The sequence below is a fragment of the Saimiri boliviensis genome, chromosome 19 (genome assembly GCF_048565385.1).
Source record: "Saimiri boliviensis isolate mSaiBol1 chromosome 19, mSaiBol1.pri, whole genome shotgun sequence".
NCBI lineage: Eukaryota > Metazoa > Chordata > Mammalia > Primates > Cebidae > Saimiri > Saimiri boliviensis.
In genome coordinates this window covers 6,436,946-6,509,034 of record NC_133467.1, presented here as the reverse complement: position 1 = coordinate 6,509,034, position 72,089 = coordinate 6,436,946, and positions in this window count along the sequence as shown.

Genomic DNA, 72,089 nt, shown 5'->3' with positions numbered 1-72,089 from the left:
GCAAAGGCAGCATGTTCTGAGGTTTTTTTGTCATTCTTATTATTTGTTTCACTTAGAAATTGTTGTAAATTCAGTGTCCAAAGAATTGTAGCCATTCTCATCCATTATAGGATATTTTCACATTATCTGTGATTAAATGACAACAAATATTTTGCCTCACAGAGGTTTGAGCCTTTGCTGGGATTTCTATTAACTTTAAAACAGAACACATTCCATATTTGTGGAAACTATGGTGAAGCAGTTAAATAACAAACAGAATCCAGATAATACATTTATACTGTCTCACCAGGGACTAAAAGAGATAAAGCAGCAGAAATGGTGTTTTCTTCATTTCTACTACAGGAAAAAAAAAACAAAACTGGATACATGCACAGAACACGCAGGTTTGTTACATAGGTATACCTGTGCCAATGTGGTTTGCTGCACCTATTGACCCATGCTCTAAGTTCCCTCCCCTCACTCCCCACCTCCCAACAGGCCCTGGTGTGAGTTGTTCCCCTCTTGGTGTCCATGTGTTCTCAATGTTCAATTCCCACTTATGAGTGAGAACATGCAGTGTTTGGTTTTATGTTCCTGTGTTAGTTTGCAGAGGATGATGGCTTCCAGCTTCATCCATGTCCCTGCAAAGGACATGATCTCATTCCTTTTTATGCCTGCATAGTATTCCATGGTTTATATGTACCACATTTTCTTTATCCAGACTATCATTGTTGGGCATTTTAGTTGGTTCCATGTCTTTGGTATTGTAAATAGTGCTGCAATAAATAGACATATGCATGTGTCTTTATAGTAGAATAATTTATATTCCTATGGGTATATACCCAGTAATAGGATTACTGGATCAAATGGTATTTCTGATTCAGATCCTTGAGGACTCACCATACTGTCTTCTACAATGGTTGAACTACTTTACGTTCCTGCCAACAGCGTAAAACCATTCCTATTTCTCCACAGCCTTGTCAACATATATTGTTTTCTGATTTTTTAATAATTGCCATTCTGACTGACATGAGATGGTATTTCATTATGGTTTTGATTTGCATTTCTCTGATGATTGGTTATGTAGAGCTTTTTTTTCATGTTTGTGGGCTGTGTAAATGTTTTCTTTTGAGAAGTGTCTGTGCATAGCCTTTGTTCACTTTATGATGGGGTTGTTTTTTCCTTGTAAATATGTTTAAGTTTCTTGTAAATTCTGGATATTAGATCTTTGTCAGATGGGTGGACTGCAAAAATTTTCTTCTGTTCTGTAGGTTTCCTGTTCACTCTGATGATTGTTTCTTTTGCTGTGCAGAAGCTCTTAAGTACCATTAGATCCCATTTGCCAATTTTGACTTTTGTTGGGATTGCTTTTGGAATTTTTGTCATGAAGTCTTTGCCTGTGTCTATGACTTGAATGGTATTGCCTTGGTTTTCTTCTAGACTTTTAATGATTTGGGGTTTTACATTTAACTCTTTAATTCATCTTGAGTTAATTTTTATGTAAGGTGAAGGAAGGGGTCCAGTTTTAGTTTGCTGCATATGGCTAGCCACTTCTCCCCACACCATTTACTGAATAGAAGATCCTTTCCCCATTGCTTGTTTTTGTCAGGTTTGTCAAAGATCAGATAGTTGTTGATTTGTGGTGTTACTTCTGAGGCCTCTGTTCTGCTTCATTGGTCTATATATCTGTTTGGGTACCAGTACTAATGCTATTTTGGTTACTGTAGCTTTGTAGAATAGTTTGAAGTCAGGTAGCATAATCCCTCCAGCTTTGTTCTTTTTACTTAGGTTTATCTTGCCTATATGGGCTCTTCTTTGATTCCGTATAAAATTTAAAATAGTTTTTTTCTAATTCTTTGAAGAATGTCAATGGTAGTTTCATGTGGATAGTATTGAATCTATAAATTACTTTCATGATGTCGATTCTTCCTATCCACAAGGATGAAATGTTTTTTCATTTGTTTGTGTCCTCTCTTATTTCCTTGAGCAGTGGTTTGTAGTTCTCTTGAAGAGGTCCTTCATATTCCTGGTTAGCTGTACTCCTAGCTATTTTACTCTCTTTGTCCCAATTGTGAATGGGAGTTCATTCATGATTTGGCTCTCTGCTTGCCTGTTGTTGGTGTAAAAGAATGCTTGTGATTTTTGCACATTCATTTTTTTTCCTGAGACTTTGCTGAAGTTGCTTATCAGTTCAAGTTTTGGGGATGAGATGATTGGGTTTTCTAAATATGAAATCATGTCATATGCAAACAGAGATAACTTGAATATCTTTCTGTTTGAATATCCTTTATTTCTATCTTCCTATTTGAATATCCTTTATTTCTTTCTCTTGCCTGATTGTCCTGGCCAGAACTTCCAATACTCTGTTGAATAGGAGTGGTGAAAGAGGGTATCCTTTTCTTGTGCCAGTTTTCAAAGGGTATGCTTCCTACTTTTGCCCATTCAATATGATATTGGGTGTATGGAAGTTTGCCATAAATAGCTCTTATTATTTTAAGACATGTTCTATCAATACTTAGTTTGTTGAGAGGTTTTTAGCATGAAGGGATGTTGAATTTTTTTGAAGGCTTTGTCTGCATTTATTGAGGTAATCGTGGTTTTTTTTTTTTTTTTTTTGGTTCTGTTTATGTGTTGGATTACATTTATTGATTTGCATATATTGAACAAGTCTTGCATCCCAGGGATGAAGCCAACTTGATCATGGTGCATAAGCTTTTTGATGTGCTACTATATTCTGTTTTCTAGTATTTTGTTAAGGATTTTCACATTGATGTTCATCAGGAATATTGGCTGACATTTTCTTTTTCTGTGGTGTCTCTTCCTGGTTTTGGTGTTAGGATAATGCTGGCTTCATAAAATGAGGTAGGGAGGAGTCCCTCCTTTTCAATTCTTTGGAATTGTTTCAGAAGGAATGTTACCAGCTTTTCTTTGTATTTCTGGTAGAATTCATGTATGAATCCATCTGGTCCTGGGATTTTTTACGATTGTTAGGCTATGAATTATTGCCTCCATTTCTGAGCTGCTTGTTGTTCTATTCAGGGATGCAAATTCTTCTTGGATTGGTTTTGGGAGGGTGTATGTATCCAGTAATGTATCAATTTCATCTAAATTTTCTAGTTTATTTATGTAGAGGTGTTTATAGTATTTTCTAATGGTAGTTTGTATTTCTGTGGGATCAGTGGTGATATTCCCTTTATCATTTGTCATTGTATCTATTTGATTCTTCTGTCACTTCTTCTTTAGCAGTCCGTTTTGTTATTTATTTACTTATTTCAGAAAAATAGCTCCTGGATTCGTTGATTTTTTTTTTTTGGAGGGTTTTTTTGTGTGTGTCTCTATTGCCTTCAGTTCCTCTCTGATTTTATGGTAATTTATTGTTCTTGTGCTAGCTTTTGGATTAATTTGCACTTGTGTCTCTAGCTCTTTTAATTGTGATGTTAGAGTGTCAATTGAGATCTTTCTACCTTTGTGATGTATTTAGTGCTATAAATTTCCCTCTTAACACTGCTTTAGCTGTGTCCCAGGGATTCTGATATGTTGCCTCCTTGTTCTCATTGGTTTCAAAGAACTTTTTATGTCTGCCTTAATTTTATTATTTACTCGGGGTCATTCAGGAGCAGGTTTTTCAATTTTCATAAAATTGTGTGGTTTTGAATGAGTTTCTTAATCCTGAATTCTAATTTGATTGCACTGTGGTCTGAGAGACTCTTTATTATGATTTCAGTTCTTTTGCATTTGCTGAGGAGTGTTTTACTTCCAATTTTGTGGTCAATTTTAGAGTAATTGCCATGTGGCACTCAGAATAATGTGTATTCTGTTGATTTAGGGGAGAGAGTTGTGTTGACATCTAATAGGTCCACTTGATCTAGCCCTGAGTTCAAATCCTGAATATCCTTGTTACTTTTCTGTCTCATCGATCTGTCTTAATACTGGCAGCAGAGTGTTAAACTTTCCCACTATTGTTGTATAGAAGTCTAAGTCTATTTGTAGGTTTCTAAGAACTTGTTTTATGAATCTGGGTGCTCCTATATTGGGCATATATATATTTAGAATAGTTAGCTCTTCTTGTTGAATTGTTCCCTTTACCGTTATGTAATTAATGCCTTTCTTTGTCTTTTTTGATCTTTGTTGGTTCAAAGTCTATTTTGTCAGGGATTAGCATTGAAACCTCTGCTTTTTTTTTTTTTTTTTTTCCTTTTCTTTTCCTTTGCTTGGTAAATTTTCTTCTATTTCTTTATTTTGATCTTGTGTGTGTCTTTGCATGTAAGATGGGTCTCCTGAATATAGCACACTAATGCTTCTTGACTCCTTATCCAATATGCCAGGCTGTGTTTTTAAATTAGGGCTTTTAGCCCATTAACATTTAAGGTTAGTACTGTTATGTGTTAATTTGATCCTGTCATCATGATGCTATTTGGTTATTTTGCACACCAGTTGATGCAGTTTCTTTGTAGTGTCAGTCGTCTTTATATCATGTGCGTTTTCACAGTGGCTGGTACTGGTTTTTCCTTTCCATATTTAATGCTTCTTTCAGGAGCTCTTGCAGGGCAGGCATGGTGGTAGCAAAATTCCTCAGCCTTATCTTGTCTGGAAAGGTTTTTATTTCTCCTTTGCCTATGAAACTTAGTTTGGATAGGAAAGGGTTGAAAAAATCTTTTCTTTAAGAATGTTGAACATTAGCCCCAAATCTCTTCTGACTTTTAGCATTTCTGCTGAGAGGTCCAATGTTAATCTGATGGGCTTCCCTTTCTAGGTGTCTTGGACTTTCTCTCTGGCTGCCCTTAACAGTTTTTCCCTCATTTCGACCTTGGAGGATCTGATGATTATGTGTCTTGGGATTGATATTCTTAAGGAGTATCTTAATCATGTTCTCTGTATTTCCTAAACTTGCATGTTGACCTGTCTTGCTAGGCTGGGGAAATTCTCCTAGATAATATCCTGAAATGTGTTTTCCAGTTGTCTCCATTCTCCCCATCTCTTTCTGGTATTCCAGTCAAATGTAGGTTTGGTCTTTTTATGAAGTTTGGTATTTCTTGAAGGCTTTGTTCACTCTTTTTCATTCTCTTTTCTCAATTTTTTTTCTGCATGTCTTATTTCTATAATGTGGTCTTCAGACACTAATATCCTTTCTTCCACTTGGTCAGCTGCTGACACTTGTGTATGTTTCATGAAGTTCTCCTGCTATGTTTTTTTTAGCTCCATCAGGTCGTTTATATTCCTACCTAACAGGATTATTCTAGTTAGCAGTTCCTCTAACTTTTTATCAAGGTTCTTAGCTTCTTTTCTTTGGGTTGGAAAGTGCTCCTTTGGCCCATTGTAGTTTTTTATTACCCATCTTCTGAAGCCTACTTCTGTCAATTCACCCATTTAATCCTCTATCCAGTTCTATGCCCTTGATGCAGAGACGTTGCGATCATTTGGGGAGCAAGAGGCACTCACTTTTGGGGTTTTCAGCATTTTTTCATGGATTCTTTCTCATCTTCCTGAGTTGGTCTAGTTTTGGTCTTGAGGCTGCTGACCCATGGATGGGGTTTTTGTGGGGGTTCTTTTGTTGTTGTTGTTGCTTATGCTGTTTTTGTTGCTTTCTGCTTGTTTGGTTTTCTTTTGAATAATCTGGTCCCCCTTCCCTATGGCTGCTGCAGTTTTCTGGAGGTTCACTTCAGCCCTATTCATGTGATTCACATCTGTGCCTGGAGATGTCATTCAAAGAGGCTGGAGAGGTCATTCAAAGAGGCTGGAGAGCAGCAAGATGAGTGTTTGCTCCTACTTCTGGGATCTATGACCTTGAGGGACACGAACCTGATGCCAGTATAGGGTATCTGACATCCCCTGTTGGAGGGTCTTACCCAGTTGGTTGACCCAGGGAGCAGGACCTGTTTAACGAAGCACCTTTTCCCTGGGTGGAGAGGAGGGTGTGTTTTGCTGGGGAGAAATCCACTTGTCTGGGCCGCCAGGATTTCTCAGAGCTACCAGGAAGGAGGATTAAGTCTGTTGGTCCACAGAGACTATGGCCATCCTTCCCCCTAGGGGCTCAGGCATCGGGAGATGCTGATTTTGTCCCTGAGCCCCTGGCTGGAGTTGCTGGAGATCTTGCAGGGAGGCCCTGCCCACTGAGGAAGGATGGGTCAGGGTTAGGCCTGAAGAGGCACTCTGGCTGCAGACTGCCATAGCTGGTGTGTGGGACTGTGGGGACAAGTCTTGGAATGAAGCCGTCCAACCTCCCTGGCTTCAGCAGGGGAACGCACAGCCTGGAGCTATAGAAATGGGTGCTGCTCTTCCCCAACTCAAGGAGCTTACTGTGTTAGGTAGTTGCAGGTCCCAGTGCTGGCTGCTGCCCGCCCCCCAAGGAGCTCAAAGGGCTTAAACAGCAGGCAGCTGCAGCGGATGCTGGTCACCCCTCCCCCAGGGAGTTCAGTAGGCTTAAGCAGAGTCCAACTGAGCAGTTGTACAAATCGGCACATTCCAGGATTGTGATCCTAGGCCCGGTCCTATGGGTTCACAAGTGGGATTTTCCAATCCGTGAGTTGCACACGAAAATGCAATCCATGAAAAAAGCAGTTTCCCCTGCTGGGTAGCATGCTCACTCACTGGCTCCCTTGGTTTGGGAGGAGGGTGTCCCCTTCCCCATGTGGCTCTCAGGTAATCCCCACACCACAATGCTCGTCCTTCTCTGTATGGGTCACACCAGCCTTCTAGTCAATTTTGATGAGAGAACCTGGATACCTTGATTGACAGCGGAGGAGTCACATGCTTATTATGCTTATTTTCAATAGGAGTCTCGTAACACCAGTACTTCTAGTGGGACATCCTGGCCTCGCCCCCAGCAGCAGAAATTAACACTCACCTATGTATGTAACCAAATGCAGATCCAGATGCTCACCAGTTGCTGGGTCTAATTAACAACAGTAAGGCATGGTATAAAGAAAGTGATTTTATTAACCAAAACTCGTAAAGAAGAAGTGGCCAGATTCCCATCCAAAGCAACCACTTTGATTTTGGGGAAGAGGACAGGAGGTGACAAGGTGAAAACTTGATAAGACAACATGCAAAGATTGTGCTGAGTTGTCTGTGTGTTTTGTTCTGGTGACGATCTTGAGTCCCAATCCACCTTGATCATGGGCCAGTATCATCTCACCAATGGACAGGTTGTTAACCACCTTGAAATGATCTCTGGGACTTTGTAGCTGGGTCTCCAGGCTTGGTTTGTCTCAAGACTAATCCTAGAACTTTTACAAAGGCAAATAAGTATATTCTAGTGTATGGTTAGATACATGTGAAAGGAGTATATATGGTGAGAAATGATGGGGCATGGAGTCTATTGTAAGGCTAAGAAAAAGGCTTTTGATGTTTACTTCAAGGTTATATCTTGAAACCTAGTAGAAAGAAAAAAAAAAGTTTTAAAATGCATTTTGAAGTTAAGCTGCCCAGTTACGTGCATACAATTAAAAATTATGACAATTTTTTAACACAAAACAAATTTCGGTATAAAATAAAATTTAGAATAATGAATATTTAAAGTCTTTTTATGGTGTAATTTGTTTTTATACACAGCATGTGTGTACATATATAACAGTATATGATAAATATGCTGTATATTTCTGCACTAAATAATAAAGAAAATTCATGAAATGTATTATTAGTAAGGTCTCACATTCTGATGTCATTTCAGACTGAATGACTTTGTTATTTCTTTTAAGGGAGATCAGATACCACCAATTTTCCTCTCTCTTTCTCTCCATCTCTCTCTCTCTCCCTTTCTCCCATATAGGAAAATCTTCATTCTTCTTGTCTTTTTGAAGGATACTATTGGTAGTTGTCGAATGTATGTCTTCAGTGTTTAGCTAATGTCTAAAGTGAATTCTTTCATGAATGTCTTTAAAAATGTGTGAATGTTTCTATTTTCTGAATATTCAGTTATTCCTTCCTCAGAGCCTTAGGATTGCAATATATACTTCTTTTTTACTCTGACCATGTTTCCACTGCCTGTTCAATCAATGTCTTGGATCTCACTGGCTCCATCTTAAGTGTTGCCTTTTTCTACTTCATGGAAAATTCCCAGGCATTTTTTATCCGCAATTGTTTTTTTAGAAACAGTCTTGGGTGCATGGTGCGTTACTGCCACTGGTTGATTCAAACAGATGCCCTTTCTTTTGATCACTCAGACATCAATTCACTGGATCCCTCAAACTGCAGAATCATTTTTTACTCTTGAGATAGTTTCACTGAAGTCCCATCTGTTTTGACTGAAAATTGCATCAGAAAATATGAATTTGACTGACACATTCTCTGACGTTTCCTAGGTTCATTTTCTGTCATTCCTTAAAAACATATGTTTCACATATGCTCTGTAGAATGCCATGTCATCTAAATATAAAATTAAGACATAACCATGGTCTGATATCATCCCTGACCTTGTCAATATATGCTTATTTGGTGTTTTGTGTATGTTACAATAAATGCAACATAAAATCCTAGCATTAAAAAATTTCTCTTCATACATTTATGGAGCTATATGGTAAAATAGTGGGTTATTTTTTAGTTTCAAAATATGTGTTTTTTTCAATCTATTTGTCCAAGTTATTGTAATAATGACATAATTTATGCAAATCTAAGCTGACAAATTTAAGATGTTAGAGCATCCATATTTTCTGTCATACCTACTATTAATGCTCAAGGTACTTTTAAAGTAGAAAGACAGTTAATGTGTTTTTTGAAAGTAATTATGGAGAGCATATTGTATTTGGAGGTTTCTAAATTCTTTTTAAAGTGTATGTTTTTCTTTTTGTTTACAAAGTAGATATAAAAATAGAAACATTTTTTCTAAGTTTTGAATAATATAACTTCACTTACAGAAAATAAAACCATTATAAATAAAGATCATAAAGCAAAAATTATATTTGGCATCATTGCTAACTAATTATGATGTAAATTGATTTGAAAATCAGATTCAAACTAAAATTTTAGGATTTGTCCTGATGGCCTTCATTTCTGCAGAGTTTTAGCCAGAAATTCACTTTTTTAACAAACTAGACTTTGTCAGGCTATGCAAATGATGAAAGAAGCATAAAGAGGAGAAGCAGTACAAAGAAAAGGAGGAAGGGAAAAGGGGAAATGTGGTAAAGAGGAGCAAGAGAAGAATGTGGACTTTGAGTAAGGAGCTTAGAAACTGACATATATGAAACAGAATGGGAGCTACACAATAAATATAAATCAGCTACAATTATTCACTTTTTATAAAGTAAAATTTCTCTTTTCATTGACTTCTAAATTAGTCAATTCACTTAAATAACTTCTAATTAATTGTTACTAGTGATTCATTTGTGATTTGACTTACTTGAGCAATATTTTATTTCAGATGCTTTGTCAATTGTTTTAACGATGACTGATTTTTACATTTGCAGGCAATATTACAGATAATTAAAATGCAAATAATTTAATCAACCAACTCTTAACAATAGTAAAGCAATAAAGTAGTACATTTGGGGACAATGATCCAAATAATAAAGGTCTACATTTGCCTTTAATTGATATTTGCAAACCTAAATGGGTATTGGTGTTCTGAACCAAAAGTAAAAATCTAAGTCCCCACTTTGACTGAATGGAACCCTCTTGGCCAACGGGATCCCAAAGAAATCTGAAAATCTAGTTCAGGCCGTTACATGGTGGTCGGACATGCCTTATTACACTGGCCTTCTTTTAGAGTTGAGGCACAACTGATCAGCAAAACATTAAATACTATAAAACTGATTAAACGGACTATTTGTAGCAGTAAAATACCCAACTCCAACCTGACTCTGATATGCCATCACGTCACAGATAGCAGGCCTCAAGAAAATCAAAGTATTTTATCTTAAAATATGTTTCCTTTGATATATTTTGAAATGTCCCTGCAAAGCTGTCCCCAGTGGGGGGAATTTGCATTCTCTAGAAAATCTCCTTTTCTATGTTATTTTTTTCTTCCCCGCCCCCGCTCCCCCACATCCAGAAAAGATTTAACTAAGGGTCTGACACGTTTTACAGTCTCATAAAATACATTTATCATCTGTTCTCTCTGAAGCCCGCTACAAGGAGGCTCACACACATAACAAGAACCTTGGCTTCCCTAATCCTCCTTAAGTCAAGCGTTTCTTTATGCCGACTTCAACTCTTCAAGCAAAGTTTAACTCTTTCAACCAGTGGCTAATCAGGAAATCTTTAAATCCACCTGTGACCTGGGAGTCCCCTTGCTCCAAGGTGCCCTACTTATCTGGACTGAATCAGTGTTCCTTACATGTATTGGTTTTAATATTTGCCTTTAACGTCTGTTCCTTAAAATGTATAAAACCAAGCTGTCACCCAACTCTTGAGGCTGTGTCACAGTGCTGTAAAATATTCAAACAGATTTGAATATTCTGCAGTTTGGCTTTTTTCATGAACAATGTTTCTTGAAACATTTTTTTTCATGAACAATATTTAAGATTTAAAAATACACCTGCATTTGGAAAATAGTTACTTATGGATCAGGATCAGCAACAAAGATTCAAGCAAGAGTCCTGAAAAAACTATTATGCCTTGTCCTTTTATTCAAAGATGTGAATTCAATATTTCTCCTCTACATCATATTTATAAAAAAAGAAGTGGACAATAAAGAATGCATGTGAGACTGTTTTTTAAATTCTACCTACACCTATAAATATATTTGTGCTGAATTTTTCTCTGTGGCTCTGCTAGGAAAGTGGAGACCACCACTGTAATATGGCTAAAGTTAGTAAGGGCCTCGTTGGGGGAATTGGAGAGAGGCAGCCAGCAATCAGCCGACCATCAGATGCATAAGTGAGGCATTGCTGTTGCCATCCTACCACCAGCTTTTCTTCAAGATTTTCATAGACATGTGAGAAAGCCTATTAGAAATCAATCAAGGTGTTCAAGAACAGAATATATTAACATAGAAAAAAAATCAAACAATTATGTAGAAAATGTGTTCAATACATTGCAAATTAAACAGGAAAATCCCAGATATGCATACCAAATAAATAAGAAAATATACATACACTCACTAGTAAATAGACTGCAAATTGCTGTTGAAATATAGCACTTTTTTTGTTCAATAGGGTTGAATCAAAAACATGAATACAACTCTGAATGAGCTTTCACCCCATCCATGGTGCTTGATCCTCCTTTGCAGGCTCAGCAAACGTGTGCCTTTCTACAGTATTTACGGCAGACTCTGAGATTCTTGTATTTTTCTCTGACTTCTTAATATATTCAGTGGATTCAGAAGACAAAGTTAGCATCCCATGTTACTTTGCTATTTTACTAGAACTTTATTTTTTACATTAAAAATATTATTTAGTAATTATAATAAATAGATTTTAGGGTCTTTTATTGTCAATATTTAGTTTTACTCCAGAGTAAGCAAAGACTACAGCCTAGGGATATGTTCATTTATTTGTATATTTTCTAAACTTTAAAGTTTATTGATATTTTCTTCAGTAAAAATGGAGTTAAATTTGCAAATGTCAGTAAATGTGATATGGATATAAAATAATTTAAGTATAGTATTTCATGCATTTCTATGTGAATATAATATTTCTTACTTCCATAGATTTTGGGGGTTTAGATATTCATTCCTGCTAGTTTTGCTATTCAATTATATACTTCACAGGTATTAGCTTGTCCTGAAAAAAAAAGTTCCAACGTATATTGACTTAAAAAGAAATCAGACCTATTCTTCATTGATTTTCTTTACAATCTGATAGCATGATTTAAAATATTTAAGTAGATTATAAAGCAGAAACAAAAAGATATATCTTCATGCAATCCAGACTGGGAAGTAAAGGGAAGGAGGAAGAGATCCAAAGAGATCAGTTAATGAATACAAAAATACGGTTGGATAAACGGAATACATTCTAGTGTTTGATAGCACAGTAGGGTAATGAAATTAAGAAGAATCAATAATGTATTTCAAAATAACTAGAAGAGAAGATTTGAAATGTTCTCAACATAAAGAAATGACAAATGTTTGTAGTAATGGATAACTCAATCACCCAGACTTAATCGTTACACATATTCATATATAAAAATATAACCTGTACCCCATAAATATGTACAATTATATATACATAAAATAGAAAAATACAGAAAAAAGATATTTAAATTTCACAAATAGTATAGGTTTATCTATCGTGTCGTTGGATAATGTTGTATGAATATAGAGTGCTCCCTTTGCCAGCACATAACACACCACAATTGGATGTAAAATATTTGAGTTGAATCTAATGAATGAGCAGTAATTAAACAGGAAAAGGTGTTACATAGGCATTCCAGGCAGAACAAATGACGACTAGAGAGAAAAGGAGAAAACCGCAAGGTGCATGGTGTCATTCGTTATGTTTTGTGACATTAGTAAAAGAATTGAAACTAAACTGGCTTATACGATAAGGAAAGCTATTGATTCTTTACATACAAAAGTTCATTGTTATGGTTGGTCTCAGTGCTAATTAATTTAGTGTCATTTTTTTTTTTTTTTTTTTACAACCACTTCCCGGGTTGAAGCAATTCTCCTGCCTCAGCCTCCCAGGGAGCTGGGATTACAGGCACCTGCCACCAAGCCCAGCTAATTTTTTGTATTTTTGGTAGAGACAGATTTTCACTATGTCGGCTAGGCTGGTCTCGAACTCCTGACCTCATGATCTTCATGCATCAGCTCTCAAAAGTGCTAGGAATACAGGCATGAGCCATCGTGCCCGGCTGAAAACAATTTTACACAATACACTTCGTTGTTAATTTTGTCATTTTTCTACTGAACAAAATTGAAATAATGAGTATTTAATACTAAGGAAATCATAATGTTTTAATAAAAGACATTGTTTTTCATTACCTTACTGTATGTTGGTAAGCATCTGATTTTAAGCAGAGCAGTCATTAACGTTTATTACTATATAATGCAACAGTAATTTTTTTATATGTATTATAAAATCAAATGTATGTATTATGGAATTAGAATACCATTTTAACAGTGATTCTGGCGCCGGGCGCTGTGGCTCAAGCCTGTAATCCCAGCACTTTGGGAGGCCGAGGCGGGTGGATCACAAGGTCGAGAGATCGAGACCATCGTGGTCAACATGGTGAAACCCCGTCTCTACTAAAAGTGCAAAAAACTAGCTGGGCATGGTGGCACGTGCCTGTAATCCAAGCTACTCAGGAGGCTGAGGCAGGAGAATTGCCTGACCCCAGGAGGCGGAGGTTGCAGTGAGCCGAGATCGCGCCATTGCACTCCAGCCTGGGTAACAAGGGCGAAACTCCGTCTCAAAAAAAAAAAAAAAAACAGTGATTCTGAAATTATTATCAATTAGATACATTCTTTAAGAATCTTTAGATTTTAAAGAATATTGGTAAAATAGCCTTTATAAAGAAGAAGAAAATGTAAAGCAGACTAGTGGGTTTTATTTCTCAACCTAGTATTCTAATTTAAAAATTTTTATTTAGGTAGACTGTATGATATTGATTATGATTGGTGAAGATTGTACATTCTGAATGCTAATTTTTTCAAAGTCCTCTCAGTATGCCTCACAGGTATTTAGTAATAAACTGATCTTCTCCCTTATCTTTGATGACACGTATGATTTTTATTTGTTGAGAATAATTTTTTAGGTATTCTACTTTTGATTTTCTCACAGAAATTAAAGAACAAAAGTAACAGGACATACCAAATGCAGCAATCAGTTGCTAACATACGAGTCTTAATGCAAAGCGGACAATATCCTTATCTTCTTAGTGCCAGATAAGAAAGGAACATTTTCTTGAAGTGAAAGCAAAGCAAAATGAGCATAAAATTGAAATAGTATTTAAATGTCATGAACCAGAATTATATGTAATCTGTGAGACATCAAAAGTTTGAAAGACATCAGTAGGGCAAAATATATAATGAAGTATGAGTAGCAACTCCGAGCAAGGCTATTTCCAAAACTTAATATAATCATTACATTGTCTCTTTGATTACATCTCTTCTGGCTGATAGATTTTGGAAAACTACACTTGTGTTAGATTGCTTGCAATCTATTGATCACTTTGATGTGTTTTTAAATGAAAATTACTATCCACAAATTAGTCATTGATTGATGGTTGATGTTTTCTTTGTTCTATCGAGTGTTTCTAAAAGAAAATACATCTGCCTTGAGATGACTTCAAAGGTTATGCCAGATTACCATTCAGTTTCAAGTATATTCATGTCAATTTTTGATTACTAAATACAATAGTTAGAAAAATAGAAAATGTAGAAACTTAAATCTGAGAAAATAACCTTAAAAATTCTTCAGATTTTCATGCAGAGCTGCAATTAAATGAGCAGATAGTGGTATTTCTAGAGACACATTCGAGGACGAGAGTTTGATATGGTAGATTCATGTGAATGAAAAGAGTAGCAGCAGGTGTGCCGCAGTGCTACCCCATGGGAGTCAAAGTAAAGCTATAATTTTGAACCATTTTGAAGCCATGTTTTATCAACTGTGTGAAGGAGAGATGATCCTCAAGACGATGATAACAGACTTGCTGCATGCGGTCATTAGTGGCAGTGCCCGTCATAATTTAATTCAAATAATAAAAAATATGATGATGATTAGTCTTGGTCTGAGAGTCCTGTAGGAACAATTTAGACAAGATGCACATATAAGAAATGATTGTGGTACATTATAGCCCAGAAGCTGAAAATTACTCTGCATCTTACAGGTATATTTGCTTTGTTTTCTCTTGAATAAGGCGTCAATATCATGTAGTGAGTGGGTTGTAATGCTATCTGTACAATTTCTGACAATTATCTCACCTCTCTGAACCTTATTTTTCTGAAAGAAAATAGGCTTTGGAGTTGAATATATCAGAATTTCAAATGAAGATGTTAACTTTACTTGTCTAATAGACTTATATAAGTCCTGTAAAAATCTCTAGGTACAGTTGCCCTCATCTGAAAAAAATACAACTATAGCATCTAGCTTTTCAAGTATTTCAAATCTGTAAATTATAGATATATGTATTGTATTTGGTACTGTGAGTTCTTGATCCCATATCGTTGAATCAGAGTTGGCTTCCAATGGCTCTAAAGAATGGGTCATGGAGGAGGGTTGCTGGATGAGTTCTGAGGCTGTCTTACAAATGGCATGTAGCTTTCACCTGGTTGTCTTGATATTCTCACTATCTCTAGGCTCCCTCGCTTGATGTGGAATTTAAAAACTCAGAACTCACGTTGTGCGACATTCAACCTAAATGGATTGGCTACACGTTCCTTTCAGGCTAGAGTCCCAGATGAACCAGTTTTTCAGCCTTCTCAGCCGAGGTAGCATACACATAATTGAAAGACCTTTGTTTAAAGTGAATCCTCTAGTCTCAATGATTTCAGCCCTGAGCCATTCATTTCTTCCTAAGTGATCCATGGATTTCATGAGCATAATAAAATGCACATTGTTTTGTGCCACTAAGATGTTACTATATTAATAATTCATAGTTATTGTGAAATATGAAATGTATAGAGAAGGTTTGAATAAATGAAAAATGCATTATGAATATTATAAAAATAAGATGTATAAAGTTATATGATTTCCTAAGCATGGTGGACAAAGAAGCATTTCTAAAAATATCTGAATTCTGTTTATTAATGATGAATTGAACCAGAGAGCCTATTTTCAAGTTAGGAGACTTTAGACTATGTCCTGTTATTATGAGCTTGATATTATTAAGGCACGTAACATTCTCTTGTTCCAAGTGCTCGTTAATGTCATTATCAGAAACAAATGCTAGACTGACTGTAGAATTAAACAATATGGAATATGTAGTTACTCAGAAATGGATTTCTCTTTTATTTTGAATGTCATTTAATTACATTCTTAAATGGGGGATAAGGGTAGAACTTAGCTCTAGTACTGAAAGCATGCCAATATGTTGAAAATAAAATCCAAGAACTAATGCTCGGGAACAAATTGCATTCCACACTGAAAGTAAAGCTGTAAGGTATTCCAAGAGAGAGCTGAGATGCATATTATTCAAGTGTGCAAAATGACTTCTTCAGGAGGATATTGTAAGAGTTGAATACTAAATTGGCCAAACTACAACAGGTAAATCGTATGTTAGATCAGAAGTAGACACTTTAGTTTCATGACTCATTGACTCAGAAAACTGTCTTAAAGGTATTACAGAAGGAACAGAAAAAGAAGCAGAAGCACAATAAAAAATAGGATATCTATCACCAACTGTGTCAGTAGGGGTGAAAAAGTAGTATGATTCATGGAATTGTAGAAATAGAGAATCCAATTTATCAGGAAAAACTTCTCGCACCTGGCATTTTTTGACATGCAGGAAATTGCAATAACAACATTTTCTCCCTGAGTTAAGATCCCGGCGTCTATGAAGGATAACATAGTGATCAAACATTAGACATGAAAGACTTATGTGTTAAACGAATATTTTAAAGATGTTATAACTTTCTCACATAGTTATTTGTTATATAATAAATTTGATATTTAAACCACAGCATATCAAATAAACATGTAAATATAAATAACTCAAATTTGATAATAAAATAAAAATCTAGTTTAGAATATGATTTTATACATATGGATTAGAGTGTTTCCTGGCTCAGATAAAAAAGTATATCCAAATTACTTACCCTAATAACATAGTTAATGTCTCATTATCATACCAATATACATCAAATACAAAATATATGTATAGTGTGTATATATAACAAAACATTGTATAATATATATACCCTATATATATTCTATATATACATATATAGGGTATATATACAAAAATATTTCTACATACAAATTCAAAAATATATATATAATGCACATTCACATCAACAAAGTTATAATAGTTTTCAAATTATTTTTAGACAGAAGAACACTGAAGAAAAAACAAAAACAACATTGCCTAATTTTGTGACAAAAAGAAAGCCTTGACCTATAAATTCAGAATAAGCACATAAAATAGAAAACATCAAGACAGCCCTATTTTTATTGATACTTTATTCCTTGTATCTTGAGAAAAGTATAGGAAGTGTTTCACGCCAGTTCAAAGAAGACTCAATTTAATACAGTAACAAATTCTAACACACTTTAAGCCATTCTCTCTTGATGTTTTTCTTTTTTTCTTAGTGAAACTGAAACATAAATATGCTAAGAGAGGGTAGAGATAATAGTACAATAACTCTGTTTGTGTGTGTTGGAAAAGGAACACATAAAACTATGCAGAGAGGTCATATTTTCAACTAGTGTGTAGGTGATTCAAAAAGAATTAGGCATTGAAAATTATATGTCATTTATTAAATATGAACATACAGTTAAGCAAATTTTTAAAGGATACTGACTTTATCATAATTGGATAAACTACCATATGTACTTCTTCTGCCAACGGTAAACCTTAATCCAATAATCGAATGCAGTGGTTTTTAAATTATTGTATGCAATTTGAGAAGGAAAATTAAAAAATAAGTTTTCTCTTGGTATTTTTATTGCTATATATTAAGAGTCAACAATTCTAAACACTGAGAATTAGACTAAGAAGATGATCACCTTCTTAGTTATTAGGAGACTAATTTTCTAAGAATGAACACAACGGGATTCTCTGTACGAATTGCTGTAAGCATAATGTCACATAGCTGGAGGAAGGATTTAAATGTGCTGCTAAGGATGCTGTCACAATATATGAGTACATGTGGAATGAGAGAGACATTTTTATTTGTTGAAAAACAAATATGTTTTAGGCACATTGCCTAAAAGGTAGGAGATAAAATGTAATAAATCTGTTATTAAATTTCAATGTAATAAGTGTTATTACAGATGTTGCAGAGATTCAAAAAGGCAAGGAATGAATATTGCACTCATATTCACCTGTCACAGAAAGTCTCCTAGAAGAATACAGATGACTGAAGAGTTCCTAAAATGTCAGAATTAGCTAGGTGAAGTAAGTCTTGGGGCAGGACTTAAAGATAATTTTTAAAATTGATGAATCAGACAATTAAGAAATGACAAAGGAGATTTCAGAGCTGACGATGAATGTCTCAGTGACATCAGTTTAAGGACTAATTAAATAAAAATACACAGCAGAGTAATAAACAGTAATATATGAAAAAATAAAATTATCCCAAAGGGGAGCAACAGAAGTAATAGTGGTTTGAAACATTAAAGACACTTTAGTCAATGTAAAAGACAGAGCAAATAAGATAAGTACCGGGAATTGTCCACTTATTTTGATAAATTGTGACCCACAGGTAATCTTACCAGAGATGTCTCAATGTTATCACATTAGATCAGAGTTAGGTTAAGCAATTGGCTTCCATAATATATTATAGGTAAGAAATTAATGGCAGGAAATATAGATACATTTTTATTAATGAAATAAAATCAGAGATACTACAGAAGATAAGGGTTTTCTTTGCTTTTAAGAGGATTTATGTAAATATGCTGGCATTATGAAAGATAAACTCTAGTATGGAAGGAGTAGTTGAAGAATTGAAGGATGAGCAGATCATTGATTTAAGCAGGGAGTTAACTCTTCATAACTCTGGTTATGAAGATGCATATCTCTTCAGTGAAACAGAAGTAAAATGTAGAAAAAGACAGATACAGTTGTACATGATAAGAAATAATGAGTATTACTAAGTCTTCCCATTTTCTAAGTTATAGGAGTTATAATAACCTTTATGATAGTAAAGAGACAAGAAATTAGTCTGAACACAAGAGAAATGTTAGAATAACCAATGAATAGAATATGAGAGAGAAAACTGCATTTTATTATGTAGTAGGATTCCTGGGGCATTATTCAAGATTAGTTGTCCTTTTTCTAAAGATATTCAGCAATTTAGGTATTATAACAGATGGGTCAGATGGTGGTACCTACTGAGGTTGTTTAAAAGAGGAGTACTGAGTAGGTGGGTCAGAGCCAATTCTGCATTCCAAGAAGCACTCCTTTATGTAATGAGAATTTCTGAGGACGCTAACCAAGGGTCACCTACTCATGATGTATTTAGAAAAATAATAATATACTTATTGAAGACTTTTTTGGAATTTAAAAAAGTAGTCAATAAGCTGAGTCTTTTCAGTATGATTTCTGCGCCATTAAGCAGATGATATGAACAGTCTAGAAATATTCTAATGTTCAAGGACATGCTGTACTTGATTTAGAGGTATCAGAATCACAGCTTAAAATGATTAAATTCATCAAGATCTCTCCTTAATTATAATATAGCTTCTAATAAAACAACATGATAATTTTGGCTTTCTGCAGAAAAGAACAAGCAGTAACACAACTAACTGAGTATTCTTGGATGTTTACCATTTATAATATCCACTATAAATTAATTAACCTAGGGTTTATTAATTGCTCCAATGAATGAATAAGCAGATTGATGCCATTTCTCAACAATTTGAATTGGTTTATGTGAATACATAAAATGGAGTCTTCAAACTTGCAAATATGAAACCAACATTCTTTTACGTGTCTTTCTGTTAAATTAATAATAAAATATAACATCTTAAAATGTGGAATTCTAAAATTAAAGTCCTATTAATAATTATAGTAGATAAAAATATAAAAGAAAATTGGAGGGTAGCCAACAGCAGTCCTTTCTTCATAATAGTTAAGAATTTTTTAACCAAAAATATTATAATCATAACAGTGTAGTTTAATTCGAAGATATTTAATAGTTTAAAGTAATATTTCATAATTGTGACAATAGAACAGGCCTCCAAATGATTCATGGACAATGCAGGTTTAATTGAATTGTTAGCTAGCTATAATATGGCAAAATCCCAGTGTCTTGGCTTAATACAAGTTTATTTGCTGTTCACACAAAATTCACTAAGTTCACAGTTCCTGGTTCCTTTCCAGGGAAACTGCCTGCAGGTAGTCACTCTACGGTCTACTTATTTTCTACTTTTCTGATTTCACTATCCTAGCATCAAAACCACATATATGATCACTACTTCTCAAGCAGTGAAAACCTACAGAATTACCCACCAGGTATCAAGGGTTTGTACCTATAAGTGACATTGACTAAAACAAATTACATACACCAACTTCAGTAAAGTGAGGAGGTAAAACTCTCCTACGTGTTCACGGGGAAGAGAACCGGAAATATCAGTGTGCAACAGTAATGTTCATCACACATATATTTGTGACATAAATTCATTTGTTTGTTAATATTTTCATCTGCTTCAAGATGATATTTACTTTTTAAAAATTAATTTCACTGACCATCTTTTTCTACAGTGTTAAAATCATTTAGTGATTGAACTTTCCTTCCTTACAGCCTTTGTAATTCTTCCTCCATATCCCCAACTATTTATTAGTCTCTCTCTTCTGTATCGTCTTCACTGTTTTGTTTTCTATATTTCCTGTAAGTCACTCCTTTTTCTCCCTAATTATTTTAATTCTTTCTGAGCTATTTTTGCCTAATTCTTTTATTTTCTCTACTTTCTTTTTCTTAGAGAGCATAATAACTTTCAATAACAATTAATGTTTTAATAATTATTTTAATAACACTGATTTATTATACATGCTTAATAATGGTTCATTGAGCCCTAGAATTTATAGAATGTGTTATAAATTATCATAGTGTGATTTTGTCAAAAGGATACACACACACACACATATATGCAGATACATATATAAGCAAAGAGAAATTATATATTGTTATATTTATTGTAAAAGTTATCTTTCCAAGCAGAAGTAAGAATGTCAGTCTACTACAAAATATCAGAAATATTATCAACCTTTGTTAAGTAGAATTTCTCCCTTACAACATATAATAAATAAATTCCAAATGCATTAAAGATATACAGTATATCTAAAATTGAAAATTACCTTTAGAATATCATCATGAAATATACAAATGTGTGTGCGTACACAAGAATAGGTATGTTTGTGTGTCTAGAAATATATTTATATTAGTGTTTATAATGTCAAACATTAGAGATTATATATTGTTAAATTTGGGAGATTTTCAAATAAATATGATATACCAATTCTACACAAAGGAACTCACATGAGCTTGTATATGTAAATAATGTATCATTAGGTTAATAGATATATCAGGCATATATAGAAATATGCATGCATAGTGATTATCACTGATTTACAAAATTAAAAATCATTTTCATTTTCTTGTGAGTGTTATTCTATACTTTCCAAACTAATAACAGGTTATTATATGAACAGTTTAGTCAATACAATTAATTTTCAATAATGTGAAGTTCCTCACTAGGAACTTTGTTTCATAAGATATAAAGTATGTGATGTCATTAAGAAAGCTGATACCTTTTTGTTCTTGTTCAATGAAATACACATACAGTCATAATCTACTGGTTTATTTTTATTTAAGCTTGGAAAAAATAAGAATCTAATACAAATAAAATCTGAATGTAGTAAAAAATCTAAATGTAGCATTACATTTGAAAATACATTTTAAAAGTATAAAATGACTAACACAACTCATACACATATACATTTGTTCAGGTCTATAATGATGGATTAATTTTAGACTCATCTATTATTCCTCTTTTTTTCTGAAAGAATAATAGTAAAAAATAAGAAATATCTATAAATCCAGTATTAGTGTTATTTCTGTAAAAATAATCTTATTTTCAGTTTAATCAGTTAGAAAAGTATGTCTACCCCTAACATCTGACAATAGGTTTTATCAAATAAATTGCATTGCAGAGAAGAATAAAAGTCAAGATAAAATGCAAACAATTGATATTTAAAGACATTAGAAAGCAGCAGAGATTTAAGTGCTCAAGTTAATGGACACAAAGTCACTGAATTTAGGCAAACTGTCCTTTTTCCATTAACTTTTCCATTGACACATTTCCACATTCTTAAATAGATTGGAGACACGAGTTCCACAGTAAAGTGGTGACTCAGAACATTCTGTTGTATAATGGAGTTGGTGACATATTTTTGGAGTTCTAGAATTTCCAATACTGTCAGAGATTGAGAAGCAATCAGTATCTTGAAGAAAATGTAACTTAAAAAAGTCAGTCCAATTTTTTCTTGAATGTATTTATCTTTTTACTAACTTATAAAGAGCCATAATGTTAAAAGTAGAGCAGAAAGTATGTGGAAGGAAGCTAAAACAAATGAGTTTATTATTCACAATTGTTTATTAATAGTGAATGATACAGGGTTCAAAAAAAATTAGTTTATGTTAGCCAAAGAGAAAAGACTAACTAAACACTATAGCCTTTCAGGATAAATTCCTGGTGAGTTAGACCCTAAGGTGTAATTCTCGCTTAAGAGTGAAGAAAACATACACCCTTTATAGGAATTGAAACTGAACAGTTTCTTTACTTCTTTCTGTATCCTTAATTTCAATGTATGCTCCATGTAGATAGTTTATATGTCAGCTTTGTGTAATAGTCAAGTCTGGCTCTCTCAGTTTTTTTCAGTGTAAGTACTTGGAAATTTTGGAATCATCTAAGTGCTAAATTGGATCAAGATAATCTACCCCTACACTAACTGCTTGCTAAAGAATAGCAAATACTCTCTGGAAGTGGATAACATTATTGAAGACCACTATGTATTTTCATACAAAATAAAGAGCATGTAATAATCAGAAGTTTCAGGAAACAGAAACTGATGAGCAAAAACAAATTTGAACAACCAATGAACACCAACTCAGAAGTGATTCAGATGTTGAAGTTTTAAGACATCAATCTACAATAACATGTTTGTGGAAATGATTGCCAAGTTGGCAGTTACAGTAGATAACTTTATAAAATGAAGATAAAATAAATAGAAGTTGTAAAATAAAATTATAATTAAGAATACCAGTAAATTACAGATGGAATATCAATTACATAATAGACATACCAAAGGAGATGTTCCAGAACCTGCAAGAGAGTGAATTCTAACCTGAAGCACAAAGGAAATACAAACAATGGAAAATTCACTAGAACGTTTAGGAGGTACTCAGGGTTGAGTAAAAAGATCTAATGTGCATGAATTAATAGTTCCAAAATAAAATGAGAGAGTGAACAATCCTAGAAAAAATATAATACTAAAATTATTTTCTAAACTCAGAAGAAAGCAGAAAAGAGGAGACTAATAAAAGTATGACAAAATAGGATAGTAATACATTCAATTTATAAAGTAATGCATCTATTCTTATGTTAATATTTATGATTATCAGATTGGGTAATTCGGCAAAACAAAATTCTGGGTTGCTTGCAAGAGAAACACCTTATATGTAGACACACAATTTTGGTAAAAGTAAAGAAAAAATTATAATGCATAATTACAGAAAAAACAGTGTAGCTATAGTAACACAAAGTAGTTATTAAGGCAAGTGTCAGTAGAAGTAAACAGAGACATTACACAATGACAAAAGTAGTCATCTACAGTTAATATCAAAATTCTAAATAAGTATTCAGTCAAATTTTGCTTCTGAAATAACAAGACAAAATTGTTTGTGGTAAAATAGATAAAACCAAATCATGATGGGAAATGTTGATACTTATTTCTTAATCAGATAGATATAAAATGATAAGTATTTAGGGAACCTCAACAAAACACAAACAATTGAACACATTCATTATTCATTTTTACATGTGTGATTTTAAAATGATGTGGAAAACTTACTAAAATGGTCTATTTGTTTGGTCATAAAAAAAGCTTCAGAAAATTTCAAAGGTTTGAAATCATTCAGGGTATGATCTCTGAATTCAAAATAATTACTTTAGAAATCAATTAGATAATAAAAAGATAAATTTGCAACTATCTGTACAATTAGAAAGAAATACACTTATGAAAAGTCCAAGGATAAAGGAAATTAGAAAATATTTTTAAATAACTTAAAAACATTTCATTGCAAAAATTAAGGAATGATTCTAAAGAACAAATTAGAGTAATATTTATAGCCTTAAAATAAATATATTAGAAAAAATAATGTCTGAGATTGAATTATCAAAGTATGTTTCTGAAGAAGTCAGAAAAACAAAATTAAACCTACAGAGAGTAGAAGGTAGAATATGTAAAAGATAACAGCAGAAACAAAATTATATTAACCAACCAATTAATCAATTAATCAATACAACATAGAAGCAAAACAATAAAGGCAAAATGTTCCTCTTTAAGAAAAAGCCAAAAATTTTCATAATCCCACAGCAAATTTAATCAGCAAAAAGGATAGAGGGAACACAGGCTAGTATCAGACATGATAAAAGGAGGTCAGAAAGTGTTATAAAGATAGTATGAGAACACTGAGAAGTAAATTGGATAAAGTTAGATAAAATGTGTACCTCCTTTATAAAACACAAATTTTAAATTATTATACAGAAGACATAGAAAATTAGAATTGTCTTGTGCATATTAACAATACAAGAAATTAAATACACCAGGGAAGGATGATGGTTCCTCGAAATTTGTTTCATGTATCTCTAGTATATAATAGTCATTTATACAAATTCTTCAGAAAGAGACATAACATAAACTTTTCAAGTTATCCCCAGCTTATTCTTGATAATCAAAACCTAATAGCAACATTATATTTAGGGAAAATTATTGGCAAATATATCTCATAAATATTGGTGTAATAATTATAATCAAAATTTAGGCAAATTAAATCCAGCAGTAGTTTAAAATAATAAAACCATGAACAAAATTACTTATTTTATAAAAAATAATGTTGAATTTGGAATCAGAAGATGTAATCTATTGTGTTAATATAATGAAGAAAAATAGTACACTAACTTCAATAAATGCTTAACAAATTGATAAAATCAAAAATTCATATATAATGAAAATATCAGTGATTTAACTATGTATCAGTAGGATCTATATCATCAGTAGTTATGGTGTTAGAAATAATGTCAACAGTAGCAACAATAATATGAGCAACAGTTCTAATTAATAGTTCTTGTAGTCACTGCAACACTAATACCTTAAAATATTATATATATACATATATACCTTCATTTCATTTTTCAAAAATGTTATATGTAAGTGTACAAAAATATATGTGTTTAAAATAAACATTATAATCATCCTGAAATTGCCCAGAAAATTAAAAAGTAGGTGTACAATCAAAACATTGACAGTAACATGAGAAGCTCCTACATAGTTTTTGAAGTTGGCTTGTCATTAAATTTTGATCCAAGAAAAAAATTAAATTTAAGCTTATAACTGAACAATTACCAAATAATTTATTACATATAAATTCTATGTGTTGTTCCAAAGACACAAATTTCTTATTGGCATTATATGTGAGAGAAATATTCCGTAATAGTCTTCTTTTAGCAAAAATTGGGTAGCCAAGAAAACAATGAGTAACAGCAACTGTAGAATAAAAAAGTGAACATTTTCACAAAGTTCTTCCTATGGTCTGCTTGACACAACTAGAATACAATGTCCACTCATTAATTGTGAGATACTGATAAAATAGAAAAAATATTTTCTACCTTGCAGAAGTTCAAGAAGTCTCTGTTTCCAAATCTGATCTGGCTGAAATACCAAGGGAGGGAAAAATTGATGAATTAAAAGCTACTTCTCATTTTTTGTAGTTTTTACAATTGACAGTATGTTAATTCATGTGGTGATTTTGTTATAATGCAAATTCTGTATCTAACATCCCGACATAAAATATTTCCTTGAGATTGTCAGCCTTCCTCACATACTCAGCTGAAATAAAATTAACTAAATATTTTCCATAAAATTCGTACTGAATTACAGGTATTTGCTTTGTGTTATGTGGCGTCTTGTTTTATTTGGCTAGCTTTGTTAATCTCTTTATTGTATAGTACCTTTTGTTTAGATAAGGGTTGATATGGTTTGGCTGTGTCCCTATCCCAATCTTATTATGAATTATAGTTCCCATAATTCCCATATGTCACGGGAGGGAGCCAGTGGGAAGTAATTCGATCATGGTTGTGAGTCTTTTTTGTTCTGTTCTCATGGTAGTGAATAAGTCTCAAAGTATCTGATGGTTTTATAGAGTCCCCTGCACAAGTCCTCTCTTGCCTGCCACCATGTAAGAAGTCATTTTGTTCTTCTTTTGTCTTCTGACATGATGATGAGGCCTCCCCAGCCATGTGGAACTGTGAGTCTATTAAACTGATTTTCCTTTATAAATTACCCAGGCTAAGGTATGTCTTTATTAGCAGCATAAGAATGAACTAATATAAGGGTATAGAAAGGTCAAGAGAAAAAAAATTAAGGACGTCCAAAAATTCATTGTGAGCCTTTTTCTCCAAGCACTTGATATCAAGAGGAAGTGTGAAAATGCATAGATATATGCAAATTAAAGAATATGTATCAAAGCAGTGGAAATAAGAAAAAATTTGAAAAAGAAAAAGCATTCAAGAAGATAAATTACTTTTTAAATAATGATAAAATAATTTTGCTAATGAAAAGATGTTAAAATGCATTGGCATATTCAAATAAGACATTTTTCCATAATTTGCTGTTTAAAGTATTATATTGCATAAATATTTGATAAATTTGTTAAAATACATTTTAGTTAATATTGGGGAAGAAAGTATTTTTCTATTGATTCATTTGTTTGCAACTGTTCATCCTTCTTGAACTATTTGGCTTAGACAAAAGTAAGTTTTTATAAAAATTTGAAAAAAAAAGACATCACAAATAAATGTGATCCTTTTTTCTCCAACATACACCAGATATCAAATTTATTTTTACTCTCTCTTTAGTTATTAAGGTGACAAATACTAACTAAATGTTAAAAAATAGATTTTATGTGGTTTAAATGAGGGAATAAATTCTTAAACCTGGATGGGTTATATCAAACTTTTAATAAAGAACTTGCTCTCTACTAGACTCATGGAAATTGAATAAAATTCTAGAATTTAAATGAAACATAGTCATTACATAAAGCCGTGAAATACATGAGAAATAAATGGATAAAACAAGATTTGAAAAGGCAGTATTTTCTTCAAAGAAGCTGGTAAGCTGCCAGCTTTGTGTACATATTGTAGTAAAATGAAAGGATAAAGAAAGCTTGATAAAACAACCATTTTAATCTGTAATGAAATAAAAAGGACATTTTATCTTCCAGTGGTAAAAGTGTCATGAATATTCGCCTACCTAATACTTTTTCACTTTTTTTGGTAACAGTAACCTGATTTTTCCTTACAAAAATATTTTCTTGACCTCAGTCTCAAAGGACTTAGTCCACCTTGATCATCGTGATTGACTAAAGTGTAAAGCTGACCCAAGTTGCTCATCTGGAGCTAGGAATTTTGCTCAAACTAAATGCCAATATACAATGAACATACATTTCAAAACAAAATGTTATACATGACAAATATAGACAAGGTTTATTTGCAGATTAAAAAATAAAACTAAGAATCTAAAAGAAACATGTCTCCCTTACAGTTACCAGAGGTCAGTATTTTGATAGTACCTCTCAGACAGAAAGAGAGAGAGAGAGGAAGAGAGAGATTGAGCTTTAATAAATCACCTGTATCTAAAATAAAAGAAATCACTTGGGTAAATATAATCCTTGATAATAAGAGATGCTGATAAAATGCATTTATTTATTTTAATATTAAGCCATTCTGAATTGATTTTATGTAACTAGAAACTTGGTGAATTCTGATTTAAAAAGAAGAGAATAAGTTCATTTAAGTTTAAGTTCTGAAATGATTTATTAAGAAAGCAACACTTTTGAGTTAGAGGCAGTGAAACATAAAAATATGAGCAGTGCAGATCCGACTTTCAAGATGGCCGCCTAAGAACAGCTCAGGACTTCAGCTCCCAGTGAAAGTGCAGAGGGTGAGTGGACGCCGCATTTCCAGACGAACTCTTATTGCCCACAGACCAGGAGATACCCAGGCAGAGGGGTCGCCAGCGTCGCAGTCCCAGCCGGTGCGGCTGTTTTGGCCCCCGCGGGGCTGATTCCGCCCGCGCGGCTGCTGTGACCACTCCCTGTTGCTGCCGTTCTCCGTACAAAAGCCACTGGTCTGGGAGCCCTCTTAGCTGGCGAGCAGAGCCTTGAGACGGCAGAATAGCCCATTCATCTGAAATAGCGAGTCAGGCCAGGAGATTCCTAGGCAAAAAATCCGCCAGGAGCCGGCGCCGCGGTTCGAGCCGACTCCGTGAGTCGCAGCACGGGAGATCCCGGCGCCTTTTCAACAAGCGACCTGAACGCGGGGTCGTTCAACTTAAAAGAAAAGACTCTGAGTCAGGGAGCCAGGTGATCAGGCTCGGTTGGTCCCACCCCTCCACCCCCAACAAAAACGGAAACAAAAACAGTAATTGGAAACCCTCTGGGTTGAGCCCTTCAAACCAAGCACAGCTGAACCGGGACGGTCCGGCTCCGTGGGGGAGGGGCTTCCGCCATTACTGAGACTCTCCACCGCTACGGAGGCAGGCTGCCGTTGCCGAGGCAACCCGCCGTTGCCGAGGCAACCTGCCACAACAGAGAGAGTCCGCCATAACAGAGGCGGGGCCACCGTTGCCCAGACAGTTCTAACTACGCCCATATAAAAAGGACTACAGGGAAGAGCTCAGGGCAGCTGGGCGGAGCCCACAGCAGCTCAGCAAAGCCCCTGCGGGCAGGCAGTGGCTAGGCGTGCTGCTAGCTGGGCGGGTCCGACCTGAAAAAAAAAAAAATCAAAAAAGGCAGTAGTGCAACGGAAACTCATAAAGCTCCAACTCCCTGGGACAGAGACAGACAACAGGTGGATAAACCCACAAAAATGGGTAGAAACCAGCGTAAAAAGGATGAAAACTCCCGAAACCAGAACACCTCTCCTCCTAAAAGTGATCACAACTCCTCACCAGCAAGGGAACCAGACCGGATGGAGAAGGAGGGTGATGAAATGACAGAATCAGACTTCAGAAGATGGGTAGTAAGAAACTACAATGAGCTAAAAGAACATGTTCTAACCCATCGCAAAGAAAATAGGAACCTTGAAAAAAGATTGGACGAACTGCTGACGAGAATGGACAGCATAGAGAGGAGAATAAGTGAATTGATGGAGCTGAAAAACGCAACACGAGAACTTCGTGAAGCATGCACAAGCTTCAACAGCCGAATTGACCAAGCAGAAGAAAGGATATCAGAGGTTGAAGACCAACTCAATGAAATAAAAAGAGAAGGCAAGAACAGAGAAAAAAGCTCAAAAAGGAATGAACAAAATCTTCAAGAAATGTGGGACTATGTGAAAAGACCTAATCTACGTCTGATAGGTGTACCTGAATGTGATGAAGAGAATGAATCCAAGCTGGAAAATACTCTTCAGGATATTATCCAGGAAAACTTCCCCAACCTAGCAAGGCAGACCAATATTCAAATCCAGGAAATACAGAGAACACCACAGAGATATTCCTCAAGAAGAGCAACCCCAAGGCACATAATCGTCAGATTCACCAGGGTTGAAATGAAAGAGAAAATGCTAAGGGCAGCCAGAGAGAAAGGTCGGGTTACCCACAAAGGGAAGCCCATTAGACTCACAGCAGATCTCTCAGCAGAAACCCTACAAGCCAGAAGAGACTGGGGGCCAATATTCAACATCCTTAAAGAAAAGAACTTTCAACCCAGAATCTCCTATCCAGCCAAACTCAGCTTCATAAGTGAAGGAAAAATAAAATCCTTTGTGAACAAGCAAGCACTCAGAGATTTCATCACCACCAAACCTGCTCTACAAGAACTCCTGAAAGAGGCTCTACACATATAAAGGAACAACCAGTACCAGCCACTCCAAAAACACACCAAATGGTAAAAAAGCAGCAACACAATCAAGAATCTGCATCAACTAACCAACAAAACAGCCAGGTAGCATCAAAATGACGGCATCAAATTCACACATAACAATACTATCCCTAAATGTCAATGGACTAAATGCCCCAATCAAAAGACACAGACTGGCAAATTGGATAAAAAGCCAAAACCCATCAGTGTGCTGTATCCAGGAAACCCATCTTACATGCAAGGATACACAAAGGCTCAAAATAAAGGGATGGAGGAAGATCTACCAAGCAAATGGAGAGCAAAAAAAGGCAGGAGTTGCAATTCTCATCTCTGATAAAATAGACTTTAAAGCAACAAAGATCAAAAGAGACAAAGAAGGACATTACATAATGGTAAAAGGATCACTGCAACAAGAAGAGCTAACGATCCTAAATATATATGCACCCAATACAGGAGCACCCAGATACATAAGGCAAGTTCTTAATGACTTACAAAGAGACTTAGACTCCCACACAATAATAGTGGGAGACTTTAACACCCCATTGTCAATATTAGACAGATCAACCAGACAGAAAATCAACAAGGATATCCAGGACCTGAACACAGACCTGGAACGAGCAAACCTAATAGACATTTACAGAACTCTCCACCCCAAATCCACAGAATATACATTCTTCTCAGCACCACATCACACCTACTCTAAAATTGACCACATAATTGGCAATAAATCACTCCTCAGCAAATGCAAAAGAACAGAAATCATAACAAACAGTCTCTCAGACCACAGTGCAATCGAGTTAGAACTCAGAATGCAGAAACTAACTCAGAACCGCACAGCTTCATGGAAACTGAACAACTTGCTCTTGAATGTTGACTGGATAAACAATGAAATGAAGGCAGAAATAAAGATGTTCTTCGAAACCAATGAGAACGAAGACACAACATACCAGAATCTCTGGGACACATTTAAAGCAGTCTCTAGAGGAAAATATATAGCAATGAGTGCCCACATGAGAAGAAAGGAGAGATCTAAAATTGACACCCTATCATCAAAATTGAAAGAGCTAGAGGAGCAAGATCAAAAAAACTCAAAACCTAGCAGAAGACAGGAAATAACTAAGATCAGAGCAGAACTGAAGGAAATAGAGACACAAAAAACTCTTCAAAAAATCAATAAATCCAGGAGCTGGTTTTTTGAAAAGGTCAACAAAATAGACAGACCACTAGCCAGATTAATAAAAAAGAAAAGAGAGAATAACCAAATTGATGCAATAAAAAACGATAAAGGGGATATCACCACAGATTCCACAGAAATCCAAACCATCATCAGAGATTATTACAAACAACTCTATGCACATAAACTAGTAAACCTGGAAGAAATGGATAAATTCCTGGACACCTGCAACCTCCCAAGCCTAAACCTGGAAGAAGCCGAAACCCTGAATAGACCAATAACATGGTCTGAAGTCGAGGCAGCAATAAAGAGCCTACCACCCAAAAAAAGCCCAGGTCCAGATGGGTTCACAGCTGAATTCTACCAGACATACAAGGAGGAGCTGATACCATTCCTTCTGAAACTATTCCAGACAATCCAAAAAGAGGGAATCCTTCCCAAATCTTTTTACGAGACAAACATCATCCTGATACCAAAACCCGGCAGAGACTCAACAAGAAAAGAAAATTTCAGGCCAATATCCATGATGAACATAGATGCAAAAATCTTCAATAAAATACTGGCAAACCGATTGCAACAGCATATCAAAAAGCTCATCCACCATGATCAAGTAGGATTCATCCCGGGGATGCAAGGCTGGTTCAACATACGCAAGTCCATAAACGTAATTCACCACATAAACAGAACCAAAGACAAAAACCACATGATTATCTCGATTGATGCAGAGAAGGCTTTTGACAAAATTCAACAACCCTTTATGCTAAAAACCCTCAATAAACTAGGTATTGACAGAACGTATCTCAAAACAATAAAAGCTATTTACGACAAACCAACAGCCAATATCATACTGAATGGGCAAAAACTGGAAGCATTCCCTTTGAAATCTGGCACTAGACAAGGATGCCCTCTCTCACCACTCCTATTCAATATAGTACTGGAAGTTCTAGCCAGAGCAATCAGGCAAGAAAAAGAAATAAAGGGTATCCAAATTGGAAAGGAGGAAATGAAATTGTCTCTATTTGCAGATGACATGATTGTATATCTGGAAGACCCCATCATCTCAGCCCAAAATCTCCTGAAACTGATAAACAACTTCAGCAAAGTCTCAGGATACAAAATCAACGTGCAAAAATCACAAGCATTCCTATACACCAGTAACAGACTTCAAGAGAGCCAAATCAAGAACGAACTGCCATTTACAATTGCTACAAAGAGAATAAAGTACCTAGGAATACAACTAGCAAGGAACGTAAAGGACCTCTTCAAGGAGAACTACAAGCCATTGCTCAACGAAATAAGAGAGGACACAAACAGATGGAGAAACATTCCATGTTCATGGTTAGGAAGAATCAACATCGTGAAAATGGCCATACTGCCCAAAGTAATTTACAGATTCAATGCTATTCCCATCAAGCTACCAATGACCTTCTTCACAGAACTGGAAAAAAACACCTTAAAATTCATATGGAACCAAAAGAGAGCCCGCATAGCCAAGTCAATTCTAAGCAAAAAGAACAAAGCGGGAGGCATCACACTACCGGACTTCAAACTATACTACAAGGCTACAGTAATCAAAACAGCATGGTACTGGTACCAAAACAGAGATATAGACCAATGGAACAGAACAGAGGCCTCACAGGAAATACAACATACCCACAACCATCTGATCTTCGACAAACCTGACAAAAACAAGCAATGGGGAAAGGACTCCCTGTTTAATAAATGGTGTTGGGAAAACTGGCTAGCCATGTGCAGAAAGCAGAAACAGGACCCCTTCCTGACACCTTACACCAAAATTAACTCCAGATGGATTAAAGACTTAAACATCAGACCTAATACCATAAAAACCTTAGAAGAAAATCTAGGCAAAACCATTCAGGACATAGGTGTAGGCAAGGACTTCATGACCAAAACGCCAAAAGCAATGGCAACAAAAGCCAAAATAGACAAATGGGACCTAATCAAACTCCACAGCTTCTGCATGGCAAAAGAAACAGTCAGTAGAGTGAATCGGCAACCAACAGAATGGGAAAAAATTTTTGCAGTCTACCCATCTGACAAGGGGCTGATATCCAGAATTTACAAAGAACTAAAGCAGATCTACAAGAAAAAAACAAACAAGCCCATTCAAAAATGGGCAAAGGATATGAACAGATACTTTACAAAAGAAGACATACAGGAGGCCAACAAACATATGAAAAAATGCTCATCATCACTGGTCATCAGAGAAATGCAAATCAAAACCACATTGAGATACCATCTCACACCAGTTAGAATGGCGATCATTAAAAAATCGGGAAACAACAGATGCTGGAGAGGATGTGGAGAAATAGGAACACTTTTACACTGTTGGTGGGAATGTAAATTAATTCAACCATTGTGGAAGACAGTGTGGCGATTCCTCAAGGACCTAAAAATAGAAATCCCATTTGACCCAGCAATCCCATTACTGGGTATATATCCAAAGGATTATAAATCATTCTACTACAAGGACACGTGCACACGAATGTTCATTGCAGCACTGTTTACAATAGCAAAGACCTGGAACCAACCCAAATGCCCAACGATGATAGACTGGATAGGGAAAATGTGGTACATATACACCATGGAATATTATGCAGCCATCAAAAACGATGAGTTCACGTCCTTTATAGGGACATGGATGAACCTGGAAACCATCATTCTCAGCAAACTGACACAAGAGCAGAAAATCAAACACCGTATATTCTCGCTCATAGGCGGGTGTTGAACAATGAGAACACATGGACACAGGGAGGGGAGCACTACACACTGGGGTCTGTTGGGGGGAAATGGGGGAGGGGCGGGGGGTGGGGAGGTGGGAAGAGATAGCATGGGGAGAAATGACAGATACAGGTGAGGGGACGGAAGGCAGCAAAGCACACTGCCATGTGTGTACCTATGCAACAATCTTGCATGTTCATCACATGTACTCCAAAACCTAAAATGCAATAAAAAAAAAAAAGAAAAGAAAAAAAAAAAAAAAAAAAAAAAAAAAAAAATATGAGCAGTGCAGATAAAGAGACAAAGAAAGGTCATAAAGATATATCATCTACCTTCTGATTTTAACTGACTTCCACATGGTTTTAGTCTCCAGTGCATACTCACTTGACAGACATGGATGACAGAAATAATGAAGTTCTTGACTCCAGAGAATTTAGCTGTGTTTCTTATTACTTACTCATTTTTCATGCCATAATTGCACTACCAGTATTTTGTTATAATATTAAATAAAATGCTGACCTTCTATACAAGAAAACTGTTTTTTTTTTTTTTTTTAATTTGTATGCATGTATTGCTTCACTTTTATTTAAGGTTCAGGGATACATGTGCCAGTTTGGTATACAGGTAAATTGCCAGACCTGGAAGTTTGGTGTACAGATTATTTCATCACACAGGTAATAAGCAGAATAATCGATAGGTAGTTTTTTGATCTTCACCCTCCTTCTACCCTGCACCCTCAAGTCAGCCCCAGTGTCTTCTGCTCTCTTTTTGTGTCCATATGCAGTCAGTTTAGCTACCACGTACAAGGGAAAACGTGCAGTATTTGGTTTTCTGTTCCTGTGTTAGTCCCCTTGGGATAATAGCCTCCAGTTCCATCCATGTTGCTCAGAAGGGTATAATATCATTCATTCTTTTTTTTATTGCCGCCTAGTATTGCATAGTATATATGTCCCTCATTTGCTTTACCAGTCCAGAGTTTATGGGTATTTAGTTTGATTCTATGTCTTTTCTGTTGTTTATAGAATTGCAGTAAACATAAATGTACATGTGTCTTTATGAATGATTTATATACTTTTGGGTATATACCCAAAAATGGGATTTCTGGATCAAATGGTAATTCTGTAAGTACTTGGAGAAATCATAACATTGCTTTCCACGATGGATTAACTAATTTACATTTTCACCAGCAGTGCATTCCCTTCTCTCCATAACTTTGGAATCATCTGTTTTTTATTTTGTCATTTTTAAGAGTCGTGCCAACTGGTGTGGGACAGTATATCACTGTGGTTTTGATTTGCATTTCTCTAATGATTAGTGATGTTGAGCATTTTTTATATCCTATTCATCACATGTAGGCCTTCTTTTGAAAAATGTCTGTTTATGTCCTTTGCCCACCTTTTAAGGTGGTTGTTTATGGCTTGTTAATTTGTTTAAGTTCCTATAAATTAGGATTTTTTTTGCCTTATAAGTTTTATTTATTTTTATTTTTATTTTTTTATTTTTTTGCTTTTCCACAGGTTATTGGGGTACATGTTGTGTTTGGTTGCATAAGTAAGTTCTTCAGCAGTGATTTGTGAGATTTTAGTGCACAGATTCCCTGACCAATATACACTGCACCCTATTTGTAGTCTTTTTTTTCTCACCTCACTCGCACCCTTTCCCTCAAGTCCCCAAAGTCCAGTGTATCGTTTGTCTACTTTGCATTCTCATGGCTCAGCACCCAGGTACCAGTGAGAACGCACGATGTTTTGTTTTCCATTCCTGAGTTACTTCACTTAGAATAATAGTCTCCAATTTTATCCAGGCCACTGCATATGCTGTTAATTAGTTCCTTCTTATGGCTGAGTAGTATTCCATCATACACACACACACACACACACACACACACACACACACACCCCTCACATACATATATATATCTCACATATATCATATTATATATGTATGTATATGCACCGCATCACAGTTTCTTTATCCACTCATTAGTTGATGGACATTTGAGTTGATTTCACCATTTTGCAATTGCAAATTGTGCTGCTATAAACATTTATGCACAACTATCATTTTGGTATAGTGACTTCCTCTGGGTAGATACCCAGTAGCAGGATTGCTGGATCAAATAGTAGTTGTACTTTTATGATAGCTATTTTAGGAATCCCCACATTGTTTTTCATAGTGATTGTATGAAGTTGTGGCAATTACAAATTAGTGTGGCTATGGACTGATATTCACTCTCCAAGGTGATCTGCTCTCTTTTCCATGTGATGAATATCATCCAGTGTTTATGTGAGCCATGTCTTTCTTGGAGACCTGACACCAACAAACCATGCACTGGGTTGATATCCTGGAACAGCTGCTCCTAGTGGTGGGCGTTAGCATGCTCTTTATTCTCTTCCACACAGTGGGACTCGTCCCTGGATGTCATTTTGTGTTCCAGACACCCTGTAAGCTATGACTCCGGGAATAGTAGTTAAAGTGCTGTTTTGGAAATAGTGAACTGATTGGCAAGGCTTCCAAAGAGAGTTAAAGGTAAAATGAAGGATACAGTGAGCATAGAAAACTTCTGAAGTTTTACCTTAAAAGATAATATTTAAGCTGAGATGTTAAGGGAAAGTATACATTTACTAGGTGAACTGGGATGGGTTTTTAAAATTATTTTTAGCAAATTAATCAAAAAATATATGTAAGGAAAACCATCATTCATTTAAAACATATATGTGAGAAATGATGATGTGATAAGTTGGAACATGAAAGCCTTAATCAATTAGGTCCATGCTTTCTACACATTAGGGTATTACACATCCTTCCAGCTACCTGTTTACAATACTGATTTCCAAGATGCTAATGAGAATGTGTTGAAGCAATGCTTCTCTGAACTGTGTAAGGAATTTAGGTGATTTCTATGTGCACTAGTAAATGTTTTACATTGTTTTGTTTTTCTTCGTTTTGAGAATAAAATTTATGATACAATAACTCCAGAATATGAAGAATACTTTATACGAGAAGAAAAATTGCCAGCCCTGGTGGCTCATGCCTGTAATATCAGCACTTTGGGAGGCTGAGGCTGGAAGACCACCTGAGGTCAAGAGTTGGAAACCATCCTGACCAACATGGTAAAACCCTATCTCTACTAAAAACACAAAAATTAGCTGGGCATGGTGGCGGGCACCTGTAATCTTAGCTACTGGGGAGGCTGAGGTGTGAGAATCACTTAAACCCAGAAGGCTAAAGTTGCAGTGAGTCAAGATCGTGCCACTGCACTCCTGCCTGGTCAACAGAGGAGACTCTGTCTCAAAAAAAAAAAAAAAAAAAAAAAAAAAAAAGGAAAAGGAAGAAGAAAACATGATATCACTGAAATACTGGGAAACAAATACATCATTCGTCAGATACTTCGTTAGTTCAGGTTATCATGATGTTAGCTGGAATACAAAAATGTGAATGGACATAGATATTTGGAAGCTAGAATGGCGGATAAATGAAAATAGTGTCAGAGTAATAAATAATACCTCCTGCATGGCTAGAGGTAAAATTACTGGTTTTTACCTTGAGTACAAAATTGTGTACTCTAGAATTTTATTAGTTATGGAGGGGAAATTCCTGTGTTCCGTTGTATGCATGTTTACTTTATGTTTCCTTTGTAACTTCTTAGTAGAAAAGCAAAGTCAGCAGCTAAATATATAGTTTTGAAATTCAGAGAGGTCTGAACAGAGATGTTGATTTTGTAATTATTGACATATAAGTTAGAAACACCATGCTGGGAAAATAATGGGTTTCGTTTATGAGCAGGGAACAGTGACAAGAGAAAGATGGTGTAATAGAGAAGACCCAGAAAGGCCTAGCCAAATAAATGGGGAGAAGACCACAGGTGATAGAAGTCACATAGACAGAATATGAGAAAAGGCAAAAAGAGGAGCATCATGAAAAATACTTTTCAGAGTCAGTGCTATAAACAGTATATGTGACTTAGAAATTTAGATGTAAATATTTTTAATGTCTTCAGTGAGAATTTGAAGTGTGCAGTGAAGTGAATTTACTTTGTCATCTTTCTATCTATGTATCTACCTATCAAGTGGGTGCAAAAGTAATTGTGGTTTTTGCTGTTACTTTTCATGGCAAAAACTGCAATTTCTCTCTCTTACCCGCCGCTCGTTCACTTGCGCTCTCTCTTTCTCTCTCTCACACACACACACACACACACGCACACGCGTGTGCGTCTATGTCTGTCATTTTTATGCTTAGGTTATAGCTCGAAATGCAGGTAAGATTGGTTTTCTCAGAGATCCAGGTTGTTAGCTTTCTAGAAGCACTTACCTATTTCTATCTTACTCCACCAGTTGGATTAAAGTCTCCTCAAGAGAAAATATTGTAAAACATTGTATCTCTGCTATGTCGTTATCTGCCCCCTCCTCAGAGAATCCTACATAGAATTGATGTTCACAGGCATGGCCCACTTTCATTACTATGTACAGAAAGTTTAAAGAAACTACGAAGTGAAGCCATGATATTCTAATTAATAGTTTAATTTTTTCATTGTATTTAATCAATTATATATCATTTATATTAAACAAATGATCCAAAGAACTTCATATATACTGATATATACACACATATATATGCATATACATATTTATTTTTATGATACAAACATATATATATATATATTTTTTAATTGGCCTCTGCATTGGAAAAGAAAATAAAATTATTTATGTTAAACATATGTACTGCAAATGCAGAAAAAAATTAGCCCAGCAACAAGAAAATCAGTAAGCACTAACTTATTTTCTTTTTCTTTTCATTTTAGTATATTTACCAAATATTTTCTATGCATTTTTAATGTTAATGTAGGGTTAATTTTATTTAAAATTAATTATTTAATTCAATTATCTTGCAAACCCTGCAATGTAGCTACTATTATTACCACAATCTGACAGAAAAGAAACAAAAATATGTAGAATAAATTTAAACCAGATGCCACTTACTCATTCACCTTTGTTGCCTCCCTTCACAAATAATACCATTTATTTGAAAATGGCAATTTTCTGTTCATGCATCTAACTTTCAGTTCTTACACTGCAATATCAACTTCTGAGCAGTTGAATATTTGGCTTTCTACGAATATGCAGATAATTTGCAAAAATAACATGCTAATTGTAAGAGCGTATCTATAGTGTATAGGGTATAGTGTATAGAATATAGTGTATTAGGGTGTAGTGTAATAGGGTATGGTGTATAGGGTATAGTGTATAGGGTGTAGTGTATAGGGTACAGTATATAGGGTATAAGGTATAGTGTATAGGGTGTAGGGTATAGTGTATAGGGTGTAGGGTATAGGGTGTAGTATATACGGCACAGTGTATAGGGTGTAGGTTATAGAGTATAGTGTATAGGGTATAGTGTATAGGGTGTAGCGTATAGAGTATATGGTATAGTGTATAGGGTGTAGGGTACAGGGTATAATGTATAGGACATAGTGTATAGAATATAGTGTATTAGGGTGTAGTGTATAGCATGGTGTATAGGGTATAGTGTATAGGGTGTAGTGTATAGGGTATAGGGTAGAGTGTATAGGGTAGAGTGTATAGGGTATACGGGTAGTGTATAGAGTGTAGTGTATAGGGTGTAGTGTATCTGTATACTATCTATACCCTAAAGTATAATCAAACTGAAATATTTTATAAAGTATTACTAATAACTTTAAACAAATATTAAGTAATCTATGTGATAGGTGGACTTGATAATTCTATACATCTCTCTCATTACTTAAATCATAACAATCTGCAATAATCCTGAATGACCAATTTGTCTCAATTCTATTTCTTTATATTGAGTTGCAGAAAAATAGTTCTAAGACAGATGGCTGTTCAAAGAAAGTGACAACTGGCATTCTATTTTGCATTCTCTTTTGAAAACAGTTTTACTTTTTGGCTTATGAAGCATATTGCAGACTTTCAGGCAATGGATAATTGCAAATTACTGGTAGCAGGTGCACAGACTACCAGTTTTATAATATAAAAATACACTAAGAAAAATAGTGAATTTTTAATCATTCAGTTTTTTCTGTATTTGAGTACATTACCATGACATTTTTAGAGAAAGAGTTAATTTTTAATGTGCCATTTATTTAATAAGCCAAAATAACCATGATGATTTCCAAGAATAAAAGAGATTTGAAATACATATATATACACATATATACATATATATACACATATATACATATATACACATATATATACATATATACATGTATATACATATATACACATATATATACATATATACACACATATATATATAATCTCATATATATATATGAGATTATATTAACACTATATATAGCGTTGTGTCTGGCATAAAGTCTCTAAGAAAATGCAAACTTTTATAATTATGGTTACTATTTAGATTAACAAACGAGTATCTACAAAACAGTAAATACATATATTTTATTTTATATAATTATTTTTATTTATTTCATCTCCTCCTGCCATTACCAAAATCATCAGGTAAGATTTCTGTGTCTTTTAAGATATGTGAAAATAAATGTGAACAGATCACAAAACTTGAAATAAAAATAGTATTGTGGAGGCAGGCAGATTAGGAGGTCAAGAGATCGAGACCATGCTGGCCAACATGGTGAAACCCTGTCCCTACTAAAAAATACAAAAATTAGCTGGGTGTGGTGGTGTGCACCTGTAGTCCCAGCTACTTGGGAGGCTGAGGCAAGATAATCGCTTGAACTCGGGAGGCGGAGGTTTCAGTGAACTGAGGTCATGCCACTGCACTCCAGCCTGGCGCCTTGCAACAGAGTGAGACTCTGTCTCAAAAAAAAAAAAAAAAAAGTATCGTGGGGGCTAGGGGAGGGACAGCAGGGGGTGGGAAGGGTAGGGAGGGGTAATGCAGGGAGAAATGCCAGGTATAGGAGACGAGGGGACGGAGGCAGCAAACCACCGTGCTATGTATATACCTATGCAACAATCCTGCTTGATCTGCCCGTGTACCCCAGAACTTACAGTACGAAAAAAGGAGAAATGCAAATAATAGACTAAAGCAAATTCTCAGTGATTTCATTATAATATTCAAAGTGAAATACCTATTTCAATTGGTGTAACTAGATTGTGATTGCTAGTATTCTATGAATTCATTTATTTTGTTCCAACTTAATAAAGCATATCAAAATGCAAGTAGGAGAAATCATATTAGAGAGATAGCTAGGAATTTTACTTACTTTAACAGATCAGGTATTTTATTCAGTGTCAACATTTTATTGTATTTGTTCTAATTTTGTAGCAAAATAAAATATAATAGTAGTGCATGAAAATACCTGCATATTTAAAGGCATATTATAATGAGAACCTTTCTAATAAAAGATGATCCAAAACCGTCCTGTTAGATTACTCCCTTCCTGACTGACAGGTTATCACCCATTCTATTAGGCCTAATTTTATATCATCTAGGATTTATTTACTACTTTATTATATCTTCAAAATCCTTATTGGTAGTAAGCATGACAAGAACTTACTCTGTTTTGTTTCTGAAACACTTGCTGTTTTTATCCTTTTTTTCCTAATAATAAAATTAATAATCTCTCTGTCAGGTTCTACACAAATATGTTGGTGCTTAAAATGGAATTATATTGAGGATGTAAATTAGTTACTACTAACACCACAGGTCACCCTCATCATTCACCGAGGTAATTGTAATAGAGTTTTCACTGTTACTTTGTTTTGTGTTCACCCTTCGACATTTTTTTTTTTTTTTTAGACAGTTTCACTCTTGTTGCTCAGGCTGGAGTGCAATGGAGTGCAATGGCGCAATCTCGGCTCACTGCAACCTCTGCCTCCTGGATTCCAGTGATTTTCCTGTCTCAGCCTTCCGAGTAGCTGGAATTACAGGCATGTGTCACCATGCCAGGCTAATTCTGTATTGTTAATAGAGACGGGCTTCATCATATTTGCCAGGCTGTTCTTGAACGCCTGACCTCGTGATCTGTCTGCCTTCTCTCAAAGTGTTGGGATTACAGGTGTGAGCCACCGCACCCAGCCCTGCTTCTCTTTTTATTCCAAAACAAAAAGAAAAAAAGAAATGGTTTATAGTGTCATAGACCATAAGGTGAGCATGCTTTTCTGAATTTTTTGCCTATTTTTCTCTCTTGTCCACTCTGTTCCCACCAAAGAGTTTCTTTGATGTAACCTTAACCTGTTACATGTCTGGAAAGTTTACCTCTGCTCCTAACAGTAAGAAACCCCTCTCCTCTGCTCCTAACAGTGTTTCCTTTGATAATCTTACTCAATAATTTAGTTAAAATTTCACCTCTGCATAGATAGCGTGGTGACTGTCCTAAGCAGATGATAAGAAAGAGACAACATATATATGCTTTGCATAACCTAATACCATGAGTGAGATATCATTGCTATTATCATCATCTCTTGGTTACACAGAGTGAACATATTATCAGACGGAAGGAGCCTACTAAAGAATTTGATCATAAATAAAAGCAAAATAGAAAAACAAATCTATCTTTTTCACTTTTCGATTTTAGCTTCTGCCAAGTAACTTTTACTTATTTGTATGCTTATTGCTCATCTCCTCTCACTGGAACAAAAGCTATATGAGGGCAGTAATTTTAATTATTTTGTTCACTACTACATTTTCAGTTCTTAGAATTGCATCTGACAGATTGTGGGCACTTTAACTTTTGTTGCTAAATGGATACATGAATGAATGAACATGATTTACTTTGTGTAAGGGGATCTATATATGATGACCTATGAAAGTGCTTTTCAAAGATAACTATTAAAATGCTCTTTAAAATTAAATTTAATTATCAATTATCTGTAACATAGCAAATATAAATAGATCTGAATTATATTGTCATTGTGATATAAAAATACCTTAAAACATTTATATTAAATACACAATCATGAATTAGGTCTAGAACATTATGTCTGTCTCTCTCCATATATATGTATGGAGATACATATATGTATGTATGGAGATATATATATACATATATATACACACACACATATATATGGAGAGAGACAGATATATATGAATATATGTAGATCTAGAACATTATATCTATCTCCATATATATATTAATAAAGCATCATTTGTACATTAGCATTTAAGACAAATTATTATACAAATTATGATATTTAGTTGTTTGACTTCTTTCTGATTGAATGACAAAACTACCCCAATATACTACATGAAATATTTACAGAACATATCGTAAATCTAATCAGAACATCTATTTTCTTTTAACTCTAAATTTCTCTGTCTTTATTCTGTATGATATGTATGCCTTGTAGACATTTCTATTCTCACCTGAGCATAAGGTTTCTAGCTATACTATTGAAAAAGTTATTGAATGAAATCTGCATTTGATGTTCACTCTCCGAGACATCCCCCATTTATACTGGTGTTGTTTATGTTTAAATTCTTTTATAGGCTCCTCCCATATGATATGTTGAGTCTGTGTAACAAAGAAAAGGTGACAATAGTGATGATGTGTCACTCAGGATTTAGGTTATGCAAGGCATGCATATATTTTGTCTCTCTCTCGTTCTCTCTCTCTCTCTCTCTCTCTCTCTCTCTCTCTCCCTAGCTCTCTTATCACCTGCTTTTGATAGTCACTATGTTTTCCTTGGAGAGTCCCTCTTGAGGCATCAGACTCCGCCTACCAAGAGCCCAAGAGGAATCAAGACCTTCAGCTAAGGGTAAGTGAGTGAGTGGAAGGTAATTCTCTAGTCTCATTCAGGCCTTCAGATGCCTTAGTAAATAACTTAAGCAAGAACCATTCTGCTAAACTACTCACTTCAAGATTGTATAAAATAATATTTTAAGCAACTAAATTTCAGTGATTTTTATACAACTATTGGTGTATGACTAACATACCATATTAGCGATCTAACATAATAGAGGGGTTCTTTCTGTAATAGGTCAGTGTTGAAAATAATGGCTTTCCAACGTTGCATATTATTGAAATCAAGATGTTTACATAGATTTTAAGTTTTTTACTGGTGAAAAACAATTACACTTATTTTGTTTCTACTTATATGATAAAAACATATTTATTAGTAGAATTATAAACCTTGGGAAATTATTATTATAGTATTCTCCCTAGACCTGGGAGATACAGATGACAAAGCAAATCAGAAATACAGTCGATATAAAATGCATGGATTCCATATTTATGAATTCACCTACTGGATGATGATTATTTTTATTCTCCAGATTTTTGCTCATGTCACTTCTGTGGTGATTGAAGGCACAGAGTGGCAAATCATTTAAGTCACGCAGTGCACACATTGCCACGTAAGTAGAACAAGGAAATACTCTGCTTTCTGCGATCAGCTCTCATACGAAAGACAGTGTCCTTTTGGTTCTATATTTAGTGTCACTCTTTGTGTAATTTTGTTTTGTTTTAGTTTCACTATTTAAAATCGTTCCTACATATAGCGCTGCAGAGCTGTCTAGTGTTTTAATCACAAGAGGCCTGTGATATGCCTTACAGAGAAAATACGTCTTTAAGTATATGTGTCTTCAAACAGAAACACACACAAAACAAGGGTATGTACTAACTAGTTCATAAAAATATTGTGACCAGAAGCTCAGGGTAAATTACTTCCTTGATATAAAATTGTAAAACTTTAAGAATTATAGTAGGAAATAAGTGGTATTTCATAAGAATGAAGGGAACTTTTTTTTCGTATTATCTCGTCTTTGTTCTTAGTACATTTGGCTGGTGTTGTTATTATTTTTGTTTTCCAGAATCATCATAATCCCCTAATGCTTTCCTCAGATAGCAATATAGAAGGGACTTTGGCTCCTTTATCTTTTCATTATGACAGATCTTCAGGAACTATTGCTTGTCATTGTATCTTAAGTTTCCCCCCCTCTTTTTTTTTCTGCTCCTTATGTCATTTTCATGTAATGTTCTAGACCAGAATCAACTTAGGCTTTTTCTTCCCATTGTAGGTTTCAAGTTTAATGAGTAATAAAAATTAAACTGATTTTGTAGTACTAAGACATAAAAATTAGGGCTTTTTGTAGAACCTATTTAATATTGATGAAAATCCACAAATCTTTGTTTAGTTGTGTGCATGGCAGGGAGGAGCATGAATATGTGTGCCTGTGTACCCTAAGGATAATTGCCTTTTTGTTTTTTGGAGACAAGAGTCTCGTCCTGTCACCAGGGGCCAGGCTGGGGTGCAGTGGCAGGACCTCGATGACTCACTGCAACCTCTGCGTCCTGGGTTCAAGCAATTATCCTGCCTCAGCCTCCCGAGTAGCTGGGACTACAGGTGTGCGCTACGATGTCCAGCTATTTTTTGTATTTTTTAGTAAAGACAGGATTTCACCTTGTTGGCCGGGATGGTCTTGATCCCTTGACCTCCTGATCTACCCACCTTGGCTTCCCAAAGTGCCGAGATTACAGGCATGAGCCACCGCACCCGGCCAATAATTGGTTTTTTAAAAAATTAATGTATTTAGTTGGTCAGCCAGTGAGTCATTGATTTTTTTCATTCACAAATGTTCACTGCTAAAGAAATGAAAAATGGCGTAAAATGTATAGTATTTATAAATATTGTGAATAGCAATTTTAGCATTGTTAAAACTAATTCAGAGTTAACAATAGCCTAAAATGATAGTATTTTTCTGGCTTTTTCTAATGTTAGAAATATGTTTTCTTATTCTGTAAAATAACATGCTGTTGATTTTTTTTTTGTTTTTTTGGAAGAAAGATGCTACTCGTCATCATGTGTCTTTCTTCTTATAAGTACTTGCATTATGATATTGAGATATGGTAGTATTCATATGATAACTGATAGGAGTAAATAACCCTAACAGATTTACAAAGAATGAGGAAGGCATTTAAAGGATTGTGACTGTCCCTTGTATCAACCGTTTTAAGCGGTATATTTATTTGTCCTGTGGCACTTACTGTTAAAAGTTCTTGTAGCAGCCAAGCATTCCAAATGTTCTCCAGTATTTTTACCCCCTGCAGTAAAGAGAAAGTATAGAAGTTAAATAAGAAACAAGTTTAATTCCAGGTTGTTTATGGCATTTGGATCAATAACTACCACTCAAGATAGAAAAATCAACTTTATAAAGCAGTCTTTCTGACAAGATTTCATGTTGCTCCTGAAAAATACTGTTTCTGATACATTAGGGATGTAATTAATAATAGCTGAAGGTTTCGTATTTCAGAAAACCCCTACAGAATAGCAACAAAATTCTACATCGTATGTATTTCAAATAGTGTAAGTAAGTGAATTTGGGGATGGATATCAATAAGTTAGGGTCTATCCTAGTAACTTTGGATAACATTGCAACTTTCTATTCAAGGCAGACACTGTTGTCAGTGTTTTTATCAATTTAACTAGATAAGGTAGTAAAAGCTTATATGATTCCAGTAGTAACAGTAACAGACAGAGGTAAAAAACAGAAATAAAAATAAACAACAACAAAAAACTAACCTTGTTAAATAAATAACTTTTGTTTTGATGCTTACAGTTTTCTTTGTTCTGATCACTTTTTAAAAATTTGGAAAATCATTGTGATTTTTTATGCCCCATGCCCTAAATCAAAAAGGGTATTCTATTAGTTATTTTATGTAAGGGACTAAATGCAAGTCAATGGTCATAGGTGTTATTTTTCTCAGAAACATTTGATAAGGTTAATATTTCCTTGAGAAATAACTAACAACTCCTGTTAAAATACTAGCTTAGAATCGAAGAAATTAGAATTTTTTGTGGACAGTCATTATTGACAGTATGGCTGAAACTATGCCTACAAGAAAGCCATCCCAAAGGGTCATTAATGGAATACAACAATGACAAGAAGATTACACAGCATTTTAAAGTATAATTTTAATGTGTACAAGTGAAGTTTAGTTACATGAATATAGTGCACCAAGGTGACGTCTGGGCCCTTAGTGTAACCATAACCTTAATACAATGGAACCCTACGTTGTGCTCATTAAAGAATTTCTCACATACCTTACCTCTTCCCCATTCTTCCAGCCTTCTGAGTATTCAGTGTCTACTATTTCACACACTATGTCCATGTGTATACATTATATAGCTTCCACTTATAAGTGAAAATGTGATATTTGATTTTCTGTTTCAGAATGTTCCACTTAAGACAGTGTCTTACAGTTCCATCCACGTTTTTATAAAACACTATTTCATTTTGTGTAACTGAATAATGTTCCATCATAGATAGATAGATAGATAGATAGATAGATAGATAGATAGATAGTTACACACACACACACCCCCACACCCCCCCCCCCACATATATATATATAATCAGTGATTTATTAATGGACACTTAGGTTGATGCCATATCTTTGCTATTGTGAATATTGCTGCAATAAACATACTTGACTAGGTATCATTTTGATAAAATGATTCCTTTTTCTTTGGATAGATACTAAGTAGTGGAATTTATGGATCAAATGGGATAGTTCTGGTTTTAGTTCTCTAAAAAATATCCATACTGTTTTCCGTAGAGTTTGTACTAATTTACGTTCTCACCAACATTGTATATGTCTTCCCTTTTTGCTGCATTCTCACCAATGTTTTTCGTATTATTTTATGTTTAATAGCAGCCACTCTGACTTATGTACACTTATGTCTTATTGTGGTTTTAATTGTTATTTCTCTGAAGATTTGTAAGGTTGAAGCATTCTTTTGGCTTGTTGGCCATGTATGTCTTCTTTTGAGAAATGTCTATTCATGTCCTTTGCCTACTTTATAATGGAGATTTTTGTGGTTTGTTGTTGTTGCTGAGTTATTTAAGCTTCTTGTAAAACCTAAATGTCAGTTCCCTATGGGGTGCATAGTTTGCGAATATTTTCTCCCATTCTATATGTAATCTCTTCACTCTGTTGATTACTTCTGGAAATAATCACTGAAGGAATTACAGCACAAAATTGAAGGCTTTAACAATAGAATAGACCAAGCAGAAGAGAGACTCTCTGACCTTGAAGACGAGCCTTTTGAATTAAGCTAGTCAGACAAAAATAAAGAGAAAATAAAGAATTAATAAAGCATTCTAGAATTATGAGAACAGGTAAAGCAACTGAACTTATAAATAATTCGTATTTCTGAGGGAGAAGAAAAGGAAAAATGTAGAAGACATATGTAAGAAAATAACTGATGAAAATATTTAGGCAGGAGATTTATGCATCCAGATACAAGAGGCCCGTACTTTGCAAGATGATCATCACGGTGACATAGAATTATCAAATTATCTAAAGTCAACATGAAGAAAAAAATATAAATATCAACAAGAGAAAAGCAGTTTCTCATCAACAAAGAAAACCACGTAATATTAACAACTCATTTCTCAGCAGAAACCTTATAAACCAGAAGAGACTGGGTTATTATTTTCAGATTGCTTAAAGAGAGAAAAAAATCTATCAATCACAAATTCTATATCCTGACATAATATGCTTCACAAATAAAGAAGAATAAAGTCTTTTTCACACAAGAAAACATTGAGGGAGTTCTTCACCACTAAATAGTTCCTAGCAGAAATGCTCAAAGAAGATCTAAACATAAAAATGAATAATCAATATTTGCCATTGTAAAAGCATGATGGTAGAAAGTTCACAGGTCTTATAAAACAATTTCACAAAGAATGAAGAGAAATAACTATAATGGCAACAGGACAGAACTCCACCAAAATACACAAACAGAAAAGTTAGAAAATGACAGGAACAAGACCTGCCATATCAATATTGCATAGCATCTTAAAGGGAAAACAACTAACTGGTTGGTTGAAGTTACCTTGAATAATTGTGATGTGAATCTAAAGTACTTACTGTGTTTTCAAAGTTATGTTGTATAGTCATTCTTTCCTGTCCACAATGACATTTCAAGGAGAGCTTATCACCTTTGAGTTGATTTCCATTTCTAAAAAAAATTTTGGGCAAAGATTCAATCTTAAACTCAGTTCAAATATTTTTTTTCTCCCTTAATTGGCTCAAAATCTTATAATCAGGAGGGTTCATTTCCAGTTCTTTCACTGACCCTCCTTCTTCTGGACAAAACTCTTCTGTAGTTACGTGACAGCAGAATAGAGCAAGGTTTTAAGAAAATAATCCCATTGCCAGAAGTTATTCTCAGAACTGTTATCTATTAACACCAATTTTGTATTTTTTTCTATAAATAAATTTATTTGACTATTGTCTTAACATCTTCCATTAATATGTCTAAAATAAAGCTGTTTACTTGGCAGTATCTCATATGTACCTTCCCTATTCTATTTCCACATAAGCAATGGCCCCATCATCCATCCAGTTGATCAAGCTAGAAATCTCAGAATCTTGCTTGATGACTTCTTCACCATTAACAATATTTTATTGATTCCTTCACTTTTTATATAAAAATATATTAACTCTTTCTTTCATATCCTCATTCTCACTGTCAAAGTTCTACACTAAACCAATATTAAGTGTTATCTTAATTGGCTATAGTAGAAACCTAGGCCTTCAAAATTCTCTTTCATAAGTGACATTTCTCACCAAAACACAAGTGTTTTTTGTAAAAAGTGAAACACACACACATACACACAGACACATACACACACATCATGTCACTTCTGTGTTTAAACTATTTCAGTCACATCCCTTTACTTAGCATAAAAAACCTCTATGTTGTCTACTAGTATCAGGACTTGGCTTTTTTTTTCTTTAAAAATTTTCTTCTTTTTTTTTTTTTTTTATTGTACTTTAGGTTCTGGGGTACATATGCAGATCATGCAGAGTTGTTGCATAGGTACTTACATGGCAAAGTCGTTTGCTGCCTCCATCCCTGGTCACCTATATCTATCATTTCTCCCCATGCTATCCCTTCCCAACTTTTCTTAAATTTAAATAGAACCATGTCTCAGGGCAAGATTTTTTTTTTTTTAATGTGCCTTGCTTTTTTTATGTTTTGCATTTTATTGTAAGTTGTTCTCCAATCAAAGTGCTTCATTAGAATTAACAAGTATTATTCTGTTTTCTAGATTGAGATTGTCTTCATTTAAAATTTTTGAATTTCAATTTTGTATTTATTTGTCATTTTTTTTAATCTTCTATTCCCAATGGCTGGTGACTCCCAATAAAAGTAGCAATAATTTGTTAAAGTCATCTATACACTAGTTTTAAATAACTAGGGGTGATTTGCCTTATTAGTCATTAAGTTATAACACATAAACCACCATATATGTATGTGAGCATACATGGTGTATGTTTATGTATGTGCATACATATTCGTCTGTTTGTGTGTGTGTGTTGATCAAGGTGGTCCCACAACTAATGGCAAAAAGTGTTCAGAATACTCAGGTGAAATTAAATGTATCTCTGCATTAAATTATTAAGTTGTTATCCTAAACTAGTAGGACAAAATGCAGGAAAATGTACTTGTAGCTTAGAAAGGGGATAATATCTTTGAAGCAATGCTGAAAGAATTAGTGCAATAAACATTAATTAGTATAATTACATCATAGTAAGAGTTAAGTTAAATTAAGAACACAATAGACAGAGTTTTTAGCCAGAGAATATGTTAGGAAATGATACTGGGGTATCCAGAATCATCAAGGGAGTAATGTTGAAAAGTCAATAATAAAAAAACTTTTATATTTTAATCTAATCTGACAAATTATAAAGCTGAATATTCATGTATTGGTAGGATTATAAGAAGAAATGACAACTGTGGTGTTATTGGTCTTTTAAAATTTGATTAGGTGTGGCTCTATTTTTAAAAGTTCCAGAAACGTCCAATGTTACACTTATACACGGTAATGAATATGTTATTGTGATGGAAAATTAAGTATTCACATAATCTGTAATTTTGTTCCTAAGTAAGAACATGCATCCCAAAATATCTTACCATTCTCTTGGTACTAGTTATTAATACAACAATATTCATATCAGTGTTACTAGCAACATAAAAAAGTCATCAGTTATTTGTATTTCCATCACTTATAGGAGTTAAGTAGAATATACAGAATACTCAGGTGTTCAGAGTATTCTGTATATTATGGAGAATGATGCAGCAGCAAGAACTAACACTTAATGTTAAATATGGTTAGATGTAAGTATAGATTTTAAAACTAACCAAATTATACATCTGCTGCTGAATAGATAAAAAAAAGTTTATGTTCACACTGTAGAACACTACCCCCAAATAAAATGGAATAAATGCTGACACACATCACAACAAAAGCCTACAATAAATAAAAGATCCAGACACATATGACTGCATGTTATACAATTTCATGGGCTATGTTGAAATGACAAGAAATTGTGGGTAATAAAAGAGAAGTGCATGATAATCTGACCACTACTGAGAGAGCATGCTGTAAGATCTTATCTCTGGGGAGGCTAGGAAAAAGTAAAGTATTTGTAATTTGTCTCTGATGTTTTTTTAATGTCACTCATTGACAATTTGTATATTTCAGGTAAAATTTTATTGCACAATTGCTGACATATCTGCAGAGTTGCAACATACTGGCTCATTTTGGTTTTAGGAAATGAGATGTAATTTATTATCAACCTGGTACATTTTGGGTGCCTCCCATCTATTTCCAGAAGATAAGATATGCACAGTGAATATGTACTGGTATCAATTACTGTCTTAAATGAATTAGAAAATGTGAAATCACCTCTTTGCACCTGTTCCAAAAATCTGTTCATTGTAGCTCTACAAAATTTTGAGCAGGGAGGGTCATAGAAAAATCTCAATGTGAGATACAGGTTATGTATTGGCTTATTTGTTCATGATTCTGTTAGTAATTTTTATCTTGATAGTTAAGTATCAACATAATCTAATAGAAAATCTTTTCTTCAGATACACATGTATAAATGCCACACTTCCAAGCAAACTACACTGAGGAGAGTGGTTGAACATATTCTGGGTTGTAAAGCATGTTTATTTAAAAGAAATCCTTACAATTACCTGTATTAGTCATACCTATTTAGAAGTTACTTGGCTATTATAAACCATTCTACCTTTCAATTTAATGAACAACATCTTTGGAAAAAACATGGTATATAGAATATATCCATTCAAATTTAAATTAACATTAATGAAATTAATACTTTTTTCAAATAGGAATGCATTCATGTATATGTCAGAATGTTTTTCTTGCTATCTCACATAATTTTATAGTCATATTTTATCATTCTGTATATATACAAGATTAAATCTATAACTTGATTCTTTTAATATAGTTATTTTAGAGCCTCAAAAATGGTGTGCTCTGACTTTGCTTTTGTTTGATATTTTATAAATTTATTTTTGTCAATCTTTGGAAATTTCTGGCCCTATGTTATTCTTTCTACAAAATATTTTAAAATTTGTTTTTCCTTTATGAATCTGGCATACTAATATTTGCTATTTCAATCACCTGTTCCTTCCAGAAGAAAATAAGTAACTTAAAATCAAAACCTAATATCAAATGAAGACCAGAACATTACAAGAAAATAAAACTACCAAGCCATATCCTTCACGAAAATTGATATGAAAATCCTTGATGAAAGGATTGAAGACAACAATATACACAGAAAATCTCCTCACTAAATAGCTCATTCTCAAAAATAAATGATTCATTTGTCATTTAAAGAATAAATCAAGTGATTACCTCAACAGATACAGAAAAATAATTTTGAAAAGTTTAACAACCATCTATGATGCATGAAAAACTTAAAGTCAACATCACTGTTTTATTATGTATAGTAACTTTATTTATTTTCTAACAATTTCAACTTCAAGATTCAGAGGGTACATATATACACATTTGTTGTATATACGAGTAGATTAAGGGATGCTGAGTTTTGGAGTATGGTTCCAGTCACTCAGGTAGGGAGCGTAGTACCCAATAGGTAGCTTTTCAATCTGGGTCTTATTCCCTGACGACCACCTCTAGCAGTCCACAAGATCTTTGTTCCCATATTTATATCCCTGTGTACTCAGTGTTTCACTTTCAGTCATAACTGAGAACGTACTGTGTTTGGTGTCGTCTTCCTGCATTGCTTCACTTAGGATTATGGCCTCAAGCTTCATCCATATTGTTGCAAAGGACATGAATCCATTTTTTGTAATAGCTTCATAGTGTTCCATGTTATAGATGTACATTTTCTTTACCCAACCCACTATTGATGGGCACATACGTTGACTTCATTTCTTTGCTATTGTGAAAAGCATTGCCATGAACATACAAGTGTATGTGTCTTTTTGATTGAATAATTTATTTTCTTTTTGGTATATGATTGCTGGGTTGAATGGTACCTCTGTTTTAAGTTCTCAGAGAAATTGCAGAACTGATTTCCACAGTAGCTGAACTAATTTACATTTCTTTCAACAGTGTATGTAAGTGTTCCTTTTTTATAAAGCCTCACCAGCATCTCTTATTTTATGATTTTTTTTTTTATACTTTAAATTCTGGGGTGCATGCGCAGATCTTGCAGGATTGTTACGTAGGTATATACAGGCAATGGTGGTTTACTGCCTCCATCTCCCCGTCACCTACATTAGGTATTTCTTCTAATGTTATCCTTCCCCAGTCTCTCCATCCCCTGCTATCCCTCCTCTAGGTCCCCACCCCCCAATAGAGCCCAGTGTGTGATGTTCCCCTCTTTGTGTCTATGTGTTCTAATTGTTCAATACCCCCTTATGAGTGAGAACATGAGGTGTTTGGTTTTCTGTTCAGTTTGCTGAGAATGATGGTTTCCAGATTCATCCATGTCTCTGCAGAGGACATGAACTCATCCTTTTTTATGAGATTTTTATTTTTTTATTTTTAAAAACAGATTTGTATTCTCTTTTATTAATCACATTCATGTCTTAAAGATATTCCTGATTCATGAAATAATAACTCAGTTGTCCTTCAATGGCTAAGATAATCTGAATGTATACTTGTTGTTATTGCTTATGCATATTATAGCTTGAACCTCATTTATATAAACTAATGTATAATAAAAAGATAAAATAGTGACACCTTTGTCCAATAAAATAATATAGAAAGTAGAAATGTGATTTTTAAAAACCATATGTCAGAATGAAAAAAACTTTTGACAAGCAGTGAAATATTATGTCAGGAAGATAAGGGGAGGTGTCAGTCATGGAAAGCCTTGTGTGTCATATTAAAGGCTTTGATTCTGTAAACTGCAATGACATTGGAAAATTATACCTACAGAAGTGAGAAGGTAAGATTTAACATTATAGCAAGACCACTCTGGATGCTATGGTAACAATAAAGAATAGCAGAATAAAAACAGGAAGACAATTATTTCCCTTTTGCTGAAATTCAAGGAGATGATAATAGCATGGGAAATGATGATGGCAATAGAATACAGTATTACAAAATGTTGTTGCCAAGGCCTACATTCTGAGCTTATGCCAGAATAGAGCTATCATTGACTACAAACACAAAGCCTGTGTAAGAAATTATATTGTTGTTTCTGGTTTTGTTTTGTTTTGTTTTTGGCAATGGCTAAAGGAGCATTTTGGATCTCACACTTGAACATGTAGCTTGGAGTTGACTTATAAAAATTCAAGTCTGGGTGCGGTTGCTCATTCCTGTAATTCCAGCACTTTGGGAGGCCAAGGTGGGTGGATCTTGAGGTCAGGAGTTCAAGACCAGTCTAGCAACATAGTGAAACCCTGTTTCAACTAAAAAATCAGCTGAGTGTGGTGCCTGTAATCCCAGCTACTCAAGCAGGAGGCTGAGGCAGGAGAATCCCATGAACCCGGGATGGGGAGGATACAGCGAGCTGAGAGTAGCCATTGCGCTCCAGCCTGGGGAACAGAGAAAGATTCCGTCTCAAAAAACAAAAAAAAAAAAAGAAGAAGGAAAGAAATTCAAGTAGATTTGTGGAATATGTTGTTGGATAAATGGGACTGGATTCAGGCAAGGGCACAAGGTTCAATACATATTTTCAGAATCATGAAAATAAGATGATACTATATTTCTAGTCCTGTGACTGAATGAAATCACCTAAGGTATCAGTTTAGATTAACAAGTTGTTCAAGGAATAAACTCTGAAACAGTTAAACATGAGAAAATGAAAGACAAAATGAGACTAAGAGAAAAAGGCCAAAAAGTTGAAGGGAAAACAAGTGAATTTGTTGTCCTGAAACCTTTAACATAATTAAATACTGTGTCTAAATACATTTCAAATTTTTAAACATATTTTTGTAATAAAATTTTCTTTTTGTAGTTAAAAAATTTATTACAGAAAAATCTGTGTAATACAAATTTGCCATATTAGCCATTTTAACTATACAGTTCAGTAGTATTAAATAAAGATATGGTGGGTGCAGTCATCATTACCATCTATGTCCATAACAATTTTCATCTTGTAAGAATGAAATAATAACTACCCACTCCTCCCTTCTCTCCTGGCAATCTTGAATAGGCAAAAACAGAACTGAAAAAGAAAGACAAAGCTGGACATTCTCACTTCCTGATTTCAAAAATTATCAGACAGCTACAGTAATGAAAAGTGTGGTGCTTATATAAATATAGATAAACAAATTAATGGAATATAATAGAGAGCCCAGAAATAAACTCTCATATATACTGCAAATTATTTTTGACAAAGTAGACAAGACCATTCAATGTGGAAAAGACAGTCTTCTCATTTAGTCATCATTTAATTTGGACCCTTACAATCATATTCAAAAACTAAGCAAAATGAATCAAAGATCTATATGTAATATCTCAAACTACAATTTGTAGAAAACAGCAAAGGGCAAAATCATCATGATAATGGAGTTTGCAGTGATTTATTGAAAATGACATAAAATGCACAGTTAACAAAGGAATACACAGACAAATTAGACTTAATCATCTTTTTTTTGTTCATTGAAAGACAATATGAAGATAAAAAGACAATGTACAGAAGGGATAATATATTTTCAAGTCATATATGTAACAATAAATATTCAGAATATACAGAGAACTCCTAAAACTCATCAATAGCAATAAAACAAACGACACGATTCAAAAATGGGCAGAAGGCTTGAATAAACATATCTCCAAAGAAGATATACTAATAATAAATAAGCACTTGAAAATAATTTCAATGTCATTAATTTTTGATAAAACTCTAAAAATATAAACTCGAGTAATTCATTTAGTAAAGAATATGTTACCATTCACCCTTTTCTTTAAAATTTCATTTTTAGTCGTATTTTTTTCTAAAAGCTGAAAAAACCCAGAAAAAGTCAGATGCATCTCTGACTAAGAAATCTGCCTAATAAATTATATTTTTATAATGTTAAATAAAGTCCATTGTTGCACATAATATTGTCAAATTGATGTCTGGTAATATATTACTGTTTAATCACTTAATACTATAATTTTCGATGTTCCATCAATCTAGTATACATTTTGAAAGTAATAATGATGAAAAGTGTGCTAATAACTTTAAAATTTATGCTACTGAATTCTCTAAAGTAAAAGGGATTTTATCAGTTATTTTTAATATTTTCCTTTTATGTATAAATAACAATCATTAAGTAATACGGATTTTTGAAAAGTTTCCTTCTAATAAAATAATACAATTTAATTTATAATTACTATGATAACTATAATGTTCCTTCTCCCATTCCTGGCATTAATTGAAGTGTTGCCAACTCTGACTAGAGGTCATTTTAGTTTTTCTATAACATACTGTAACATATTTTACATTTATATCTTTAGCATTTTTTAATTAAGTGGTATACAAAAATGAATATTTTGTGATAAGTAGGGTAGGTATAATTTTTTCTTGTTTGTAACAAAATTTAACTGACTGAAATTAGTATGCAAACCCCATAACATACTGTAACATATTTTACATTTATATCTTTAGCATTTTTTAATTAAGTGATATACAAAAATGAATATTTTGTGATAAGTAGGGTAGGTATAATTTTTTCTTGTTTGTAACAAAATTTAACTGACTGAAATTAGTATGCAAACCCCCTTTTAAAAGCTTAAGAAAATTTTTAAAATTCCAACATAATTCTGTCGTTCATCTATTCCCGTAACTGTAGAGCACTTACCGTTTTATGGTTAATTAATTTATGATAGTAATAAAACTGTTTTATAGCAAATCCTAATTTTAGTAGAAATAAATGCAAGATCAATAATCATCAATGTAAGAGTCTAACCTTGAGCAGGATACAGTATAAGCTTTCTAAAATTTACTCAGATACAGCTAACATCCTTTTAGCAAATTTTAATGTTTTCATTTAGCAGCAAATATTAGAAAATTTAATGTTTATATTCATTTTATTAAATATTGAACTTTTAAGTACCTATATACCCTGTGTGACCAATAGTTACACAGACTTTGAATATGATATTTCAGATTTTGCCATGGGTTTTTCAGCGATTATTGTGATTTCTTTTGTTGTATGTATGTGAAGCCCTATTTGGGAAATGAATATTTTTAAGTACATGCTGATATTTTATAAACTATACTTAAGTAAAATAAGTTTCCATATATCAGCAAGCAGATACTTTTCTAGTGATGCAGTGGTATAATAGAATTCAGAAATATAAATTGCTTTATATTTTTATTTATTTTCTCTCTGTCTTGCCTACAAAAATATTATTTTAGATACAGTAAAGAGAAAACTAGGGAGAATATAACCATTTGTTGTGCAACCATGAACCCTTTTTATTTACTTTAATGTAACATAGATATCACAAAGCAAGACACTGAAGACAAAAATAGCAGAAAGCTATATTCTAAGAACAATGACTCACATTAGTCTTTTTCACAGACTAAAATATGGACAATAGCTGTATATCCCACATTGTGATGTCTTTTATTTACTTCATGAAAGCAGAAATATTTGCTAGAAATGAGAAGGTATGTCATACACAAATAGATTTGGAGTTTCTTTTATCTGATGGGGTGCTTTCTTTGGGCAAATAGGTTATTAGAAAATACATTTCTTTTTAAACTAAAAGTTTTTACAAATTAAAATCTGTTATTTCTCTATTTGGAAACAGTGACTTTGGAATAAAGACTGGAAGAGGTTGGAGAAGTAGTTGGTGTGGGTCCTGGCTGAAGAAGCACTTCACTCACAGATAACATAAAATACAAATTCTATAAAGTAGGTAATTAATATTGACATCCCTAAAGTCTTTGTTCATCAACAAATGTGATAAAACAGCCTAGGCTCTCTCTAAGAAAAGGGATTTCTCATGCAAGAGCATTGTAAAATCAGGTGGAAAAAAAATGTAAGTCATAAATTCACAAACTTGATAATACTGTAACAGAGAGGTAAATTTGCAGAATTTGTTCTTGCCATGATCAGATTCCTTCTTAGTGAAGAGAGATCATAGACATTGATTCCATCTTAGTAAACAGAGATCATAGGCATTGATTCCATCTTAGTAAATAAATATAGTACACAATGAAAACAGATATAATTTCATTGCAATACATAGAGATCGTAGATCATTTCAGTTACCTAAAACAGAGGCTTTTGATTGAGATAAATATATCAATTAAGTGAAATAACCTCCCACATTAAACCAAGTGGGGATGAAATTTTTCATAAAATTATTTTGCATTTATTTTTAAGGCTTCTTACAAAGCGGTACCCTATCTCTCATTTTCTTCACCTAAGAAGCTAGGGTTATTGACAAATAGAGTTTGTTAAAAGCCCTTTGGAAGCTGCATTTTGTTAAAATGGGGAGTATGATTTCCATGGATTAACTGGGGAGTAAGAAAGTCATCAACAAAACCTGCTCGACATTCCTTGAACATGCTGAAGGGAAAAACGAAAACCCTTGGAGATGAAAACTTTCCAAAATAGCTCTTCTCTGAAAATGGTGTGGGGTTTAGATTTGGGAGTGTCAAATCAAATCACATTTCTTCTGTGAAGATATATCCAGTTGAACATTGTGTTGTGTTTCACTTTGTTTCAGGAGCACTTTGGCTTCTTTCATGCCATTTTTAACATTTTAAAATTCCCTTTCTTGAATATGTGTGAGTTATGTCTCCTCTTCACTTGTATAATATAACATACTTTAGAACAGGAACCTGTCTGCTTATATTTGTGTTTTGCTTAGGACAAAGCAAAATAGTTGCTTCATTTAACATCCATTAAATATTATTAATTGGCTTAGATATATATTTTTTTAATTTTTATACTTTAAGTTCTGGGATGCATGTGCAAAACGTGCAGGCTTGTTACATAGGTATACACATGCCATGGTGATTCGCTGCACCCATCAACTGTCATCTATATTAAGTATTTCTCCTAATGCTATTACTCCCTTAGCCCCCCACCTTTTGACAGGTCCCGGTGTGTGATGTCCCCCTTTCTGTGACCATGTTTTCTCACTGTTCAGTTCACACTTATGAGTGAGAACATGTGGTATTTGTTTTTCTGTTCCTGTGTTAGTTTGCTGAGAATGACGGTTTCCAGCTTCATCCATGTCCCTGCAAAAGACATGAACTCAACATTTTGTGGCCAAAATGCATAAAAAAAAAAAAAAAATTCATCATCACTGGTCATTAGAGAAACGCAAATCAAAATCACAAGGAGATACCATCTCACACCAGTTAGAATGCTGATCACTAAAAAGTCAGGAAACAATAGATACTGGAGAGGATGTAGAGAAATAGGAACACTTTACCACTGTTGGTGGGAGTGTAAATTAGTTCAACCATTGTGGAAGACAGTGTGGCAATTCCTTAAGAATTTAGAGTCAGAAATACCATTTGACTCAGAAATCCCATTACTGGGCATATACCCAAAGGATTATAGATCATTCTATGAAGACACATGCACACGTATGTTTATTGGAGCACTGTTCACAATAGCAAGGACTTGGAATCAATCCAAATGTGCGGCAGTGATAGACTAGTAAAACAAAATATGGCACATATACACCATGGAGTACTATGCAGTGATATAATTTATTTTTAAATGTGTTAAAGTCATTACATACTTAAAACTTTTTCTCTATGATTAATCAGCAAATCACTCTGTAGTGTGTGTATGTGTATGCACATGCTTACACATGCCAATTTGCTTTTCAGATTTCAAATTTGCTTAGAATCCTTGAACTTGTGTATAGAAACTTCTCTGACAGGGAATGTTAATATGAACAGAAGAAAATATAATGGACTCTTTTAAGTATCTAAAATTTGAGAGAGGCATCTGTTTCCACATTACTAAAGTATATTCCTCAATAGACAAAACCATTAAAAAACTCACAACATTATAATATATTACATCATACGCAGATATTTTTAGAATTGCCTAGCAAACAGCTGGTCCCAGGAATAAAGATGTTGCCATTAGCAGAGAAAGTAGAGATAGTAATGACTAAATCCACTGCAATGGTCTAATTTCAACATAAGACCATGTGTATGTTGGAAAATATTTGATAACTGCTGCTGTGTTAGGATGCTCAATCAGTAACCCACAGCAGCTATATAAGAATTATTTTTCCTGGCCAGGCGTGGTGGCTCATGCCTGTAATCCCAGCACTTTGGAAGGCTGAGGCAGGAGGATCACGAGTTCAGGAGATCGAGACCATCTTGGCCAAGATGGTGAAACCCAGTCTCTACTAAAATACAAAAAATTAGCCGGGGATGGTGATGCCTGCCTGCAGTCCTAGCTACTCAGGAGGTTGAGGCAAGAGAATCACTTGAACCCGGGAGGCAGAGATTGCAGTGAGCCAAGATTGCACCGTTGTACTCCAGCCTGGGCAACAGAGTGAGACTCTGTCTCAAAAAAACAAACATGTAATCCCAACACTTTGGGAGGCCGAGGCGGGTGGATCACGAGGTCGAGAGATCGAGACCATCCTGGTCAACATAGTGAAACCCCGTCTCTACTAAAAATACAAAAAACTAGCTGGGCGTGGTAGCGCGTGCCTGTAATCCCAGCTACTTAGGAGGCTGAGGCAGGAGAATTGCCTGAGCCCAGGAGGCGGAGGTTGCGGTGAGCCGAGATCGCGCCATTGCACTCCAGCCTGGGTAACAAGAGCGAAACTACGTCTCAAAAAAAAAAAAAAATTGAAGAACTGTATTTTCCCTCTGCTACTACCTTACTTTTCGTTTGTTGCCAAACATATGCTTGGCTAAGAAGTTGTGTGTTTAATATTCGATAAATAAAGAACAACTTCTTAGTCCTCATTATGTAGAAGAAAGTAGTATCTATGATATGACTCCAAGCGTTTTAAAAATCCAGAAATAGTAAATAATTTAAGGTGTGTAATCTGTATTTCAAATCTGTAGGTGTTGAATACATGTATTCAGAAGTATTCTAATAAACAATAATAAGCCATTCTGATAAAAAAATCCTATTATTTGATGGTGTGGTTAATTATATGTATAATGTAATTTTCTATAATATATGGCACATAATATTAATTTCATATGGTAAACATTGCCAAAATATTCTCATATAAGGGGCAGAAAAATCATCATCTTTACTCATATTTCTTTAAACAAGGATTTATATCAATATCTATTTACGTATAAAGACATTTATCATACATTATGTACAATATTGCTTGTTAATATTTATATTATATCTAGTCTAGAAGTAAAATTTGATGTTGCCATTGCTTTTCCTAGTAAAGCTTTGTTTCTTAATGAAGTTGAAGCATGTGAGAATCAACTAGGAAGATTTTTTTCATCATGTATTGAATATAATGCCATTTTCCTATCTGGAGATTGAGAACCTTTCAGTTAAAGCTGTATGCATTAAAATATCTGAAAAGCGACTAGTGATATTCCTGATATCCGTACACATTATCTCCCTTCCTATTTGAGAAGCACTGCTATAGGTTTTGATTCAATAATATCAGTATGTGCTTATAAATGTAATTAGAAATAATCCTCCCCTTACCCTCCAAGGTGCCCTTTATTCACATAGGTGTCCTGTGAAAAAAAAATGGCCAGTGTAGAAACGGTCCTCTTATGTCATATTCCCTTTTGCTCCTGCACTGCTGAACAGTTAAAAATCACGGATTCAATCTCCTGGAAATAATTATCTCAGCTCTTAGGGCTATCATAAGTAGACATTTAAGGGCTTTTCAAATTGAAATAAGACATTAAAATATTAAGATGCATCTTGAAAGGTGAGCTAGTAACATTTAGGGTATAATACGTATATTATTTTAAAGTACAGCCAGGAAGTCTGAGTAAATTATCTGCTTATGTACAAGCCAGAATGTCCTATCAAATGATATTAAATTATTCAGTAACCTTCTAACAATTTCTTCTGTATCAGTAGTTTCCAGAGGATCAAATAATTTTTTAAAGTTTTTCTGTAGTTGGGATTTCATGCAGATATACTGTAAGTTCTCTGCCTTAATTTATATAAGGAATCCTAAAAACGCAAAATATAACCTCTTAACTAATACAGCAATCAACTTTGAGAAATAAATAATATAATGGTCTATAACCATAGTTTAAGTAAAATAATTGATTATTAATCTTACCTATCAATTTCTTTCAATGCTTTGTTGCAAATGTCTGTCAAATTAATAGGCAGAGTTATTCACTAGATTGAGGCTGTTTAGTAGAGATGTATATTAAAACATATGAATACATGCCTCTGTGTCCTGGAAGACAATGGTAAAATTTTTAGATTATACTTTCAAAATCTACACCAACATAGTAGAGATTATGTGAAAAAAAACCATTTATTACAATTCAAAATATAGTTGAGTAAAAAATTAAGACTAGATATTGTAAGAATAACTCAGTTACATGGGATTGAAAAAGATAAATTTTAGAAAATGCTGATTTATTGATTTTATTATTTTATAGGCATGACAAATAGTCTAACATACAATGATTAGTAAATATGCATTGACACATTTCTTAAGACAACATACTCTATGTATTTCAATATGTACTTGTATATATAAGTGTGTGTTTATTTGTGTGGATGAAGAGCAGGAGACTATGCCTGTTCATAGTATTTAGGGAAGGAGATAGGTATCCTAATTGTGAGAGTTGTGGAAGTTCAGAATAAGTATGGGTTTTCTATTTAATGTTTTCTTAATCTTATTATAAACATATTCAAATTTTTCTTAAGATAGTTGAGAAAAATCTTGAAATGAGATGAACCAATAAAATTCTGTTAGGATAATAGATTTGCATGAGAATTATTTTTCTCCTAAAGAATAGATATAAATGATAATTACACTTCAATATATGGGAGGAAAGATTGCTTTGTTTATTGTCTCTCTGATAACAATTCAAAAATAAGATTAAATATTAAAATCAACCAACAAACCATTTGATTGCATCAGATTGGTGACAATGAAATGGGGATTTGACTGGTCAATATTGAAGAAGAGTAAGAAAGGCTAGAGAATGTGGAATGCTCTGTGGTTTGACTTTTTCCCTGAAGACAAAGACTAAATCTTTAAGTAGTTTATGAAGTCCAATAGTTGAACAGATATGTTAGTAGAGTACTCAAAAAAGTTGGAGGAGGAAAAAAAAGGAAATCAGAGCATATCAAAGAGAAGTATCTTTTAATCAATGTATTTTTTAGTATAAAACCTCAAAGCTCTATTCTATAAGGGTGATACAGAAAAAGACCAACCCTCAAAAGTATAAAACGCAGTTTAGAAGCATCTTGATTTTTGCCTCTAAGGCTGAAGTATACAAACTATGATATGTGAACCAAATTGGGCCCACCACATTTGTGTAGAGCACATAAGACAAAAATGAATTTTAGATTTTTATGTTTAATTCTTTGTAAAACTTTATATTTTATCTTTTTATGTTTCATTTGTTTGAATTGATGCATAATAATATATATGTATGGGGTACAGTTTGATATTGCAGAACATGTACACATTGTGCAATTATTTAGCCAGAGTTATTTGCATATCCATCACTTCAAACACCTGTCATTTCTTTGAGATGAGAAGATTCAAGACTGTTCTAGCTATTTTAGCATATATGTTATGGTTAGCTATTGTCACTCTATTTTGTAATAGAACATCAGAAATTAATCCTCCCATCTAACTGTATCTTTGTACCCATTGACCAACCTCTCCCCATCCCTATTACCCCATACTCTCCCCAGCCTCTAGTAACCTCTGCTTCTATGAGACGAACTTTTTTAGATTGCATAGATTAGTGGGATCATGTGGTATTTGGGGTTTTCGTTTGCTTGGCTTATTTCACTCTATATGTTCTCTAGGTTCATCCATGTTGTTGCAAATGACAGAAGTTCATTCTTATTATTATTATTACTTTTTTATCCTATGTCTCACTGTCACCCAGGCTAGAGTACAGTGGTAATATACTGGCTCACTCACTGCAATCTCCACCTCCCGAGTTCAAGTGATTCTCCTGCCTGCCTCAGCCTCCTGTGTAGCTGGAATTACAGGTGCCTACCATAATGCCTAGCTAATTTTTGTATTTTTACTAGAGTCAGGTTTGGGCCATGTTGACCAGGCATGTCTCAGACTCCTGACCTCAGGTGATCCGGCCACCTCAGCCTCCCAAAATGCCTGAATCACCATGTCTGACAGAATTTTATTATTTTTTAATGGCTGAATAGTATGCCATTGTGTATATATAACACTTTTTAAAATTCAGGCTTGGCTCATGCCTGTAATCTCATTACTTTGGGAGGCAGTGTGTGATCATGTGAGGCCAGGCGTTCAAGAAAATATATCTCTAAAAAAAAAAAAAATTAGCTAGCCATGGTGGCACACGCCTGTAATCCTAGCTTCTTGGGATGCTGAGACCGAAGGAACTGTTGGAACCCAGGAGACAGAGGTTGCAGTGATGGGATTGTATCACTATACTCAGTAAGATTGTCTCAAAAAAATAAAAATAAAAATAGAATAAAAATAAATACTAATAAAATAAAATTCATTCATCCATTGATGGATACTCAGGTTGATTTCTTATCTTGGGTAATTTGAAACAATGCTGCAATAAACATGGTGATGCAGATATCTCTTTGACATATTGATCAATTTTCTACATATACATACCCAGTAGTGGGACTGTTGAGTCATACAGTGGTTATGATTTTGCTCTTTGAGGAGTCTCTCTCTCTCTCTCTCTTTTTTTTTTTTTTTTTTTTTGGTACATCATGGCTGTACTGGTTTACATTCTCATCAAAGTGTTTAAGAATTTCTTTTTCTCCACATCCTCACCAGCATTCATTATTTTTGTTTAATTTTTGATAACAGCCATTTTAATTGGTGTAAGATGACTTAACATTGTGGTTTTGATCCACATTTTCTTCATAATCAGTCATATTGATCATATTTTCATATACCTGTTGGTTATTATTTTAATAATAAAATAAGATTTTCAGATATTTTACCCATTTTAATTAGATCATTTGTTTTTCTGTCTTTGTTGTTGTTATAATTGCGTTCTGAATGTTAACTCCTTTTCAGATGCATTGTTTGTGAATATGTTCTCCTGATCTGCAGATTCTCTCTTTACTCTGTTGATTGTTTCCTTTGCTGTGTAGAATGGTTTTTGGTTTGATGTAGTCCCATTTGTCTATTTTTGCTTTTGTTCCCTGTGTATTTAAAGTCTTATCCAAAAAAAAATCCTTGCCCAGACCAATGTAATAAATTTCTTTCCCTATGTCTTCAAAATTTTAAAAAGACTATTTGCTTTTTGGCAAAAAAAAAAAAAAAAAAAAAAAATCTCAGATAGTTCAGGAAATTGTCTCTTTGCCCACAAATCCTAAAATATTTACTCTTTAAATAAAAGATTGCTGATTTGTTTTATAATGTTCTTAGATTACAAGTGCCCCAGCCTAGAACCGTGCAAGCCACAAACATTAATTTTGTATGCATGAAGGCAATACAATTCAAAGTCCCAAATAATCTCTACCTATTTTCCACATAAAAATGTTTGCTACTGAATAAAAAATAAAGAGAACATATATAGATGGTACTGACTGTAAATGAAAAGGAGATAAAGAAACTGAAACATATCTAAAGCAGAGGCAGATCATGTAATCATCAGACATAGACCAAAATGGCTATGGTTAATATAGACAAGACATTTTTTAAATGCAATATTTGACAGAAAACTAGACATTAAGAATTAAATTCTGCTAAAATATCAGTCATTGAATTTAATAAATCTGTTTAACAGTGCTTTAGACACAGCTTTAAAGAGAACTAGTAAACTAAAGGATGTATAAAAGTAAAGTATTTTATTAAACTATTAAAAGTAGAAATACAGAAAGGTGAAAAAAGATTGACAGATATAAGATGTTTCAAATAGGTATGAGTAAAGGTCTGAAAGAAAGAAAATGAGACTATAACAGAGATATAGTATAAAAGCTAATCACTGAGATTTTCTCAACACTGAAGAAAAGCATCAAGTCATAGTTTCAAAATCTATTATGAATACCAAATAGGATACAGCAATCAAATAAAATAACTCTAGGTACATTGTAGTAAAGCTGATGGAAAAAAGTAAAGGGAATATATGACTAGTCAGCAGAGAAATAGCATTAATTATGAAGGATAACAATACAACTGAGTTTGATTTAAAATAAAAAAATAATAGAAAGCAGAGAAAATGAAAATATATCTTCAAAATCCTTGTAAAAAGTGCGTGTCAAACTATAATTGTATTATCAGATAAGAAAATAGTCGGATGACTGATTTCCACTTCAAGAAAGGATATATTAGCTTGTTTTAGACCAAAGGCTCAAAGAGAAATAAAAGAAGCTATATGACACATTAAAAAAAAATAAAAATCATCACAGGTATTCCAAGCCCTTAGAATGTGAGGAAGAAAGAAGGATAGCTCAGAGACATGCAGTATTTACATTTTTTTTTCCGTGTAGTATTTGGTGATTCCAAAGCATTGACTCAGAAGCTGAGATGTGGAGAAATTAAAAGGACTCATCAGACTGGCGATCATTGGACAAATTTTGCCACAGGTTACAATTTCAGAACTGTTTTTGATCTTTCCCGTAAGTCATGCCTTTGTGTTCAATCAAATTATTAGTTCAGTTTCATCTCAGAATTAAGGAAATGTATGCAACCCTTGATTACTGACAATTGGCCGTTGATCAAAATCCAGCAACATTAAGTTTCAAAAAGCACCAGCTTTGTGAACCTTTCCGTCGTCACGGGGTTTTATTTTAATACTGTGCCTCTTCTAGGCCAGACACCTGCTTCCTTCATGTTTTCTCACTAAAATGCTAAATTGTATGTTTATTTATATAAGTGATATAATTTCAGTCGGAATGATATGTAGTCATTAATGGGGGTTCCTTTTGAAGTTTGTTTATTTGAGAAATAACTTGGGGGAAAATGAAGATATTCTCTTGAAAAAATCATTTTGTGTATATCTAAAGAAAATCATTTTGTAGGAAGTGTTCCCTCGTTTGTTTCCAAACACAGAAATTAATAAATTATGATATTTAAATCATATAGCTTGATAAAATTTTCAAGGACTTAGGTTATTGTCTAAATAGCTACCTTGTATATATGTCAATGTCTGTTTATTTTACAACTAAGATTTTTTCTCTTTCCTTGGAGAGGGATCATACTAACCTTTCATAATGAAAATTTCATATTTGGCTGTAGCTGGTTCTCTCTTTTTCAAATGATCCTTTGCCTCTATCTTTTCATCTCTTATGTCAAAGATTAAATGATGAAAAATTACTTTAGTCATTATGTGTGCATATCTATGCCAGATAAATAGTCAAAAATGTCTACCTGAAAAACATATATTAACTTATTCTTCTTTTTTACATGTACAGAAATGTACGTTTATGCTATAACTTTTAGGAAACATGATACAGAAATTATTTTGTTAAGTTTATTTTAGCCCTTTTAGCAATTTATTTGCCCATTTCCTCTTTTGAAGCATATTTTACAAATATAAAGAAAAGTTTCTAGATGCATTAAAAATGGACAGTTAAGATTGGAGTCTGCCATATTCTGACATCAACCTTTACAGCTCTGTCAGCAAAATCATTGCTTGTAGAAATTTTGCCATTCTGTTCTATGTGGGTTCTACATGAACTGCTGATACTTGAATAGATGGTTGTAAAGCCTCTAATGAATCAGCCATCAATTTTCAATTAGATGTTTTAGTTCCCAAAAAAGTAAAAACTTCCACATTTTTCCAAATTTTCCTTATTGTATGAGACGCCAAACACATATGTATTATCTATCTATCTATCTATCTATCTATCATCTATCTATTATCTAGCTAACCATCGTCTATCTCTCCATCTATTTAATCTATTTGCTAAGTTCAGCACCAAAATTTGTAGTTCTAGTGATGCTATTAACTCAGCAACTTCTGCTGTTTAATTCCAGAGAGAAACATAAATTTTCAAAATTTGATGACATGTCTCTACATCATATGAAGATTTAATTTATCCATTTTTGTCCTGGCATGTGACCCATCAGTAATTATTATTAAATCAGCATTTTGAACTGGAAAATCAGATAAATTAACCTTGGTCCTAGTGACTTCTGTTGCCATGATTCAATCATTATTTTATTAGATCAGGATCTGGTAAGAGAATAGCAAGGTTTAGGAGTTCACATTTCTCAGGCACAATATTAGTACTGGATGATGAAGCTGTTCAAAGCCAGTCGGATGGGTAACTGAAGAATGCTGGGTTATATGCACTTGCAAAATAGCTGTCACAGCACGTGGGTCATGCAAACAAGTAATGTGACCCAAGGTAAGAGCTTGAGCCTTTCATAAGTGTGGCAGCTGCTGCCTCAGCCCAGAGGCCTCCAGGCATTCCCTGTGCCAGAGCACCTGGAATTAATAAAAAGTATGCTGTTTGTCTATAGCTTAATTCCAACTTCTGAGTTAATGTTCCATTTCCAGCACCTTTATTTTCATGACAAAAGAATGTAAAAGATCTTTCAAAATGTAAACTCCTCGAAGCTGAGGGAAAAGCTATTACCAGTTTCATTTCTTCAAATCCTTTTCAGATTCTAAGGATCAAATTACTACTGTCCCAAATTGTTGATGTTTGTTGTTGTTGTTTTGAGCTTTTATTGTTATTTTTATGTGTTTGTTAGTTTTTTAACAGGCCATATTGGCAAAAGCAGCTTACCCCTAAGTGTAACGTGTTGGGTCTTCAGCCAAAAACAGACATCTAGATATTTTACTTCAGTTTGCCAACAGCAATTTGTCTGGTGAAAACTTATTACCCTGCAAAGCAAGGAATTGAAATAAACCCAAAGCGGACTTCAGTCTCTGATGCTACCAGAAAATAATTTATATATGGAATTATTATAAATCGCTCTAGTAAAACAAACTTCTTTATGTTTTCTGATAAATCACTGAAGAAAACAGTTTAGGAATCCTAAAACCTTTGTGGAATCCCTTGCCAAAAACAGCAGACTCCTTCGTAATTAATGCAAATAAAAATTTGGAAATTTAGATTCATCTTCTAGAGAAGGAAGGAAGTTGGGAAGGGGAATCACAGTTCTATAAAGCAAAACTTTGCAGACAGCAAGTAAAACAAGAACTCGGAATATTTGCAGGATTAAGAAATACGGAAGTTAACAAAACAACAAATTTATTTTTCCTTGATCTATAAATCTGTATAGTGATCAAAGTGATCAAACATCCGTATTAATTTTAACTGGATGTACGGGAATATTACAGAGTGAGTACACTTTTAAAAATTCTTGGTTTTCTCATGAGAATTGACTTTGTTCCTTCTAATTGAGATATTTTCAAAGGATATTGTTTAAAAAATGGCCATGGCTGGTAGGTTTGATAAGCTATTTTATTGGTTCTGTATCTTGAAGTAAACCAGTATCATTATTCTGTAGCAGAAGAGCAACACAGGTTATTTCAGCCAGGTGCGTCATTTCAGCATGGTGTAATCTTGTAAACTCCCATTTTCTGTCATGTCTGTTTTCTTTCATAAGGCACAATGCAACTGAATAAGATGCCTCTGATTATGTAGTAACCAAATTACGTGACTTTTTTTTCTGAAAGAGGTCCATAGACACTCTTTTTCAATATAGAATGGGGTAACATTAAATTGCTCAGCAGTTCTCCCTTCAGTGACTTTATAGGAGAATCAAAATGAAGTAAGAAACATGTTTCACAATCATAGAACTGACGTTATGGATTGCACAGAGGAGACATTAGTTAGGGGAAAAAAAAAAAGGCTGATCCCAGATGCCAGTATTTCTCTATTATCACATAAAAAGTGCAAAATTACTAAGGGAATTGTAGAGTAAGTAACACCAGTATCATCAGTTTACACTTCCAAAATTCCCTTAGTTTGTTCATTTTAAACGATTTTTCAGTTGTTCCTTAGCCTTCTAGGTTTGCCTGATTCCTTTGTTCCAGCAACTGCTGTATCCTCCAGAATCACTTTCTGCAATATCCCTTCAACTGTCCTGGCTTCTTGAAATAAGGGCATACAATTTCTCTTCTTCCTTTCTTCCTTTCATGTGTTGTCCAGAGTAGGAGTTATTTTCTTCAGTAAAAAATTCTAACTGAGCAAATAAGAAAGCAGTTTTTAAATTCTTCTTCTCTTTTTATTCTTTCTCTCAATTATCTTAAAACTAAGCAGTGCTGGTAAGATTAACTACTAATGCGTTATTTTCATACCATCACCTATTCCTTAACTTGAGTTTAGAGAGCAAGAGAGCAGAGACAAAGGTGGTTAAGGCCAAGAAGGCATTTTTGATCTGTCCTTGGATCTATGCCAATACATTTTGAAGAAAGCCTTGACGAATAGCCAATGGAAAGCAATTGGGGAACACACCTGTCTCAGTCTGTAATGGAAAGCCTTCAGGCATGTCTGTGAACAACACCTCTTTATGAGTCTTTAACACCCTTGGTTCTACCGCAGTTGTAGCAGGATGGGGGTGATGGACAGTTGATTTTATTTGGTCAGCAGATCTCTTAATGTGCAGGTCTCTTAATGTGTGATTTTTCTCATTCCAACCTACTCAGTTCATCAAAAGAGAAGAATTTGCTGCTTGCAGAATTCTACCAAACAGTCAGCACATATCCCTGTGCAGGGGACTGTAAAGTGAAAATGCATTCCGGAATACCTCTGCAAAAACTTCTGTGTTACAAGGACACCTTTAAACAAGTAGTATCAGCTGAGGAGGAAGGCAAGTTGGTTACAGGAAGGCTTGTGCAACTTCTTAGGCTTCACTGGCAATCTGAATAGGAAGACCTGGTCATCCGTCTATGTAGACAAAAAACACGTACATCATACAGCACTTTGGTTCCCCTTTTACTGTTGATATGGTTGGCTTGATAGGATGGTTTTTGCCTTTCTTCTAGTGATACATGGAGCTATTCTCCATACTGTTGTTTTATGCAGAGACACGCTAGTTTACCAAGTTCTCAAGTATTTTATAATCATGTCTCTTTATCACATCTGCTTTTCTACCTCTGCAGTGTGAATGGCAAAGGGCTCTTTGGAGGTTCATACCTGTGCTAAGACACAAAGAATACTTAGGGTTAGGCCATGAGATGCACAAATCTTTGACTTCAAACAGAGCAGATTATTCTTTACCAGCTGTCAGTGTTGTGCTCTCATTCCTTTTTGCTGAGAAATCCACTAATAATGGGTCCCCTACATCTAAAAGCATTACCCTCTCCTTCCCAGGAGTCATTTTGAGCCAAGAGATGCAGGGGAAACAAAGCGAGGAGGGACAGCAGAGAAAGATGAATGGTTCAGTGAGGGAGAAACTACCTTTAATTCTTGCATTTCCTCTTTCACTGAAAAAAAAAAAAATCTTTCCTTCTGGCTGTACACATCATTTTTCTTCTTTTCTCCTTGGAATGATACTTATCCCGTAAATACCAGTAATTCATTTGATTTGAATTAATCCTGATTAAGAACCTCAGAGAACATGCTAGTTAATCCAAATCAAAAGTTCCATCATTGACCACTGCAAGAGTGCATTTTCATATACCCCTTCCAAACATGACAGGGTAATACTAGCTTTTTTTGAGAAAGATCTGCCACCAACATTGCTGGCTTCCCCACCTTTTTCCATCAAAGCCAACAGTGATCCTGATGAAATTTTAGAACCTCTATTACCTATGCTTATTTTACTGCAAAAATCCTGCATTTGGGGAGAATGCTTCTTCTGCCCAGTATTGCAGAAGAGTGGCAAGTAGGAGGGAGATATTATGTAATTCAGGGTCTCCCACCTGACTGCGTGTCTAAAGAGGTTCACTCAATTCAGGAACTGTCGAACTTCCTGTCTTTATCATGAGACATCTTGAGGAAATATAATTTTAAAAAGATTCTCTTCTCAACGCAGGAAAAACCTCTCCACAGAAGTATAAGAGAAAGAAAACATTTTATGAATACGCTTTAAATCAGAATTTGAAGTGCATCGCAGGCGATCTGCTGAGGAGATTGTAAAGAACAACAACAAAAAAAATAACCTTGGCATTTTATATTGCAAAATATATGCAATGAATTCTTACTTTATACATGTATTCAAGATAAATAACAACTGGTGCTCAAGAAACAGGACTTAAAAACACAATTTGTC